This window comes from Erigeron canadensis, chromosome 2 (genome assembly GCF_010389155.1).
Source record: "Erigeron canadensis isolate Cc75 chromosome 2, C_canadensis_v1, whole genome shotgun sequence".
NCBI lineage: Eukaryota > Viridiplantae > Streptophyta > Magnoliopsida > Asterales > Asteraceae > Erigeron > Erigeron canadensis.
Window position 1 is genome coordinate 21,343,878 of NC_057762.1, and position 53,458 is coordinate 21,397,335.

At 34.7% G+C, this 53,458-nt stretch overlaps 1 pseudogene; it reads right to left on the reverse strand.

The window, feature by feature from the left end:
• Positions 1–29,010: 29,010 nt before the first annotated feature.
• On the reverse strand, positions 29,011–42,827 carry LOC122587855 (annotated as a pseudogene).
• Positions 42,828–53,458: the final 10,631 nt, after the last annotated feature.

Below are 53,458 nucleotides of genomic sequence, written 5' to 3' on the forward strand. Positions count from 1 at the left end.
CATAGTAACGTCATTTCAAGAATCTATAACTTCTACATGTTTTAGCAGATTTCAAAACAAAACAAAAAGGGTTCAGTTTAAGAGGTTGAATATCTAATCTCCATTTCTCTTTGCTCCATCATTATTATCACAATCTTTAGATAATTATCTCATGTTGCACATGACACCGATTAGCAGGTATACATGAATACCGAATACGAAAAAGAAGGATGGCTTACCAAAGATTTGGGAGATAATTTTGATTTCTTTATATACCTGTCCATTTTCTTAATGTGTTATACTCAAATTGAAATAAAAAATAATTAGCAGATTATCAATTAAACTACCAGGTAAACAAAATAAACAAATGTAGTAAAATTTTAAAAACATGCTTACCAGTTACCATAGATTTGTATCTATATCAGAAAATATAAATAAAAAAATTAACATATTACCAAGAAAAAACGGCGGTGTGGAGGAAGCTATGACGGGGGATGTAGATGGCAGATGTAGTGGTGGTGGCGTAGGTTGCGGTAATGGCGACGCCAGACGAAACCCATCTATAAAGTTTCACGCCAATAGACTCACTGGATCATGACCCCGTTTGACAATGGATGATGTTACCTATACAGTATGTACTAAGATAGAGAAAATCAGGAAAACTACAAAATAAATAAGGAATATTGTGCTAATATTGGATCATGCTTAACCCTATGATACTAATCAGGTTACTTCTAAACTTCTTTTGCAACAGATTCATTAGCAATTCGTCATTCATGGATCTACTAATAAACAAAACGCAAATCATGAGTAACGATTCCCATCAACTAACAACAACCAAAGTATAATACACTTAAATGGAAAATCAAGGAAAAATAAATAATAAATAGCAAAAACAATGATAAAAAAAAACAATGGATTTAAATGGAAAATCACCTAACTGATTGGTATTTCCCCGATGTGGAGGAGCGAAAAGAGAGTGCAATTGAATTGGGAAATCAATTTGAGATGGTTGCGTGAACGATAATAGGTGATGATGGATCGGATGAAATCTGTTGGATGAATTTTGGTGGTCAAATTCTGGTGCGGCGGTAGGATGAGAAAGAGGGGACGACAGATTAGAGGGTTTCATTGTTTGTGTTGCGTCTGGATTGTATAGATGGGTATAGACTATAGAGAGATACATTGAGACATAAGGGCATTTTAGGTACATCAGGTTTTTACTCCTGTAAGCCAATTTGCTTTATAAGGAAGTATAGATATGATATGTAGATCAAGATTCCAAACCCGCATGCTATATTTTGAAACTTTTTTTCATTGGTAAAGACCATATGAAGATCGGACTTTATATATAGGTGATCAGTTTAATAAAATACAGTTGTAAGCAGCATGACAACAGATATTGCTCGGGCCTTTTATTTGTAAACAACAAAATACAACAATTGGACCGATCCCCTCTTTTTGCGTGGGTTTTTGTTTTCTTTTATATATATATATAAAAGAATATAAATTGGAGTATAAGTATTTATTATTACAAAAAGTTATGTTTGTGTATAAATGTATTGATATAAATAAATATATGATACAATATTTTTTTCTTAACATTGTTGTTGAATTGATATTTTGAACTGCACGTTCTCTGGCCCTAATATTTTGACGATGCAACCGATCGATTAGAATGGTGATGTCAAATAAGCTTGAACACATTAGAAGCTAACTTAATTTGGTAGACACAAGCCTCAATCTTACCAATCCGGTAGTGGTGGTAGCCGAATTCTTCTAAGGGAGAAAGAGGTGTGTGATATATGTTGTGTGTGTTTTGTTTGTTTTGTAAGTCCACATCAGTTTTTTTTAATGACGTGACAAATCGTCGTGACATTTAACGGAGGACTGACGTTAAAAATTAACGATATTACCTAATTCGAGAAATTTTTAGAAATGAAATCTTGTTAATAAACGAAAACTAAATGAGTTCCCTATTTTAGGATTTGTGCGTAAAAAGATTACTTTTTATGGATTTTTTCCGATAAAATTATTATGCAAAAATGGAAACATCACATATGTTTGACTGACTTACAAACAATAATATTACCAAAAATTCGATTATATACCATGAATTAAGTTAAATAACGAATTTAAGAGTATACATTAAATTAGTTATATCAATAGCTTAGCATTGACTTAAATTTAGACAGTTCGAAATAAAACTTGGATTTGACTATAAATCAAGAGAAAAACCGGGTTTAGAGTAAACTGTAAATTTTTACTAATATATGATATTTTGTTACTTAATAATGTCTTATTTGATATATTGGTAGATTAGAAATGACATATATTATATTTTCTTACTTAACAATGGCATATTTGATATTGGTAAATTAAAAATGGCATATCTGATGTTTCAAAATGTAATTAGGCAAATATGATATTTTGTGACTTACTAATATCATATATGAAAATTTTTCCTTTATAAATCGATAAAAATATTATTTTATTTATGTAAACTTAGCACGTACCCGCGCAAGGCAACGATGGTCGTGGCGACAACCGTGTGGCGGTGCAAGCGACTTTTGGTGGTGGAGACGACGTCGAGCTGTGTATATAATTAATATAAAAGTAATTAATTTAAAGACATAATAGAGATATATATTTTAAACCATGAATTGTTGATAATGTAATTTAAGTTTATCTTAAGGGGAAAATGTGTGTAAATATTACGTCGTAAAGAGAAGGAATGACATTTTAAATATTTACCTTATGTAATTTTCAATAAAAAGTTTTTTTTTTTATAATAGGTAGTAGTAGATATTATAGTCTTTAGCTAAAAGTTCAGCCTTTTTACTATTAAATGCTAGGATAATGTTTCTCTAGCTAAGAAGATAAACAAACTAAAACATGGTAAAGTGACATAAAGAATTATTGATGACTCATTTGTGCATACTTTATATCATTACAAAGAGCTACGATATAGATAAGGAGATAGAATGATTTAATTTTGGCAACACTTCTATTTAACTTTTTGGATCATAGACATCTGGATGTTATTTTGCTTTTCAAAATCTAACAAAAAACAAAAACAATTTACTCAATATCCATACACTACTACAAAATTAAGCTATCTCTTATATAAAAAAAAAAAATTATGAAGATGTCATTTTTATTAAAGGAAAATCTACTTGTTATTGTTAGATATTTTCTTACTAATTGTTTGTTTGTTTTTATTTAACTAATTTATGACATCATATCTAATTAAATTATGATTTTCTATTCCTCCATTAAATATCTTCACTTTTAAATATTTTAGTTTGCTACATGCAAATGGGTTACATGCTTTCTTTTAAGTTTTATAAAAAAATTTTATTGGACTACATGACATGTACAAATATTTTTCGGTAAATTACAATAAAGTTCTTCTTGATCTGCCCTTCACTATTACTTCTCATTATAGCTCGGTGGTTGAACATCAACTTTACATGCAGGAGGTCTCGAGTTCGAAACATGGGAAGGACATTTGAAGGAATTTCATAAAATAAAAAAGTTTTCTAGTGAAGCAGGTTGGAATCCTGCAGAGTGGGCAGGGTTTTATCCCAATTAAATGGCGTACCTTCGTGCGGTTTAATTGGGAGTTTCCCCTCCTACTAGGTATTGAGGGTGAGGGGACTCTCTAGCGCGGACCCGATTAGGACAACTTAAGCTATATCCCCGGTTGTGAGCAAATGATCCACACCTCTTAAAATAATATATATAAATAATAAATCTACAAGGCACTAGGTATTATTATATTAAGGGATAACTGTAGAAAATAAAAAGCACCTTTACACCAATTCACGATTATTGGTGCATTTTAGGCATTACGGTTAATTCAAACGTCTCCGTTGTTTTGATAATGAGCGACAATACATATAATGTTTACAAAATGATATAAAAGCTAATTTAGGCATACATACGCTAATTCCGAACCTAAAACAATGAAAACGTCAGGTTTGAGTTTGGTGTAGCACTTCCTCGCAAATCCTGGAGCACGGCTCCACTTTGGTAGCACGGCTCTTAGGCACGACCGTCCTCCTCTGTCCAATTTACACTTTGTTTCTCCGGCTTTCGTTACTCGCTTCCGTGACTCCAAACTTATACCATAACCTTATTTTGATATTCTAAGATGTTTGGATTTGGCAAATCTCAAAAATAACAACTTTCGTTTTTCATCAAATTTGAGATCGAAATATTTTCTAAGTTTCATGGAGCACGGCTCTTGTTCAGAGCACGACTTCAGAGGACGGCTCTTGCAGGATTAGAGGCCGTCCTCTCTCTGTCCAAATCAAAGAATTTTACCAAGCGTTCGTTAGTTATGTTATTGACCCGAAACTTGTTCCTAAGGCTTATAGTATCATTCTAAGGTGTTTGAAAGTGTCAAATTACAAATCTAAACAACTTGATTTTTCACCAAAATTTGGAGGCCAAATTTTTTCCAAGTGTTGAAGGTCAACAAAAGTCAAAATTGGTTAAGTGGTCAAAATTGGTCAACAAATGAATAAATTCAGATTTGTATTTGAAAAGGTAGTGGGATTTTGATTCATTTCCATAACTCATCTTGTGACTATCTCATTCCCCAAATCTCCCTCTCTTGGTAAGTATCTTCTCAACTTTCTTTCTTTATCCTTTGAAGTTAATATTGGTTTAGGAAAGTTGTTGTTGTGAGTAGGATTTCATGGGAGGCTGCAAAGGCTTTTTGTAGTTTTTCAGGTATAGCACGACTCTTGTGCCATGAAGCACGACCTCTGTTTGGAGCCGTCCGAGTCAAACGGTAATAAATCACTTTTTGACTATAAATTGAAGACTTGGGCATATTTGGACTTCACCTCTTGCATCTACATCTCCTGGAAAATACATATTTCATATCTCATATCTTATATCAAACATCAATCTAGCAAGAGTGATACAATTGTAGTGAGGAAATATATGTGTTATATTGATTAGCCTACAAATTGTGTTGTATTCATACTAGTGAGTGTGATAGAGGGTTGAAGTTCTAGTGGTTAGGATTTCATCTTCATTGATATCTCTAGTGGTTAGAGATTGTGTGTTCATCTCTTGAATTATCAAGAGTTTGGTGTATTCTAGTGGTTAGAATACTTGGTGTAATTTCGGATTCTCCACCGGGTTTGGAGAGATTAGTGCTACAAACTCTCGATTAGTGAATCGGGGAGTGGATTACGGCGAATTCGTTAACATTCGCCCAAACCACTATATATCGTGGTGTCTCTTGATTTGGTGATATCTTCTTACTCTATCTTTTCATATCAATCTTATTTGTTATATAATTATTGTTGTGATTGTATCTTGCACAAACTAAGAATTGAATATTTGTTTTACTAATTAATTTTCAAAAAGAAGTTAAATAATTGGTATAATCTATTCACCCCCCCCCCCCTCTTGATTACACTTACAACGATATTAGCAGTGACCTTTAGAAGTTTTTGAGTTTAGCAATGACCTTTCATTTATTGGCGTAAATAGCAACATTTGACACGTGCCTCTGATGACGTGGAAAATTTTAATGACGTGACAACTTTTTACTGACATGGATTTTATTATTTATCTATTATTCTTATTTTCGTTGCCCAGTCGGTTCCCCCAAAATAAAACCCCTAAATCGTAACATTGACATAGGTTTATAGAATTCATAAAACCGAAAATCGATTACTTAAAACATAAGGTAGATGGATAATGTCTTGTTACAAATTATTACATGGTCAGAATTTTTGGGGGAAAGGTGAACGGAATTTACAGAAGCATCACCTCCCTGTAAATCATAATCAAAAGAAACGCAAAATTACACGGGGAAGAAAATAAATTAAGGACCCATTGTGATTTATATGGTAGTAACTAGTAAACTAGCAATACCTTCAATGGAGGTGGTGGCTTGAATGTTTGTAGACAATCAGTACTCTTCAAATCCCAAACCTGTATAAAACAAATCAAATTAATCAAAAGAATTAGTCATGACATATTTAACACATTTACAGATGAACGACACTGGGAATCATACTATATCTCTATGAGGCCGAATGAAATGGGCCAAATATTGTATTTTAATGTACAAAATCTCTTAATCATTATTATATTTAGATAGAAAAAAAAATATAACCATCAGAACCCTCAATTGCTTCCCTATCGCTCGTAATCAATTTTGGGTTTTATGAACTCTGTAAACTCTAAATGTGTGTCACTGTTACGATGTGGGAGTTTTTATTTTGGGGGAAACTGACCTGGCAACGAAAATAAGAATAATAGATAAATAAGAAAATACACATCAGTAAAAGTTTGTCACGTCATCAAAATTTTCCACGTCATCAAAGCCACGTGTCAAATGTTGCTATTTACGCCAATAAATGAAAGGTCATTGCTAATAACTAAAACTTTTAAAGGTCATTGCTAATATCGTGAATTGGTCTAAAAGTGCTTTCTATTTTATGCAGTTATTCCTTTTGTTAAATATGCAAAGCAGCTGAAACGAGACCTAAAGCTGAACCGCTGAAGGAACCTCTTTCCGTTGACTAAACATTGTTGTGGATTTATCACGGATACATATCTAATTGTGTAAAAAAAGTAGTTGATGTGTCAAAAGTACTGTTCAATATTATTTTATATTTTAAGTATTTTTACTTAATATATATTTATTGGGTAAGGATTCCCTCAAACTAGTAGTAACTTGATAGTTCAAATTAGGAAGATCTTAACCTTTGAATTAAAACCAAGAGTAAAAATTAAATAATAATTTTTTGAATCTTAATCCTTGATTATAAATCAATTGTCAAGATTCTTCCAACTTTACCTTTAAAATTGGGATAACTTAAAAGAATCTCTTCTCATATTTATCACACCTCTATTAATTTATTAGTTATACTTTCTTTATTCATTTAGTTTTCTACTTATACAATTATCTTATCTTTCATAACTAATACTTTATAATATATAATTATGAAATTAATAATATATATTTTAATTCATTAAAATATTATCTTTTATATTTTGTGTGTGTGAATGCTATGTGATCATTTTTTTACCAAAATGTTTCTTTGAAATTATGTCTTTAATACGCCATGTTCGTTGTGTATTATTGCTTGTAAGTGCACATATATGTCAATAGCAGTTTAGATTGTTTGGGCTTATATTGTAATATGTCTTTGTCATGTGATTGTCATTAATGAACTTTGTATTATGCATAGAATACTAGATTAAGTTTAAGTATTGAATGTGTAATTAATTCTGCTAAGTAAGAAATACGACCTCGTAATTGCAGGGTTAATTACGAGGTGGACATAGGAATACGACCCCGTATTTGCAAGGACAAATACGAGGCTAGAGTGCAATTACGACCTCGTAATTGTGTCGAGCTGGGCTCTGAAATACGAGGTCGACGTGCTGAAGCCTTTTGGGTGTTTTTTATAAATACCAGAACCCTAACAGAGATTAGGATTGAACATTTGTCGAATTATCAAGCATATTTGTGCAGGTTAATAGGTCAAAGGTCGTTCCGCTAGCCCGAAGAAGACCTGCGGGGCAGCAGGTGATCTAGGGGCTTTCGTTGTGGATCACCACGTTATTGAGAGGGATTCTGCACCTCTGGATAATGGGATCAAACTATTAACGATCCGCGTCAAGGGGACTTACAAGTGGTATCAGAGCCTCTTGGTTTCATACCGGAAAGTTATAGTTTGTTAGTGATAGACAACATCGATTTAGGGTCGTTTAGATGTGATTCTTTCACGAGTTTACGATTGAAAATCTTGTTCGTGGTATATCTTGGTGTTTGCAACTGTCGAAAGTGTGTTCTTGGCTTTAAGGGTTTCGAATTCAAGAGAATCATCGGACCAGCATCGTTTGCGACCTCGCGGGCTCGTATTACCTCGTCCAACTCATATTTTGACTTGGATAGCTAATTACGACCTCGCCAGTTGAATTGTGACCTCGTATATCGTTTGCGACCTCATGAGCTCAATTACGACCTCACAGTTCAATTACAACCTCAAGCTCTAATTGCGACCTCGTATTCTTGGACCTCGTGAACTTTACGACCTCGTTTATTTTTAAGCAGTTCGTGAACTTTACTAGCTTTAAGAAAATGACGTCACAGTTACCCGCAAATTATCAGGTGTTGCTAATTCAAATGATTCTGATGGATCATGAAACCGGAAAGGCCAACTCACCACCAAAGTTGGTAAGCCTTGACAGATACTTCAATTGGAAGGGCAGATTCGAGTCATACTATAGGCTGATGGATGTGAGGATGTGGATGTGTTTTACTAAGGGTTATACTCCTCCTACAGTACCAGGTGAAATCCAGGTTCGAACACTGCTAGGCTTGCTTCATATGAGCAAATGGACGTCGATAAGAAGAAAGAATATGAAGCCGAAAGCAAGGCATTGGGCTCGCTTCGAATGGCTCTCCAAGGGGAAGTTTTGCATCTGTTTGAAAAGTATGATACAGCAAAAGGCTTATGGGATGCACTCAAAGAGCATTGTGAAGGTGTCGACGATCTCAAGAATAGTAGGAAAGACTTGTTGAAGAAGCAGTATTATGTGTTTACTATACTTATCCACATTAATAGATATTTCTTTTGCTCCCTTTGCTCATAAGGTACATTTAGGTGCTCGTTGAAGTTTCCATTGAAGATTAACGACTTGCATTTATAATGTTTTAGTTCATACATCTTTTGATTCCTAATCATAACTGTTTCTCTACGCAAATGTAACTTATGTTATTTGAATCTTATATTCTCATCAAATGATAAATTCAAAGCTTTGTTAACAAGGCATTTCTTAGGATTTTGACACGTGAAATGTATCATAAACACCACTTAACACATGATGTAATTTTGAATTATAGGATACTCGAACAATTTGTTTAATAATTTTCATATTGACTCACAAGCTTATGCTAACTTGCCCTTTTACTAACTATAAGAACACTTCCTAAAGCGACATTTCAAGTAGCACTAAATTGTTGGCACAACCTTCTGAAGATTTTTGTAACAGCTCTGTTTTTAGGATCATCCCTAGCTTCCATTGGGAGTACTAGTATGGTAGTTTCTTGTACAATTTCAAGTCTAACCACTTTATTCTTCTAGTAATCTATAAAATTTTCAATCTTAATTATTAAGTAGAAAAAGTTTATGGTAGTCTTTGTGTTTCTCGCTATTTGTATAAGGTCTGCACAAGGTTACTTTAATATGTTTAGATAACCTCGAATCTATTATATGGATGACTTAAAGAATTCTGTAGAATTGCAACATATCAAACCTTTTTGTGTTAAGATTGTTAGATACACAATAACTATAGACATTTATCAAAAGTTCACCAACTGACTTTTAAGAGAACGTTAAATGTTTCATTCAAGTTTGTGTCACAATTATGTTAATGTCCACAACACATATAATTTAGTTAACGGTTTTTTTTTTTTGTTAGATTTTTAAATATATAGCATTATGTATATTTGGTTGAATTGGCCGTTTGAGAACAAAACTTTAAAACTATTTTAATATTTTTGACGTCGAGCTAGACCACTAGACACCTTAAATGTCTATTTCAGACACAAGTGATCTAAAAATTTTGGCATCGATCAACTATGGATCAATAACAATGTTGACATATTCTAATTGATCAACATAAGTTTTCATTTTATAAAATTGAATGTGTACAAACAAGATATAGAATTTCATTTTGGAATTCAACATATTACAAAAGAATTCGTATTTTAATTCGAAGCTTTGAAATTTATATTAATAAAAAAAACAAATTAAATAAAAAAAAGTATATAGCTTAAAAAAGAAAATGACATAGTTTTAAACGAATAATTTTTTTATATATATTTTTTTTTTCATTTTGTTAAAACTGATAGAGTATATTCTTTCTTTATTTTCTATGTTTGGTTTTTTTTTTTTTTTTTTTTTTTAGTTTTTTAAAATGTAGCTAGGGTGATACTTGTTGTGCTTTGACCAATTTGATTTTTTTCTTAGACCATTATTAACTCTTCACAATTTCGCGTCAGCTTCATTTTCTTACCATCTTCGCCTTTTCTTTTCTCCCTTAACCATTCACCTTCAAACTTAATCCTCTTATTTCACCTTCCTTCTTCACCTACCCTTAACATTGGTCCTCAAAGGATTTCTAAGTGTTTAACAAGTCTTAATTCAAGACCTCAATACTAGGCATTACATTGTTATGGAGAACTCGACTAATCAACTGTAACACATTATTTGGTAATAGTTTTAATGTATAACAACTTCTTTAATTAAATTTAATGTAGTTGTAGGAGGTTTCACTCAACAAGATTGTAAATGACTTGAATAAATAATTAATGTAATATACTTCTCCCACTTACGGAACATGACATCGTTCAAACGTTCATTATATAAATTTTGATATTTTTAGTAAATATTAAATACTATTATTATATTGACTATATGTTTCTTTGGTATGTTTCGGGTTAATGCGGGATTATACATTCATGCATAAAATTATGGGATTTACACTCGACATAGGACTTCATTTGAGTTTACTTAATGATGTTCTGTATATTTAAGTCGTTTCGGATTATGTGGTTTTTTATTTGTGTTATATGTCTTGCTAGCTACACTAACTTGCTAAATAGGATTGCTATGATTACTAGAAATGAGTATAAATTTTCGTATATGGAAATAATTATTTAGTAATATGTATAAGATAGTGAAGTAGATCTTATTATTACAATAAGAATAAGATAGAAAAAAATGAGTTTAAAAAAAAATTGTGCAAATAATGATTGATATATATTGAGTTAAAAATCTATCATATAAAATTTTTAACTAAATGAGAGAGATATGAATTCAACTCATGCAAGCCCAACAATGATTTATTATATAATTATTAGAAAGATACTCTAAACACTTTCTTTAGGTGATACTTGACAATTGAGCACTTGTTCAAAGATTGGTTTAACTTTCCAAAATGCTTACGAAGGATCACATTCACTTTCTACTTTTCTTGTCAAGTCAAGGATAACCTACCATGATAGTCTCTCAGATAAAGCATGAAAATCTATGTGTGTTGATTGATAGATTAGTAAGCTACCTTTTTTTAAGGCTTATTTTCAAGTCTATATAATCGTATAATGGTGATTATATAGGATTATAAGATGACGATGATAGAAAGAGGTTACAGAATTAATTTGATAAATAAATTAGATGAATAAAAAAACGATGGAGCTTCCTTTAAAACCAAGCAAGCCAACTCTGTCAAAGGATGCTTACATCTCCTTCACATGGACCTCTTTGGTCCGGTAAATGTCCAAAGTCTAAGAGATAGCAAATACACCTTAGTTATCGTGGATGAATATTCGCGATACACTTGGACTATCTTCCTTCACTCCAAGAGTGATGCTGCTGAAGAGATTATAAATTTTATTAAGAAAATGGAAAATCTCAATGGCATAAGGGTTAAAGAACTCAGAAGCGATCATGGAACTGAGTTCCGAAATCACACTCTTAAATCCTTTTGTGATGATCAAGGGATCTCACAAAATTTCTCGTCTGTTAGAACTCCTGAGCAAAATGGTGTCGCTGAAAGAAGGAATAGAACCCTTATCGAGGTAGCTAGAACAATGCTCAGTGAGTCCTCCCTTCCAAAAAAATTTTGGGCTGAGGCTGTCAACACAGCTTGTCACACCCAGAATCGTTGTCTGATTGTCAAAAGACATGATAAGACAGCATATGAAGTCTTAAGAGGTAAGAAACCTCAAATCAAATACTTTCATGTGTTTGGATGTCCTGTATTCATTTTGAATAATAGGGATCACCTAGGTAAGTTTGATCCCAAAGCGGATGACGGTTATTTTGTAGGATACTCATCTATAAGCAAGGCATTTAGGGTATTTAATGTTCGCCTTCAAAAAGTAGATGAATCCATTCATGTCACTTTTGATAAAAGTTCATCTGCTTTAAAAGACATACAATCCTCTTCTTATGAAGAAGTATTCAGTGAGTTCACTAATCCCTCCAATGAGGAAGCTGATTCATTTTCCAATGCACCTTGTACCTTACCTGAATGTCTTCAGCAGACATCTCAGGATACATCAGTGTGTACTAATGAGGAACAAGTTGTTGCTCATGTTTACTCTATTGAGCCAGTTGAGCCCATTTTGAGATCAATCCAGGCCTCCTCAGCCAACAATAAATCGTTAACTAAGGATGTTCATGCTGATGATCTCGCTGATGATGAGTTTCATGATGCCTCAGCAAATGCTGAGGATATGGAGTCTGCTGATGACTCCAACATCAATGATAACTCAACTCAGTCAAATGACTCAACTGATCATCCTGTCGCTGAACCCACTGTCACTATCGACCTTTCTTCATACAATCCTCTCCCTGCTGTCCCCATCACTCCATCTTCTGCTGATACTCAACTAGGTTCTTCAAGTGTTCCTTCACTTAGGTGGACAGCAAGTCACCCCGCTCACCAAGTCATTGGTGATCCTTAGCAGGGTATTGTCACTCGATCAGCGACAAGAAACACATGTCTTTATGTAAACTTCTTGTCAATGATCACTCCCAAAAATATTGGTGAGGCAATGGTTGATCCCTCTTGGGTTGTTGCCATGCAAGAGGAATTAACTCAATTTCAACGACAACACGTCTGGTTTTTAGTTCCCTTACCACATGGTAAGGAACCTATTGGTACCAAATAGGTATATAGAAATAAAATGGACGAAGACGGTGTTGTTATACGCAACAAGGCTAGGCTGGTCGCACAAGGTTATCTTCAAGAAGAAGGAGTCGACTTTGATGAAACCTTTGCTCCAGTGGCCAGATTAGAAGCTATACGCTTATTTTTGGCACATGCTGCTTATCGTGACTTCAAGGTCTATCAAATGGATGTTAAGAGTGCCTTCCTAAATGGAAAAAACTCGATGAAGAAGTCTATGTCGAGCAGCCACCTGGTTTTGAAGATCCAGCCAAGCCACATCATGTCTATCGTCTTCATAAGGCTTTATGTGGTCTTAAACAATCCCCTAGGGCTTGGTACGACACCCTCTCTGAATTTTTCCTGTCGAACAACTTTCAGCGAGGATCCATTGACAGCACTCTTTTCATCTTTCGAAGAGGTGCTCATATACTGTATGTCCAAATTTATGTTGATGACATTATCTTTGGATCCTCTAGCACTAAACTATGCAAAAAGTTTAGCTCCCTTATGTCATCTCATTTTGAAATGAGTATGATGGGAGAATTAACCTTCTTTCATGGTTTGCAAATACGTCAGCTCGCTGATGGTATTTTTATCAATCAGGAAAAGTATATTCGAGACATGTTGGCTAAGCTTGATATGTCTGATATTTCTCCAAAGCTAACTCTCATGTCTCCTCCCAATAATCTCCATGCTGATCTTAATGGTAAGCATGTGAACCCCACTCACTATCGTCGGATGATTGGCTCGCTAATGTATCTTACAGCGAGTCGTCCTGATATCATGTTTGCCACTTGCTTATGTGCAAGATATCAAGCATCTCCTAGAGAATCTCATCTTCTTGCTGTTAAGCGAATCTTCAAATACCTGAAAGGTACCATAACCTTAGGTCTTTGGTATCCCAAGGAGTCCAATTTTGATCTTGTTGCTTACTTTGATTCTGACTATGCTGGCTGCATGTTAGATCGAAAGAGTACCAATGGAGGATGTCAATTGTTGGGGGGAGGTTAACTAGTTGGTCTAGTAAGAAACAACATACAGTGTCCATCTCCACTGCTGAAGCAGAATATGTGTCGGCAGCGAATTGTTGTGCACAAGTCCTCTGGATGAAACACCAACTCGCTGACTATGACTTAGACTACACTAAGATCCCCATTATGTGTGACAACACAAGTGCAATTGCTATCACACATAATCCTGTTCAACATTCGAAAACCAAACACATAGACATTAGGTATTATGAAACTGATGATCAACTCGCTGACATCTTCACAAAACCCTTAGATGAAAAGAGATTTAAAGATCTTGTCAGTAGGTTGGGGATGTTGAATGGTGACTCAGCTATTTAACTTACATATCATTTGTAAGCTTAAATGGAGTCAGCAAGTTTAAGTTTGTCTTGCTTGCTAAACAAAATAAAGGCAATGGAAAGCCAAAAGTTTCCATCTAGTCCAATAGCAAACGGTTATTGGTAAAGACTTCTAAAATCCGTTTATCCCTGTTGCTTTGGGAAAAAGAAAAATGAAGGCAATGGAAAGCCAAAAGTTTCCATCTAGTCCAATAGCAAACGGTTATTGGTAAAGACTCCTAAAATCCGTTGATGGCTGACAATTTACCAAAAATTGTATCTCAGCGACCACATGTGTGTCATATGCTCGCTGATATCTAATATAAAACATTTCCTTATCGATAGGTTCGCTGAGACATGTTCTATTTAAGATAAAATAAAACATATTAAATAAAACATAGGACTAGATCTGAAATTCACTATTTCGGATGTAACTATGTTGGCAACGTGGCAGTCTTTTGTGCCACATGTTATACACTTTTACAAAATAGGTTACCCACTTGTTTTACTCAAGTACGTCATCTGTCCACTTGAGACTGTGACTGTGCCTCTGATGGTCTGTTCCTGTCAGACGCATACGACGCACACTCAAGTATTTTGTAAATATCTTTTTTCAAAACGTTACTCACAAAGTGTTTTATATATATATATATAGGTTTACAGTTGTTAAAACAACTGTAGATGTTCAAAATGAGGAGAGAGAAAAACTTTTTTTTTGTCTTTTCGTTTTTGACCAATCATATTCCTTCACCACACCCTATATATACAAACTCATACTCATACTTTCATTTTCACGCTTTCTTTCAACTATTCACTCTCTTTCCAATCTCTTAAAATCTCTCAAAAATTGTTCATCTCCTCTAAATCTTAATCTCTACTTCCTCCGTTCTTTGCATCTTCACATCTCTATACTAAAATCAAAATGGCTTCATCATCTGAAACTCCATCTGCTTCCGCCGCCACTCAGAAATCTTATCTGAATTCCTCTTCCTTCTCTCCATCCTCCAACATTGTAAAATCTTCTAAGATCTCTTTCACTGCTTCTGAGATGGTTGTTAAGCCTAATAACCATCTCGGCTCGTCTGACGTACCGAAAGGTACAAAAGCATATAAGCCTATGTTGGATTTTATCCATGCTTCCCCTGCCAGTCTTTGTATAATGGCATATCCGGAAAAGATATATGTTCATCTTCTTCGTGAATTCTGGTGGACATGCAACTATGATGAGTCCACCCAGTCGATTGTGGGTACTGTTCGAGAAGGGACAAAAACTGTCACTATCACTCCGGCGTCCCTTCGCCAAATCTTTGGGTTTCCTCAAGAAACCAATGAAAATAACTTTGTGGAGCCTGCTACTGAAAGTGAATGGAAAGCATGGCTGCCGTCGATTGGGTATAACTATAATCTTAAGAACCCTCCTTCCACGATTCCCAGCAATCCACTTAAGCAAAATCTTCCAGGGATCTGGAGAGTTCTTTTTACCCATGTAATTCAATGTATGGGTGGAAATTCTGGGTCATACAATCAGGCATCCACTACTTCTATGCCTATGATTCATGCGCTTGCAGAAGGGAGGTTTGTTGACTTTGGGCTGCTGATCTTCAATGACATGAAGAAGAAGATCTCCATGAACAATAGGTCACATACTGTACCTTTTGTTAGACTATTCTCAGTAATCTTCAAGGAAGCTCTCCGTGATGCCTACTCGCTGCCAGACGCTTCAACAATCCCAATTGCAAGGGTTGGGAACAACATATACAAGCAGCCAGCTGAACATCTTGTTGCAAGGCTCACCTCTCACATGAAAGAGGTATTATTTTCTTTAAACTCCTCTCTATACCCCAAAGACAGCGACTGGGAGGTAGCACTTCTTTCTGATGAAGTGGCTGATACGGTCGCTGTGGATGCCCAAATGCCTTCGGAGGCTGGTTCGCTGGAAAACCCCCCAGCGACCTCCAAAGCCTCCAAACAAGCCAAAAGAAAATCTAAGGCAGCATCCCCAACTAAAGATATTCAATCTTCACCCTCCGCTGTCGTCCCAAAACGAAAGCGGAGTAATACAAAGGGCAAACCAAAGGTTAGGATGTCCTCTACGCCCATGGACACTAGTACCCAAGCCACCCCATTAGCAGCCTCCTAACAGGCTGTTGACGAGTTAAAAGGGAGCAGCAAGCAGCCACCTCAAATTTCTGTAGGAGAGGTTGGTGAAGATATTGGGTCACCCCAACCCACTAGAGGTCTAAGTCCAAATCCACCCCAAATAAATATTCCCCCTTCTTCTCAAATACCTTCTGAGTCGTTGACAGCAGCCAGATCATAGGTGATGCTAGAGTCAACACCCTCTACGGCCGATGATACCTTAGTGCAACAACACACTGAGGTTGAGGCACTAGGTTCCCTTTCCCCAAACTCTATGAATGTCTCAGAAACTGTTTGTGCAGGGACCGAGACTAACTTTTTTGCAGACTTTGAAATAGAAGACGAGTATGGCAGCGAGTTTGATCCACAAGATGCTCAAGCAGAAGTTACACTCGCTGCCGCTGAAGAGAGTGAAGAAGAAGTGGTTGTAGGTGAATTTTTGGAAGGTGATATGGGCTATATAATGATTGGGGAACCTCAAAATAATGAAGAGATGCCCGAGATGCTTGCTGAAATGCCCCCTCCTCCTTCTTATTCTCCAAGGCCCACAACAATTTTTGAACCTGTAGGACACTTTGGAGAGTTTAAGACTGAGCTTAATAATGAATAATTGCATAGAAGGAAGGAGCTATGCAAGAATCAACGCATTAGGCCGGGAATGTATGTTGAAGTGGAAGAATTGGATGATGAAGTGATCATGGAAGTACCCCCTATGCATCATCCAGATTTCTTTGGCACTCCTTGCTCCAAGTACCCAGTCTCTCTAAGAACTCTAAGGATGCCAGATCTTGACGATGCTGAAAGGATGTACACTGCAGTTGACTTGCTTGGGCTTGATTATGTTGAAACATATCAATTGCAAGAACTGTTAAGAAGAATACAAGTGTGTCAAAGTTAAGGAAACAGGCATGGGTACTTGTATGCATGGTTAGTTGATCTGGTTGCCCAAGTACATTTAGAAGCGCATACAAACTTTCAATACTTGGTGCACAGCAGTGATAGTCTTAATGATGGGCTGGCTGAGTAGAAAGATGTGATTATCAGAATGATTAAGGCCCAGCAGCAACACACTGCATCAAATGAAAGGCTCTTCAAGAAAAATCAAACCCTTCTAAATGCAAGTATGAATCGGGTTAGTGTCTCAAACTCCTCTATCTCTGCCTCGTTAAACAAACTTAAAGAACAAATTGCTAAGTCAGCGACGACCACTGAAAGCACTGCCCTTCTCTCTTCTCTTCAACAACTCTCCCAATCAAATATTCTCTTCACTGCTCATCTCAATCATCTTCAAAACTCAATCAACTCCTTTTCAAAAAATCAAAACAATTTTCTCTCAACTCTCACAAATGAAATAGCCTCTCTTAAATCTTCTTTAAACTTCTCTTCATCAGCTGCTGATAAGCTAAGGATAGATGAATCCATCAGCAGCCAACGCAAGCTTGAAAAGGAGGTCTCTGACCTCAAACAAATGATGAAGGAGATGATGGGTCTCCTCAAAAAGGATAAAGTGGAAGTAGCAAGTACTCCAGCTACTTCCAAGGGGGAGAAAATTGCGGTTAACGAGGACACCCCAACTGCTGAAACTATCCCCCTCGCTGCAAAAGACAGTGTACAGGCAGCAAGTGTTGAGGGGGAGCAAGCTGAAGAAGAAATTATAAAGCCCGCTGAAGTTGTGCCAAGGAGGCCAATAAATGTGTCCTCTTTCAAGCCAACTGATGAGTTTCATGCTGCCCTTGTAAAGAAGTATGCTGATAAGGGAAAAGCAGCAGCAGTAACTCAAGGCAAACCACCTAAGGTTCCCATCTCAGCAACTGCACAGAAAGACAAGCTCATGTCTGGTGCTCTTCCCAAGACTTCTTCAAAAGCATATGCTGAACTCACTCCCACTGAGATAGTCATCCAAGAAGAGTTGAGGAAAAAGAAAAATCAAGAAGAACTATCTCAGAAACTGATAAGTGAGCTGATTGTCAATGAGGAACTTGAGGGTGCTGATGATGAAACTAAAAGGTTAGCCGAGCAGTCTGGTGGCTTGGAAGCTCTGAAGAGGAAAGAGCTTGAATTCTTTGCGAGTAAGGAGAAGAAGCTTGAAAAAGCACGCCAAGCCTATCTTACTTCAAGAGAGGTGAGGCAAAGAAAAGAAGAGATCATGTGGATCAAGCCTGCTCTTACTCAGCAAGGAATGAACCTTCAAGTTCAGAGGAAAGGTGTGCCCAGGATGTTCACTCTTAAGAATGTCAAATCTGACACCCTTGGGCCCACTGAGTGGATCGAGATCTATAAGCTCATCAAAGACAACAAAACACCGGTCTTTGATCCACTCCTAAAGATGGTTGGTGATCAAATCAAGCAGACAAGGAGGATGGAAAAGAAGTACAAAATTGAAGACTCCTTGCTTAGCGCTGCCAGACATCCATATTCTCCTCCTCCTCAGCAACCCAGAAGTGGTGTCAAGAGGACAGCTTCTGGTCAGGTTACATCCTCTCTCCCCACCATGCTTAGAGCTTTACCAAAATCTGATATTGGGGAGGAATCATCACTCAACCTTCGCATGCCTATGACTGCTATTTGTGGAAGGGTTGTACAGTGAAGATCTGGGAGGTTTTTGCTTTATAAATGTTCATGGTCATGAGCTCTTCTTCAGGACCAGTGAAATCTCCATTGCTCCCTCTGGATTTCTTGTTAAATTAAGAAAATATTGCTCAAGGACTTCAAACAATCCAAGATTCATTCAGCTGATCGATCAAGAGCTAATGAAGTCCGAGAAACAAAAATACAAGGCGTTCATAGAAGTAAAACAAGAATCCGTGTGGGAGTAGATTAATACTTGTAATTTTTTTACTTTGCTGTATTTGTAAATTGTTCGTCATATATAAAATCAGCATTGTACCAAAGACCTCTTGTCAAATATTTATGATTGCAAACCTTCTATTCAGCTAAGTCTCCTCAGCGAATAAGGGGAGATTGTTGGATCAGGGATTCGCTGAGGGACTCAGCGAGTGACTCATTCAGCGAGCTCTCAGCGAGCACATACATTTGCAAGCATGATCTATCTTCAAAGTCTAAAGGATGTGTTCAATGACTCATCGTCCAGTATTTGCAAGTCAAATATGAGCGGGAATTTGAAGAATAGAAGAATGGTCCCAAGGACACGTGTTGAAAGATCAAGATAAAGCCATGTGACCTTGTACTACTTCTGTGCAATGTAGTTTCTCTTTCATACCGTTTTTGGAAACAAACAAGATGAAGGAAAGAGACCTATGCAGATCTGATTGATCCACCAATAGATAGTTGACAACCTTCATGTGTCAACATCTACTAGGGTAGTCATGTGATTCCTTATCTGCCTATAAAAGGAATCACTTGACCTAGCCACCATGCGGTTGATGTGTTCCACAGTTTTTACTTTATTCTCTTTTGTTATTTGTTAAGTTTTTATGTGTTCAAAAACTTAACATATTTTTCTGTTTATTGTTGTTGTTGTTAAACAACCATCCATGTTTTCATCGTTTAGTTTGAAATACATATAACTAAACAAAGTTCTTTACTTCTCGTCTTTGTTCTTGTTATTTCATATTTATCTTACAAGTTAGTTAATCAAACACAAGTAGTGCATTCTAGGACCATCAGTGTTTGTCTCAAAACCTTAAAAGTCCCTTTTGGCAAAAGGAGCATACGGCTAAAGTATCTAGCTGAGTTGAATGTGAAGAAGAAGCAAGCTGGTTCGGAAAGTGCTTCAAGTATCTTCAAAATTGAATATTATGCGTTGTTATACAAATAATAATTCAATAGCAAAGAGTCAAGTTTAACTTGGACTCTAATTATCTTTGACATAGTAATCTTGTTTAATTTTGTCAAGAAAGGCATTTAAAGACTTCTAAGGGACGGTGTCTTAAAATCAAATGATGAATTATTTGATAAATGCATGGATTTGACATTATCATTAGCAAGAAACGCATTGGAAATCTTCATTATGAAGAGATTTTGCAATCAAATGAAGAATCATTTGATAAATTGCGTGTTTTTGGGATTGTCGTTAGCAAGAAACACATTGGAAATCTTCATAATGAAGGGATCTTGAAATCAAATGATGAATCATTTGATAAATGTGTTGTCGTTAGCAAGAAATGCATACTTCAAATTGAAGGGATCTTAAAATCAAATGATGAATCATTTGACAAGAGATCGTTAAATCAAATGATGAATCATTTGACAAATGCATGCCTTGTGGTTTCGGCAATATGACAAGAATACCTTTTCCGCATAAAACCGGAGAGGGCTAAGGAATTACTTTGACTAATACATTCAGGTGTATGTAGCCCATTTAGGCATGTGTCGAGGAAAGGCTAGCTACTTCATCATTTTTATGAATGATTTCAGTCATTATGGTTATGTTTAATTGCTTTAAACATAAACATGAAGTCTTCGAAATATTCAATGAATTTAAAAGTGAAGTAGAGAATCAACTCAATAGAACCATCAAGATTCTTCGTTCGGATCGAGATGAAGAATACTTAAGCCAAAAGTTTAAGGATCATCTAAAAGCTTGTGGATTTATCCAAGAGCTTACTCCTATATAAGGGTATATGTGAAAGGATAAATCAAACCTTGTAGAGCATGGTAAGATAAATGATGAACCTTAAGACTCTCCCATTTCATTTTGGGATTATGCTCTAGAGATTGCTGCATGCATTCTCAATATAGTTCCAACCAAGAAGGTTGACAAGACACCGCATGAATTGTGGCATGGAAAGTGTTCCTAAGTTGTCTTACTTAAAGGTCTGGGGATGTGAGGCACTCGTAAAATGAGACACGCTTGACAAACTTGAATCCAAATCTGTCAAGTGCATCTTTGTAGGACACCCAAAGGAAACGATGGGTTACAACTTCTACTTTCCTACCGAAAACATTGTCAAAGATTTTTTGATTTGCTGAGTTCCTTGAAAGGAGACTCATATCTCAAGAGGACAGTGGGAGGATTGCTGAACTTGATGAAACTCAAGAAGATGTGTCAACTTTTGTAAGTACTGGCAAATCTTCAACTTGGGGGGAAATGTTCAAAGAGATGAATCTCTAGGTGAACTACAAGTTGAAGATAAAGCGATTCCAGTTCGTAGGTCCTCAAGGACAATACGTGCTCGTGAAAGGTTAAATCTTATGATTGAGTCTGAAGAACACGTAGTAGGAGATTTGAATGAACCTCCTAATTTCAATGCTGCATTATCAGATCTGGAATCTGACAAATGGCTTGAAGTTGCGAATGTGGAAATGAAATCCATGAAAAACAATCAAGTCTGGAGCTTGGTTGACCTTCCACCAAATGGTAAAACCGTTGGGTGCAAGTGGATCTTCAAGAAGAAGACCGACATGGATGGAAATATACACACCTATAAAGCTCATCTTGTGGCAAAAGGTTATACTCAACTTTTTGGAGTTGATTATGAGGAAACCTTTTCTCCGGTTGCGGACATTAGAGCTATTAGGATCATCTTAACCATAGCAGCGTACTATGCCTTTGAGATATGGCAAATGGATGTCAAAACCATTTTCTTGAATGGTTTTCTAGACGAGGAAGTCTATTTGGTACAACCAGAAGGTTTTGTCGATCCTAAATATCCCAACAAACTATGCAAACTTCAAAGGTACATTTATGGACTAAAGCAAGCATCAAGGAGTTGGAATAAAAGGTTTGATGAAGAGATCAAAAACTTTGATTTTGTTTAGAATCCTGATGAGCCATGTGTATATCGCAAAGCTAGTGGGAGTAATGTTATTTTCCTTGTCTTGTATGTCGATGACATATTGATAATAGGATATCACATTCCAATGTTGAAAGACGTTAAATCTTATCTTGGAAAGTGTTTCGCTATGAAAGACTTGGGTGCAGCAGCATTCATACTTGGAATCAAAATCTATAGAGATAGAAGTAAACGGTTGATCGGATTAAGTCAAAGTGCGTATATAGATAAGATCTTGAAGAGATTCAAGATGGAAAATTCTAAGCGCGGGAATTTTCCTATGCAAGAAGGACTTAATTTATCTAGCAAGAACGGTGCTTCTACACCTGAAAAGGTGGAGCGTATGAAGAGAGTCCCTTATGCTTCGGCGGTGAGATCTATCATGTATGCGGTTAGATGCACTAGACCTGAAGTTGTGTTTTCGCTCAAAATATTGTTAGCCGATATCAGCAAAATCCCGGAGTGGATCAGTGAACTGCTGTGAAAAGTATTCTTAAGTACATACGGGCTACTAAAGAATTATTCTTGGTGTATAGTTGAAATCCTGATCAAAATTCAAATGGTAATAGAATTTGTGATGTTGGATTTCATGACTAATGAAGATGTTTCAAGAATATCAGTCGAGATACATCTTCATTTTAAATGAAGACATGGTGGAATGCTATGAGCTAATAGCAAACCACAGTTGCTATGTACATAACAGAATCTGAGTATATTGCCGTCTCAGAGAAGACGACATGAAGGTTGTCTGGATTAGAAAGTTTATTTTTGGATTTTAATATGATAATCCTCAAATAACACACCTATGGATTTGTACTGTGATAATTCGGGAGCAATTATCATTGCCAATGAACCTAGGGTTCAGAAAGGTGCCAGACATTACCTGAGAAGATATCACTACGTTCGTGAGCAAAGCGAATTGCGTGAAATCAAATTACTCAAAGTTCACACAGATTATAACTTAGCGGATCCTTTTACAAAAGCATTGTTAAAAGGAAAGGTCAATAAGTATGTCGTGGGTATAGGTTATTGCTAAGTTATATCATGTAAATCTGTTATTGGTATTTGGATAATGGGATGTTAAACAATTGTTATTTTCAATAAATGAATTTTTTTACGCGGTATAAGTGGTTTCATTTTTATAATAATTGTGTCCTATATTTGCATGTTTAATCCATGAATATTAGTTGAATATTCTAAACGTCCATTGTCGATTAATTATATGGGAATATAATTAAAGTAAGACAATTGTGAGAGATTGGTGAAAATATTTAAGGGAATATTTTGAAGATGGTGGATCGTACCAAACTCACATGATATTCAAAAAGTGAATATTGCACTTACCCCACAGAACGAATTATCATTTTATAGATCGGCATCATTAAATGAAATTCGTGAAATGGTTACTTTATTTATCCTTTGACTTGAGATACAAGTGAGTTATGCATGTGTGGATTGCATTTCTTGATATAGTTCCTAACTGTCCTGAACAAGGCAGTAATAAAGGGCTATTTTCAGAAATGTTGAGAAACGACATAGCCAGACACTTGTAGTCAATACAGGATTTGTTCTTTCAATTTGCAACTGAAGTATGATACCATTTGGCGCCCTCATTAATTAATTGAAGATTTTTGTGTGGCCACACCCAAATGAACTCAAGAAGTTGTCTTGACTAGTTTGGTAATCTTAATTAATTGTAGAAATGAGAAATATAATCGTTAAATTATGAAATGACATTGATCCATATTCATAATTAACAAGGGTATCTGAACAAAGGGATATTAAAGACTAAATCATTTCAGCTTGGCAATTTAAGAATCTATTCTTAAATATTTCCGGGAGCATTGGAGTGTTGCTAGACGCCAACCAATGTTATTGCCTTTATAATAACATGCTCAAGTGGGAGTTGTTGGAGTGTGATTATTTTATTATAAATCGCATGTCCGGGAATAGTTTAAGCCTACGGGGTCACACGAAATGACACGGTAACTCGATAATATTAATTGATATATTAAAGTAATATATTAATTAGTTTGATTACGAAATGATTAATTAAACATAATTAAAGGGTTAATTGTATTTAATTAATTAAAGATGAGGATTAAAATGTGAAAATTAGAAAATGGATTTGGGCCCTAAAGATTAAAGGGGGTCGGCCATAACAAGGCTTTGTAAGCCTTTGTCTAACTTATTTTCCAAGTAATGTTTAACCTAATTATCCCTATAAATAGAGGGCTTAATTCTAAGTTTTTCATTCTTTTCTTTTCACATAGTTTTCTCTCCTCTTCTCTCTTTTTCTTGAAGTGGCCGAAATTCTCTTTCTCTTAAGGGTTTTCGACTTCAAGTTAAGGGTTTGTAACAAAGGGTTATTCGGTTAGTGATCGGGGTACTAGCATACGTTATTTGGGGTGTCTAGTGTGCAATCGTAAAGGGGTTTTGCTTTAAACCCTAAGCATTAATAATAATCTTATTATTATCTTTATTGGAGCTTTGCATATGGTACACAACTCAATTCTATTCTTTGTTAATTAATTTGATTGCATATTTGTTTCGATTTCTTCCGTTGCGTTTACTCGTGATTATGTATGATTATATGCTTATATTCTAACAGATCTTTCTACCACGATTTTAATGTCTATATATAGAGTATTATCTGATGAGGTACGGATGCCTCTGTTTATATACACGGGTTTATTTTTGTTTCAATGTAGGAAAATAATGAGAGACATGAATGATGCAAGATTGTAATCTTAGGCTCTCATGGTGGAATAAAGAAACAATATTAAGGTAGATACATTAGTTGATGTTGGTAAATCCTCCTTAATTGCGGCTATTGAATCGTTGGTTGTTGAAGCACTTGAAGTCCCTGGTGCTCATAGGAGCCATTTCAAGGTATAACTTTATGTCTCCACTTTATGTTTGTGGGTTTAGTTTGGTTGCATTTTAACTGAATTGAAATTGATAGTTTGCCTTGCAAAGTAGTAGATGTTAAATGCTAGAAATCGTCATGTATTGGTACTGTTATACTGACAAACTATAAAACTTTATAGTCCATTGTTTAATTCGTGGGATTATGTGAAGGGTTAGATGAATTTAAGTTGATGATATGATGTTTAAACTTTTATGCATTTTATTGTGAGCGTTTAGATACATGATGATGATGAGAATGTGTGCTTCCTTATTTATTTTTATGCCAATGATTATAATGGATTTAACATATCTTCTATCTAGATATAACACATACAAAACCATTATCATACAAACTATATATATTGTATAAATCACTATCTTATAATTAAATTATTATATAACGTAACCACAATTTGTACATTCTATTTGAAAAACATCAAACAAGGTATAAATTTACAGTTATATATTGTAGAAACAAATGACAAACAAGAATGGTTAAATATTGCATATACAAGTGATTCGTTATTTGTTCTATGTAGTTTCTTATCAGGATTTCTGGCAATGTTGTGCAGTGACGCCGACTTAGCACATTATAAACAGCAGGCCATAGAAGAAATTTTGTAAGCCTGCTCGATACGGAGAATTTATATGCCATCAATCGTACATATTTTACAAATTCTTTGTATCATCAGTTATTTTGTCATTTATATGCAATATTAACCATACATAACAAACGTCTTAAACAATCGTGTAATTAAACGTTCAAAAGAACCCGTGCATCGCACTGGGTTTTAAACTAGTTCATAAACAATTTACAAATCATATATTAAAGCTAGACAAAAGTATCGTTTAAAATCAATATCAATATATAAATTAAAATGTCTAACGTGGAAAGATATGTAAATTATTTTATTGATTATTTAATTTAATTGCTATCTAAGTATCTATTTCAAGATTTGTTTAATTCTTTATTTGGATACATATGACATATTTTAAGGTAAATTTAAGATGCCTTCACTATTATTTATTACTAGTTTAAATCCTCTTAATATACGGATGAGAAATGCTAAAATGATTAATATTTTACAAACTTTTTTATATTAAATTACATGGCATATGATGTGAACCATCCATGTAATACAATTAACATTAATTAATTAATTAACCACAGTTAATCAATTATCTCTTGCTTTAATAGACAAATTAACTTTCTTTTGCAAAATTGTAACTGTTCTGCTACTACAACCCAATATAACTCTTTTTTCTTCTCTATCCGATCGTCTACCTCTCGTTCTTCTCCTCCATTATATGAGCAGAGTCAATAAACAAGGGTTATAAAAACCAATTAAGCAAGTTATTTATTTGAGGCCTATATGCAGAGATAAAACGTTGGTTACTGCTATTGATTGGCCAAACAATACAGGAGAAAACAAAACACACACATACACATATATATACATATATCTATAACTATATAATTTGTTTGACCAAGTACAGAAAATATTTTAAACCCAATAACTTTATATCAATAAAAAACGAATGAGAAGACAAGTAAATATCTATATCTATAGAATTTAGAAACATGTCCGTACAATCTTAATGTTATCATATCTCAGTAACTGAGTCTAAAACGAATAAGAAGACAAGTAAAATCGATTAGTATAAGAAAATCATGCAATGTCGATCAAAAAATCCCAAAAAATGAGGAAAAATTAGATTCATTTAAATTATAAATTATAAGCAACAATGAAAACCTAAAAAATAAAAAACTTGACAACAATCAAATGATTCAAAAACTTTAGGTTATTTGATGTATATGTTTGTGTTTTTGGTGAGAGAAAAGAAACTTTGTATTCATATTAGAGAACAGATTCATAGGTTAATAATGTATCTCCAATCGTTATTGAAAATTAGAATTTAAGATGGGTTAATTTAATTGTGTTTAATTATTGGTGTCATGAAATCATGAATTGGGTTAGAGATACGAATGCAGTTAGATTGAATGGAGAAAAAAGAGTAAAATGTTTAGATTGGATTGAACAGAAATAATATAATTCTGAGAATGAAGTTTTAACTATAGTTAATTAATTAATGTTAGTTGTATGACATGGAGATCCACATCATATACCATGTAAGTTAGTATAAAAAAAATTTGTAAAATATTAGTTAATCTAGCATTTCTCTATACGGATTCACTGTAAGATTTATTAGAAATCGATATAAAGATAGTCTTAGCTAGGTTTGACACATTTCCTTTCAAATCATAATAAGTTGAAGCATTTAAAATCTATTTAAATTCTAAGGGCTTTGTTTAGCAATTTTTTTAAATTAGTTAGACATTTAAATAACAGAATAATAATAATCAAATTGGTTAAACTCTTCATCGGTTTATTTATTTTTAATTATTATTCAAAAATTCGAACATATCATGATAATACTTTTCGGTTAAGGGTTGACTCGCGTAGTTTACGTTAAGTCCTTATAGGATTTAAGGGGGCGTTTGGTAGGAGGGTTTCATTGAGAATGAAAATGTAATAAAGAATGAAAGTAGTAGGAAAGAGAATGAATATTTAGAAAGAGAATAATTACATTGTTTAGTAATAACAGAGAATCATAATAAGAGAAATATAAAAAATAAACAAATTAATATGAATTTTTTTGTTAACAAAAACTAATTATAATATCATAATATAAATAATTAAAATTAATAATTAAATACATGAGAAAAAAAAGAAAAAAAAAAGTAATTTGATTCCATTCTCACCATTCTTCATCATTTTAGGAGGAATCATGAGAATGAAAATGATTCCCCCTTCTATCTCTTCATTTTTATACTCTTGTGTAACCAAACAAGAAAAGTGATTCTCATTCCATTTCCACCATTTTCATTCCACTCTACCAAACACCTCCTAAGAGCTAATGGTTATCAAGTTTCTTCCGGTTAGTTTATTATAGTCAGAACTTGAATACATAAATATATGTTGGGTATTGTTAATGTGAGATATTTCTAGTGGAATAGATGTATTTCGACGCTTTGAAAAAGAGGGACAGTTTAATTGTTATTCGGGGCAACAGAAGAAATTTACGGTCATATTACTTGGCAGCAGCAAGTATATTTCAGCCAAAAATTAAGATACAACGAGCGACTTGCTTGGGCAAAAACCAATGTGCTAGTTGATACTTGATACCATCACCTCATTCTTTAGCAAAAACCAATTGTCAAATAATGACACACTAGATTTCGTAAATGAACTAATTAACATATGGTTGATGATTTCCTAATGACTCGTTATCTCATCCTCATGTGAAAAATCTTTTTACTGACGGCAGTATTATACACATTCAAGGAACTCATACAATGTGCTTCGTGGTCGAGTCCAAAATGCAAGAACTAGTCTAACTCTTTTTCCATGACTCATTTGATGATCTTTATCGTGACGTGAAACAGAGACATATCTAGCTGTTGTGAAAACATTCTTAAAAAAAACGGTATATTGATAGAAACCGTTTGATCCCATGTACCGAATTGGTACCCACATAACCCCCAGCAGGGATAGTGTCAAAGTAATTCAACCACTTCAATTCAATTATGCCTCTGGCAAGATTCGAACCCAGGTTGTTCCTAGAAAGTGGCAGCAACATTCTATTATATGGCATACTTTGATGCTGCTGACACTAATCGGCAAATCGCCACATTAACAAAGTATTATTTGATATTGTGATTTAATAGTATGAACCACTTGAATCTGCAAAATAGTGTTGGAATAAGTTATGCAAAGAAAACCACTTGATTCTATATTATTTGTTCATTGATACTGGGACGATGTTAAGCAATACTGTTACTACTTGATACATATTACACTAATAATTTAATAAGAACGATTAATTATAACATGATTGACATATCTTAAATTTCTACAAAATTTTATCTGTAAATGTGTATAATATATTTGGAAACTGTAAAAATCAAAGCTTTCATAGTTTCATGAGAAGAAGCTTGAGTTTGAGCTAACAACCACAAATGTCATAACCAGTTAACAGATGAATGTAGCAAACTACGCTAGAACACAATTACAACAAATGGATTTTGATTTTCTCTAAAACTATACTTTGAAATCTACATCAGAAAAAGCACAAATATTTCAAAAACTGTATACAAATTGGCTCAACGAAATGTCACTTGTTTGACCACTGGAATTATATTTCGAGATTTCTTGAGGCACCATTTTTGCTTTACGGCAGTAAAGTGTATGCACCTGCCACTTCTCCAAGCATCACGACTCGGTCAATCTGTATGGTTACTTTGTTGGAATAAACATGATTCGTATTGTAAATATAATGAAAATATGATAATAATAATAATAATACCTGATCCAGACAACCTGTAAGAGCAATAATGTTTGTCATTGATTGCGGGATCCCAAAACGAGATGATTGTATTTAGATGGAGTATAAGTATTGGGGAGAGAAATGCACACACAAGAATTAGAATGGAGATTAGGTTTTGAGATGTTGTACATGGCTCTCTATTTATAGTGACAATACCTAAGGTTAGGTAAAGTCTGCAGGATCATTTTCCCTTATATTAAATAAGTCTACTATTTTATGGATTTATAAACAAAAAGTGTTTCAGGTCAGCGTGTCATAACTTGCCAAAAAATTACTAATATTGACCCTTAACCCATCCTGCCTAACACACCCATTTTCCATCTCTACACGGAACCATATCTGACGATGAGCTTTTTGCAACCTATTCATTGCAGCACTAATGGTGCTTAACTGGGCAAATATATAGTATTTGCTTCTAGACATATAGGTTATCGGTAACCCCACCTTTGCCTCTATATGCACCTAAAAGAACATTAGATACCCAGACCGCTTTTGATATGGTGTACATATTATTTAAATTAAGAAACTGGTTCCAACTTTGAATGGTGAAACTAACTTATGTTGAAAGATATATGTAGCTTCTGTCCTCTTGGAGGATTTTCAAACGACCAAACAAAGCTTTCATCCCATTCTGGATTAGGGCCAGTTACAAACTGCAAAAAAAATTAAAGAAAGTAGAGCTTGTTAAGACTATAATACATGTCAGTTGCATAATGTATCATAGATGGATATTAATACACACACACACAAAATATGGCTTACTTTTAATCCTAGTCTTACCCCTACATTCTAAACAAGTAATTCAGGTAAAAAACTCCCCATCTGGAAATTCGTAGTAGCTTTCGTCTCACTTTTGTGAAAAGAAGCCTAACTGTGCCTTTTGTATTCCCCATATCAGTTGTCAAGGATTCATGGATAAAGTCAAAGGCATACCAATTTAGAGTAATTTATTAGTATCAGGGAAAGAAGAAAAACCTATGCTTCAATTAACACCTGAAGTTTGACTAAGCAAAGGAGATCTACACAATTTAGGATGAGAGATAAAGGCATTGGAAAAATAAATAGGCTAGGTGACAGTTCAAAATGGTTAAATTTCATGTAATGCTTCAAACTGGTTGGATTGGGCTGACTCAAAGCACTTTTAGTGTGTCAAATATGAAAACAGATGATATTATCACAATAATCTGAATCTGAATTTTAATATAAAGACGTTTAATGCATCGAAAAGACACTATGGAGTTTGGAAATCTTTAAATCTCCTCCACTCATTTGACACATTTCCTTTTAAGCGTATTATTTTTTAATTTACTCATTTTAACTCTTCACGGACAAACATAAACATAATCACTGACAAAACCATTTACAAGTAAATGTGTCGAAGCTGCTGCCTCTATGCATGAGCAAGGCTTTAGAAGCAAAGAGGAAGAATTAACTATCAGGGTCGTACCTTGGTTTGCCTTGAAGGTGTATATCTGAGTGTACGCTTGCAATAGGCACTTGGATTTCCCACGGATTGTTTCATATTGTTTCCACGTTTGATAATTACTGTTAACGTCCCATTTAAACATTGCCAAAAAATTTCAGCCTTTTCTTGAAATCGAGATAGACCTGATTGGATCAAGTACTGCAACAGGGGTAATGCATCTGCAGCAGCATTTTATTGGGCTCTAGAGACGTCAGCAGGGCAAGCAGACCAAGCTTTGCCTAAGAAAAAATAGTGCATCCAACGCAGCTTCTTGAGTTGCTTCTGGGCCAGTCTTAAGAGATGTCGCCAAGTGTGGAATGCTCAAGGTCGCAGGTTCAGCAGCTCTCAACCGTTGGAAGTTTCCAAAAAGTGCATTTAGAGCTTTGGAATATTCCTCATTCACTGTCCCAGTGGCCCTCAAATGCTTTTCAATGGCAGCTGTATGACCATTCAAAGTAAGAGAAAAGATTAGCATAAGGGGTTAGATTAATAGCACACTGTTACGAAATCAATCCAGTTTACGTTATAGACATCCAAACAGAAAATTATTGAAATTATGAACTTCAAACTCAATAATAAAATGTTTGGGTTCTTAAACTTGAAGCAGACTAAAGTCTAATCCTTGTATATCATTATTTTCAACAAACTTCGTAGTTTTTTAAGGTTTATTTTATATATTCTGATATTCTGATTTCCATGCTTATATCTTAATGTTCGTCAGCTTCCTCAGATATTTGATTATTTTCTTCCACTTTTCTTGAAAACCATGTAATTGCTAAGCGGTTACGAAATGATTCAGTCGCTAACTTTGAAATATATTTCCATAACTACCCAAGGATGGCCGAAGAGTTGATCCTAAATTAAATAAAGGAAATGGCTTAAGATTTAGAAGGATAAAGCCGGTGTAAAATCTAAAAGTGCAACATAAATTTTTTGGATAGACGAAAACTAGTTAATATGTAAATAAATGATAATGCAGCATAAATCCGAGGTAAAAACACTAATTTTTAAAAAAAAAGTACAAATAAGAATGTACCGGTTATAGCTCTGACGGTCTCACTTGAACGGTATTATTAGAAAAAAGAAACTTAATAAACATTGCAGCAAGGACTGATGTATCAGTATCGCTTGAACCAATTATCAAGTACAACTTGGACACCACCAGCTTCTGCAACTGCTCTTTTATTTGATCGACTATACATCACAAGATTTTGCAAAGCACATATAGCCACAAGTTTCATTTCTTCGGAAGGTTGGTCTTCAAGCAGATTCACCAAAGCACGACAGGCTGCAGCAGCATCAGCATCGGCAGATGGTCCAAGAGTCTCATTCTGGAATAAATCCCCAAGAGCAAGTTTAGCAAACAATCTAGCCTGTTGAGCTTGAGTTTGTGGGTCCAAGAGGTACCGAGACAGTGTTAAGATAGATGATTTGGTTCCAACAGCCTTGCAGCAGTTTCCTCACATTGATGGCATCTGAGAAGTTCCAAAAGAGCCTCTATTGCACCACTTTCAGCCATGGCTACAGCACTTTCCAAAACTAGAAGAGCATTTAACGCACCAACTACAGTACCTTCAGAGCCGGAACGTAGCAGCCGTACCAGGACAGCAATAGGTAAAGTGTGACTTTAGACAGCTCGGCTACACCACCCTCTTTTGCAATTTCATGAGGCCAGTATGCTGCAATGCTAACAAGAGCCTTTACAGCTCGTTGGCTGCAAAATAGGAACTCCGAAAACAAGAACACGCATTAAGGGGCCAATAACCTACTGTGAAATAGGATCCTTTTGGTAATGTTCTTCTAGAAGCAGATGAGATAAAAGCTCGGCTGATAAATACTGTACTGCTGGAGCAGGAGAATCTAGGAAAGAAATAAGTGGTTCAATACTTCAATGGCTTGGTGAGAAGTTAAAGTATAGTCAGCACGACACTGTGGATGCTCCAAGATATTTACTAGAACTTGCAAAGCACTATGCTGCGCATCAGTTCCAAACACTGGTTTAGTAAGTAATGAGAAGAGGGGTTCGACAACCTTCGCTGCAGATGGACCTTTGGCTATAGTTGCATTGTTTGTTAATATTCGAAGCAATTCTGAAAAAGCAGCACAAAGAAAATCTGGTGCTTCATGGAGGATATCAAGTACACTCTCGATCATACCAGATTTCACCATTTCCATCTTGCACGAAAAGGGATTATCGCGCTGTGTGTACCAACCAACTCAGCCAAATTTTTATCATCTACAAGTCTATCCAATGCACGAACAATCGAACGCTGAGCTGGACTTATCTCAGATACATGCAGGGAGATCAAAGGCTCGACAAAGCAAGCAGCAGCAATTGCTGATCAGAATTTTGGATTTCCAAAAAGTACACAACACAACTCAGCAGCATCCCCTTTCAAGTCCATTGAACAATGCGACGAAAGAATCCTACGAAGAACATCCACTGCATTCATTTTAACATCTGCAACAGTAAGTGCTCCAGATGGGTTATCACTCAATAGTCTAACTAATGCAGCAATAGCAGCATGCTGCTCTTTTTCCAACCCAGTGTTTAAAACTTCCACCAATGGCTGAACAGCTTCCCTTGCAGAATCTGCATTTCTAATGTGATCAGAACAAAATAGATTACACCTTGCACCGCTTCCACCCATTCGTAAAACAGCTATAAGCTGACTCACAGCGCCAAACGCTGACTCATGTCTACGTATTTCAGCTTTGCCAAATAGGATTGTGAGTAGACCGGTAGCAGCTTCCTCGGTGGATTCTTATGGGTCAAGAGAAAGATACATTGTTAACGCTTCTAGAGCACTAGCTAGACTCAACCATCACAATCTTATTTGAAGGGCAGTCATTTCCAGGCTGAATTAGAAGCCCAGCTGGACGATCTGGAATTGGTTTGAGTAGATCAACAAAAGCTGGTAGCGCCTTTCTAGAAGTTGCACCAACCCTAATATCATCAACTCTGAACAGCCTCTCGAGTGCAACCTGCTCCGGATAAGGAACCAATGAAAATTCTTCTGATAATTCTAGAAGATCATGTATGTCAGCATCAGCACATCCAAGCAATGAAATGAGAGCAACCGCGGCCCCTGTGTTGGCAACAGACAAAACAGTTCCCCAGACTAGACTAGCGGTAGCTTGTGCAGCAAAATATCTATTGGCCGACTCTTCTGACCTTAATAGACTAGGAAGGGTTGGTATTGCTTTTATTGTTGAGTTTGCACGTATGATATCTCTGTCTTGAAACAAAATTGCAACTACTAGTGCACATATCCAGATGCTACTATCTTCATCAACATCAAACTACATGACATGCAAGTATTAAGGATTAGAAATGCAAGTAAAAATCTGTGGTGTGCAAAACGACAAGCTACCTTTCCTGGCTGTGATTATTTTCAAGGTTAGCCGAAGAGGATTTGAAATGAAGGACCTGACCATACTGAGTTAATGCCCAAAATAGTGTGTTTGGAAAAAATAATTACCAAAATGGTGTACTTTTAATAATATTTGTTAAAATGGTGTTTTCTTAAAAATTATTAACCATAACAGTGTTTTTGTAAGTTTTATATTATTTAACTTAGAAGTTAAATTTTGCTTATTTACCATCTTTACTAGACCATTAAAACTTAAAAGTTTGAAACCAATTTTTTAAAGTAGTTATTGGACCCTCCTTGCAAAAACATATGTTAGGAACTTTTTACAATTTTTATATAAAAATCTCCTTGAAAATGTCTCTTCACAATTTTTATTTAAAAAAGCCCCTTTCACCATATTTATGGTTCCAAAAATGTCTCTTCACACACTACAACAATAAGTTACCATATCTACCCATATAACAAATTGTCACTCCTAAAACACAATTCCGCCGCAACGCGCGGGTCATATGCTCGTATTGGTTAAATATTAGTTTGGTTTCAAACTTTTAAGTTTTAATGGTCTATTAAAGATGATAAACTTAGTAAAATCAAGTTTTTTTTAGGCAAAATAATCAAAAATTTACAAAAACATCATTCTGGTAAATAATTTTTAGAAAAACACCATTTTTGTAAATATTTTTTAAAACACACCATTTTGGTAATTACTTTTTCCAAACTTGAGAGATCCTTTGACACTTCTACTGCTCCAGATCCACAATTTCAGCTTTACTTTTGTCATCATAACTAGCAACAGCAGATAGTGGCCATGCATATAGCGAGATACGATCCATATATAACTGATGTACTGGTTTCTTTTTCGCTTTCCATTGCGTCTTGAGAACCTCTGTAGATACTAATAGAATCTTTATCCTCTAGGTTCCCAAATGAGAACCTTTTGGTAAGCTTAGCATTGAATTAGACGAGTATGCAATTGTAGTCCATGGAAATCCTCCACCATCCTTTAAATATTTACTTTTGTGGCACAAACAAGGAGCGTAGTTCCACCAATTTTTAAACTTGCATAAATGAAATACAACCAGATATACTGGTGATTGCATTTCCTAGAGCCACAGATTGTTCATGGCAAATCTGTGACAATATTGCTATTGCCTTATCCTGTAAGACAGGAGCCGCACCAGGAATGCATGAAACCATTGGGTTTATGCTATTTCTATATTCAGTTAACACTGCCCGTGCAGGTTTGATGTTCCTTGATGATCCTTTCAATAATGACAGTGTAGCTAGTGTGTTTAGTGCCTCTGACATGGCAATGGATCCACAATCAGTGGCTCTGATGAGGACTCTGCCAATATGGACTCAGACTCAGAACTCAAAAGCTTCATCGCAGACAAAAGAGTCTTAACAGCAATGTTGCTTTCACGCAAGTCCTTCCGTGCATTAAAGATGCCAGCAAGAGCATATGCTGACTTGGCACGTGTCTCTTCTTTTGTAGAGCTTAGAATATTGAATATGGTTTCAATTGCATCATTCGAAGCACTTCCTTCACGCATTAAATCAATAAGCGGAGCTGCAGAAAGCATCATTTTTTAAAGCATCTAAGACATAAACCTTGGATTCCAGAAGTTCACTGGTTAGCAATGCAGTAGTTGACTTATAGTTGCTGTATCTAATTTGTGAATCAAGTGGTTTAAAGTCTTTGCTGCAATCTCTTTCCCATTAGAGCTTCCATTCTTCAGTAACCACAACAAATAAGGAACAGCATCAGCACAACACATACTCGTATATCTTCACTATGATTAGAGAGGTTACCAAGAATAGTTAAGAAATCTTCCTTTACTTTTGGAGATCCAATTTCACGAATTTGAACAAGTGGAGGTATTCCACAAGTAGCGGTGAGAGCCCATTTGCTGTCATCATTCTCATTGGACAAAAGGCAAAGCAACGAACAGCACACTCCTGTTTCTGCTCTGATGAAATTCCAAGAATAGAAATCAACATCTGAATACCCTCTCGACCCTGAAGCGCATACCACAAGCTGCCTTTATTCTGCAGAGTATTAGTAGCGATCTTATCAACTCATCTTGAACTTCATGGTTGTGATTGTAATCAAACCAACCAACAATCTTTTTGAATCAGAATTAGCAAGTTTGCTTGAGAGTAAAGCATTTCCAATTAAACTTGCAAGAGCTTCTATGGTGCGCTCCTGAACCAATATTAGCAACTTAGCTTAAACTGCTTAAGTGATGTCAACTCAACATCCGTAGGATCTGATGCTTTATTAGATTTGGTTTGCTATCATATATCATTAGAGCAGATGCCAAAGCTCCTATTGTATCAGCTAACTGTGCAGGTGAATTGCATGATTCAAGGCTTTGACTTAGGCTTGAAGTGACACACAACGAACCGCCAGAGATATTTGCAAGAACACACATTGCATTTTCTTGTAGAGCTTGCGCATGCTCACCTTGCATAAACTCTTTGGAAGGAGCTAGTGTATGTGGACCTAATCCCGTGCATTGCTCGGTTTATTATGTGTCTTATACTAATTCTAAAGCCTAAGAGCTTAATACATTAGGAACAAACTTAATAACTGAATAGTTGGTTATAGGCGGTCATAGGAAATTTTAAGACAGTTATGTCTGTTAGTGAAAGGTTGTGACTTTTAGTGAAAAGTCACAATTGTTCAGACAAAGTATTATAAGTAGAAGGGTCATGTAACAGAATTTCGTATCTATCAATATACAAGAATAAATGTCAGTAAAATCTCGCACTTTGGTGAATCAAACGATTAAGGCTAACATTGTAGCATTGATGAGAGAAGGATTGCCATTAGAACTAGCCATCTCCTTCCCTGCTTCTTTGCACTAAGCTGAAAGGTATTTCAGAGCAGCTGCTGCTTGTTCTCTTACAAGAGCCTCATTGCCAGGTCCCAATAGCTTAAGAAGTAGTTTCGTCACATCAGCATCTACTATCCTAGAGCAAACAGATGCATCCTCCATCATGCATGCAAGCAAGCAAGGATTGTTGCTGACCAAAACCCCTCAGTTCTGCTGCAAAGATCTCTTAATCCGCCGGTCAACAAATCGTCACCTATTTGTCCACCCTTGAGCCCTTTTCTAGCTGCTTCCACAAAACTGGAACAACCCCTTCAGTGGAAAAGATTTTGGAGCCAACATGATTTTGGCTCCCCCTTGAGAAACAGCATGGTCTTTGCAGCTGCTACTCTTCCTTCTACTGAACTTGACTTAAGAAGACCTAGAAGCGGAGGAATGCAACCCCCAAGCAATACTTTGACCCCCGTGTGGTTCATTGACTTCATTCTCCTTGCACAATGAACCTAAAACAATAGTTGTTTGCATCTTTATGCCAACTGACACTAATCTTAGGAGAGATACCAATACACTAAGAATGAGAACCAACAGCACTAAATGCATTTTCACGTGTATCTATCAGATCTAGTAGCTGCCTCAACTTAGATTCTTCGTCTTGTGCAGATAATGAACTTTGCCTCAACTGCTCAAAGATCACTCATTTCAACTCATCTACATTAAAAATGGCCAAAAACCATAGGATAAAACCTAAAATAAATCACTCATCAATACATCATATTATATTATACTTTTAAAAAAATGGACATAAATATAAAACACTACTTATATTGTTAGTTATTACCAGTAAACGACACACCTGCTTGAGCAGCTTGCTATAGAATTTATTTTTAGTTGAGCCTGTTAATGGATTCATCCTGCTACTTCGCAAATCAAACTCAAAATACTGCATTTCACGTGGGAAGTCAGCTTCCCTATATAGTGATTTAAGAACCTTGATGGATGCTTTTGGATTCTTTGGGAATATAGTGACTTGAGATTCAATCTCTGTTAGTATTATAATCTACCCCCCCCCCCCCCCAATTAATTTTTCGAAATGGGAATTGAAAACAGGATAGTCTGGTCATAATATTTTCATGTGTGAATGCATGCATATTAATATGTATAACTGTAGATCATGGCGACAGTTGGGTAGGCGTTTCTGATTCTAGCAAACGGGATACCCTTTGGAAATGTGTATCAATTTGAGAAGTGCCTACCCTCTGCAAACGGGATATACTCACATCCAGAGGATATCCCGTTTGGTAGAATCGGGAACGTCTACCCAACTATTGCCAAAGATCTACAGGTATACACATGCATTCACACGTATATATGCTGGAAAATATCATTACAAGACTTTCTAGTTTTCAATTCAGATTTTGAATATGGGGGTTAAGATTATGGTACTACCAAAGATTGAATCTCAAGGAATCACTATATTCCCAAAGAATCCAAAAGCATCAATCAAGGTTCTTAAATCACTATATAGGGAAGCTGAAAGGTATTACAGAGCAGCGTTGCTTGTGCTCTTACAGGAGCCTCATTGCCAGGCTTCAATAGCTTAAGAAGTAGTTTCGTCGCATCAACATCTACTATCCGAGAGCAAACAGATGCATCCTCCATCATGCATGCAAGCAAGCAAGGATTGTTGCTGACCAAAACCCCTTAGTGCTGCTGCAAAGATTTCTTAATGCGCCGGTCAACAAATCATCAACTAAATGTCCACCTTTGAGCCCCGATTCTAGCTGCTTCCACAAAACTGGAACAACCCCTTCAGTGGAAAAGATTTTGGAGACAACATGATCTTTGGCTCCCCCTTGAGAAACAGCATAAATGGTCTTTGCAGCTGCTACTCTTCCTTCTACTAAACTTAAGAAGACCTAGAAGCTAAGGAATGCAACCCCCAAGCAATACTTTGACCCATAGTTCATTCTCCTTGCACAATGACCCTAAAACAGTAGCTGCTTGCATCTTTACTTCAAGTGACCCTGATCTTAGGAGAGATACCAATACAGGAACTGCCTGAGATTGAGAACCAACAACACTAAGTGCATTTCCCGTCGAGATCCTCCATGTTACCGCCCCCTCTGCAAGCAAAAAATGAACACTCAACATATACATATAGCAGAAATGTCCAGCTTATGACTTTATAAAATGCGTATGCCTGTCTACAGAAGATACATATGGTGATTAGCCTAACCTGGAGCCCATCTTTATAAGGGAATGTGGAGTTAAAGGTTCTATGTCATGAGATCTGATATCTCCATTTATATCCTGCATTTAGTATAGCAATTATAAAAAGGATTATTACCTATAGATGTAACTAACTATGCTAAAATGTCTATGTTATGTAAAGGTCTTGTAAAATGTCTATGTCGTGTAATGAATTTTCAAATTCCGATTATTGGATGTACATGACGAATCAAAAACTTACACGTGGCAACTTATATGGTTGCCACATATACCTGGGTACATTCAATAACCAGAATTTGAAAGTTCATTACATTACATAGACATTTTACGAGATCTTTACATAACATAGACATTTTAGCATAATTAGTTACATTAATAGGTAATAATCCCATAATAAAACCATCAATGGTTGCAAGATGTCATAAATTACATTAAAATTGTTACATGGAATCGCAACACGGGAAGATAAAGCAAAATCAAACTATCAGAATACATTTTCTAGTGTCACGTAACTCAGTAGTTTGCCTTCTTCCCTTTAAATACACAAACCTTGAAGATTTCAGTTGCTAGTTATCAAGCCATCCCTCAAGCATGTATAACTTGTACACTTATTAGATAACAAAACCCTTATGGTAGTATTTTATTACATTTTTATACATTATTCTAATAAAAGAAGAGTATTTTCGCATATAAACTTTAAAGAAATTACTTTTACATCAATTATTTACACCACTTGAAGCCGCCACCACTACCGTTCACCGCCGCTGCCACCACTACGCATTGTGCGAGTATCGTGCTATTCTAGTAAAGACAAGTATTTTCCTATTTAAACTTTTAAGCAACACATCACTCAACTTCTATGCAGCTTTGCCATTTCCTTAACTAAAAAAGGTATTTCCATTGTCAATGCCTATAGCCTCGTTGAGATACAAATTGAAAAAAAGGCTAAAGAACAGTAGTAGTCTGCATCACAAATTTTAAAACTCGAAACCATAACAAAGGGAAAACTGTAAATCATGTGAGTTAATCCTAATCAAAGGCGGAAAGGAATAAGAACACTAGTATGGTATATTCTTATCTCATAATTATAATCTCCCCCCTGGTTAATCCTAAATGTAGAACCTAGACTATAAATTATATTAAAATTGTTACATGGCAAACTTATGATATAATAAGAGCATGAAAATCCAAGTAGAAACTGTAACACCCCAACAAGGCGGAAACTTAAGGCATTAGTAGAAAAGCTCAGCGTGACATGGAAATTAAGTAGAGATGCTAAATGCATTCAAGGATTGAGTAATCCATACATAATTCAAGTACAAATACAAGTTATGGATCAAATAATGCACAAGGAGCACAACACCATCAATAGTTTACAAAAGAGATAGTCCAAATGATGGCTAACGATCCTAGACATAACCCATAAACGGGTGCAACGAATCACGGATCCACAAAAGTCCAAGCTCAATCCTATCACATGCAATGCAATCATCCATCACGTCTTTGATTCACTTGATTACCTGAAAAGCGTACTAAAAAGCGTCAACATAAAGTTGGTGAGTTCGTTGGTTTTGACTATAAGAAACAAGTGTCGGGATAACAACCGTTTAACCTTAATACGAACATAATTAGATCATTAAATGATCGTATAACCTTGAAACCTTGATTGGGTCATTAAATGATCTCATAATTGGGATCGTTAAACGATCACCAAGCCTTGAAACCTTGATTGGATCCTCATAACCTTGATACGAACGCATAACAATCATAGAACCTTGATTTACAAATTAGTCGGACACATAACCTTGATAACATAGCCAAACAATCATTCAACCTTGATTCACAAAGCCAAAGAACACATAACCTTGATAAACTAGCCCACCAATCATTTAACCTTGATTCATAAAGCAAACGAACACATAACCTTGATAAACTAGGCAAAAAATCATAAAACCTTAATTTACAAGCAAATGAACACATAACCTCGATTTCTTACATAAACGAACACATAACAATCAAACGAACCAATGAAACAAGTTGTACACTTTTCACCCCAAAATCATGTAAGGAAAAGGGGCTACGAACTCACCTTGAGCGGCTACAAAAAGTTTAGATTAATCTACAAGCGTGCAATGTTCGCCACACGATCGCAACCTATCAATGTACATCCCAATACAATCAAATTCAACTCTAATAACCCTAACAAGTTGGTCTAGCAAGTTTAAGTCGAGTCACAAACCCACTAACGCTTAAACAACCTTCCCGGGTATATACAAGACACTTTGACAAGACATTTTTAGAAATGGGAAATAATTGACTTAGAAAGGATGATACCATGAGAAAGTATACTCTCTCACGATTCCAGCGATAGGTCACACGTCTAAAACGGACATACGGATCAAAAGTTATATGTATATATGTATATATAGTTTGAGTTGATATCTCAAGTTTGGTTCCAAAAGTGACTCACGACTTTGAACAAATAGTTTGTCTTGTGTAGAGCACCAATAAGGTCATAAGAGGACATTCCGGAAAGGTCGGGACGATCCTAGGATTCTAGAACCAAAGCTAGGAAAAAGTTAGTTGATTAAAGACCCCAATTGCGCCGCAACTTAATGTTGCGCTGCAGCTCAAAAACTGAACACTTCAGCTGCGCCGCAACTTGTATAGCTGCGCCGCAACCCACCCAGTTCAGCACCAGCACGAGCCAAACACCCCCAAGACACTCATTTTGACCCCATAGACGACCTAGGAAGATCTAGGACCTGATTTCAAACTTAAATGCATACATTTGGACATAAACAAACTCAAATGAACATAACCCATTCCAAGATTTCACTTCAAAACATCAAATCTAGTTTCAAATTCGCTTTGACCCATTACAAACCCTAACAAACCTTAATTCGACTTTTGGCTCAATTCGTGACCCGAAAACACTTGAATATGACTAGAAACATGATTATAAACATGTAATGGTGAATATGAGATAGTTTTAACTTACCAAATCTTCCACCAAAGTGTCAAACCCAAAAATGACCCGAATAAGGAGTTTCCTTGCACTTACAAACCCAAATTTTTTGATATGATGAAAAGATGATGATATTAATGAAAATCACTAACAAAGTCTTGCTTGAAACATTTAATTTGATGTATTAAATTTAGAGAGAGAGTGAGAGTGCAAGAGAGTTAAATGCTCTTACATTTAAGAGAGAGAAAGAGATAAAGAAAATGAATGAATGGGAGGGAGGGAGGATATCAAGACTTGGGGTGGGGAGATGGGCATGGGTTTGGGTTAGGGTTAACCTATGGATAGTCCATGCACTTAACTAACTAAATTCCACCATAATTCACCTTTAACATTCATTAATCAACCAACTAAAACTACCAAACAACCTTGACTATTCCACTAACATAATTTACTCATACGATCATTAATTTCCATAAACACCTTGAACACGATTATATCTGAAGCAACTCGATCATATAACACATAATTAATACCAATTAAGTCAAAAGTACATATGTCTAACGGGTCAACTAAAGTCAAATTTCGCAAATGTTACAGAAACGATATAAAATTGAACTTGAATTTCAAACATTGCAAGCATAGATTTCCAAAATGTGACGGAAACCGAACGATACCAGATCATTAGTAGCATTGGTGGTAGAAGAATAAGCCCAACCAACACTCGCAGCCATGGATTAATAATCCCAATTAGACAATATGCCTTGTGTACAATATAAAATAAAAGTCAGACGATACTCGGCGATATGGTTACTAAACTCGCTACACTCTCTAACCTTAGCCTCTTTTTGCATGGAGGTCCTTTTGGAAGCCTCTCTACCTTGGGGTAAGGTTGTCTACTTCAAACCTTCCTAAACCGACTTTTGTCAGATTGGTACCATTGTTGTTTTTGTTGTAGATAATCTGCCTTGTGTACAATATAAATTAAAAAGACACTATAAACTTATCCTAGCATATAGATTAGCTGTTTAGTTGACCTCGAGCACGAACTCTAAATTCAAAGTCAAAAAAAATATAAAGACGAGTTTGAGTTTTACATAGCTCAGCTAAAATAGTTATCAAATTTTTCGAACTTTTAATATATTACATATATACTTTTTTTTTAACAGCAGTGTCGATTGGACTCAGCGGCATGCCTCTTCATCGTCTGGTAGAGATCGACCACATCACCAGTACAGTCAATCCGAGAGCATGACTGTTGGTGGAAATCCCACTACCGTTCTCAGCTAAACGCTAAAGAAAAACCTTATGTCCCACCTCATTGGCAAGGACTTCCTAATATGTCTTTCAAAGGTTTTGAACCCGTGACCAACATTTGGTTGAAAGACATAAGAGTTGTATATATAATACTTGAATTGTTAAATCTTATCATGCCTTTTGGGCTTTTCGAGTTTAGAATCGACCTCGAGCCATATTTATAGACATAAAAATCCAAGCTCGAGTCTTTTTTGAGCTTTTCGAACCGAGCTCAAGCCATATTGTAACTATAAAGAGTCGAGCTTGAGCCTACACAGTGCGTCCAGCTCGAGCTCGACTCAATAACACCCATATCTAGAGGTTTTGCATACGTTGTTTTAAATAGGTCCTTCTGACGGAAAAAATCCCTAATACAACCTTCAAATATACGTAGAGCAGGATTCAAACTTGAAACTTCATATAAAAAAATACATATTTTTTCTTATTATCGGAATACTTTTAGTGGTAAAAGAAAATAATAACTATACGATTTATTTTGAAGTACAATCATTTAATGCGATGGAAGTTAACTCTACATCTAAAGTGGTGGTGGTTGGTTGGTTGCTGGTGTTGCGGTAGTGATCGTTGTAAGTCCCAACTCAAAAGATGGTACTACTGAAAACACCTCTATGTTAATGAACTGCTTTGAAATATGTTCACTCAACTCGACTTTGGGCAGTTACAATGAACGATATACCAGGTCATCTGGAGGATTACTTATTAAGGTGACAATGTAAATTGGTAAAGACAATGCAAGTATCAAATACAACAAAGTAAATCTGATGAGACCAAGTTGTAATTTTCAATGTATTTTATTTTTGATCTTAAACAAAATACAAAGTTGTTACAGAACCAAGATGTAACAAAGATATGTAAATATCCTAACAACCTAGAAATACAAATGATCTAATATTTGGAAGTTCTCTTAACAATCAAAACATTTAAAGTTGTAAAATGTTTCTTTTTGCGATTGAGAGGATAATGCACAAGTTCACTAAGAATATGCAAAGTCAGGATATGCAAAGTTGTTTCTTAGTTGTGCAAAGGCCTCTATTAATAGGCAAAGGTTGACATTGGGATGTCAACCTTGGCGTACAAAATATGGTTGAGAGCATTTAAGGAAGTGTATTTAATTCATTGAACATGCTTGATAAAGTAAAACATAAAGTCACTTTATCCAACCTACTTTACTCACTTTTTTACTTTAAGCACAGACAAAAGGTATTGTCTGGATAAAAGCATGTAAAGTACAAAGGCATTCCTCATAATTATTGTAAAGCTTCGTAAGTACTTTACACTGGAAAAAGCTTCATTTTTTGATCTGGGTAAAACACTCACTGAGCTTCGCTGCCATGTGTGTTTCCCTCCCATCCAATTGTTGTCTTCGACTTCAACTGGAATGTCTTTAGTTCTGGCAGATCTTGACTGGAGAGAAGCTCTAGTGGCATCAACTGTACACATGCCATTGAACTTCTTATATTTCTGGACAAATCTTCTGGTCTCTAGATGCAACTGAAGAGTCTCCGGTTTTCAGCAAAACTGGACCTAACAATGGTTGTCAGAATGAAGCTTCAAAAGTACATTTTCTTTCTCGCTCTATCAAAATAAGCCGGAAGTGGTGGTTGGTGTTTTTGCGCTAGTGACGAATGGAACATTTTTTTATTATTCTTTTATTTTGATTTTTTATCAAATGGTTTTTTTAACAGAAAGAGGTTAGTTTAACCAATCGACTAAATGAACCAGTTGACACAAAAAAAAGGTCGGTTCACACTCACATTCCTTATGACACACACTCATATTTCCTTGTGACACACAGTCACATTCTATTAATTTGTGTTTTCTTAAAAGAAATTTTATTAAAAAAACTTTTTTATCACATTTGGGATTATAGTAAATCATTACAAACATAACATGATGCCACATTTATAACGTATCACATTGTTTAATAACATTTCGAAATTAAATATTACAATAGGAAAATACTAAGTTCGACAGTTTACAAATATATAAATGCTAGTTTGTCATCCTTTCCCCTTATTTTACGGGCAATCAAAAGAAATAATCTGACACAATTCTTTGCATTGTTATTGTATGAATATAATTTTTTTATCACATTTAAGATTATAGTAAATCATTATAAACATAACACGATGCCACATTTATAACGTATCACATTGTTTAATAGCATTTTGAAATTAAATATTACAATAGGAAAATACTAAGTTCCATAGTTTACAAATATACAAATGCTAGTTTGTCATCCTTTCCCCTTATTTTACGGGTAATCAAAAGAAATAATCTGACACAATTCTTCGCATTGTTATTGTATGAATATAACTTGCTGAAAATGCTTTCGCCTTGTTATACTTTGTTACGTTTCAATGTGAATGGGTTTATGTGCTTTTAATGATTCAAGAGTTATAAGAAGTCTTGAATGAGAATGTAATTCTTATAGTCTGCCTGGAAAACATTTTGATTTCGTCCCTCAACTTCCTCTACTTGAAATCGTGATTATAAGAATTACATTCTCATTTAGGACTTCTTATAACTCTTGAATTATTAAAAGCACATATACAAAATCACATCAAAAACGTAACAAAATATAACAAATTGAAAGTATTTTCAACAAGTTATACTCATACCAATAACGATGTTCAGAATTATGTGAGATTATTTCTTTTCATTACCCGATAATAAGGGGAAAGGATGGCAAACTAGAATTTATATTTTCATAAAATATTGAACTTATTTTCTTATTGTAATATTTAATTTGAAAATGTTAAAAAAATGTGATACGTCAAAAATGTTACATTGTGTCATGTTTGTAATGATTTACTATAACTTTAAATGTGAAAAAAGAAAATTTGATACAATTTATTTTTAGAAAACACAAACTAATAGAATGTGACTGTATGTCACAAGGGAATGTGAATGTGTGTTACAGGAAATGTGAGTATGAAGTAGCCTCTTTTGTGTCAACCGATTCATTCAGTCGACCGGTTGAACTAACCTCTTGTAAAGAAAACCATCTCATAAAAAACTGAAGTATAGAAAAAAAAATTCTGTTGGTCACTACCAGCACATAATTATCACCACTTCTGGCCGGTTTTGTTAGATCTAGAAAGAAAAGGTGTTTTCGGTCTTCATTCCGACAACCAGCACCACTGCACCACCAACAACCAACCACCACCACTTTAGATCTAGGCAACTTCACTTCCACCACAGCACCACTACCACAGAACCAACAACCCACTGCACAACCCATCGGGCTACCACCCCTCGACCACCAACCCACCACTACTCCGGCCACCCTGCAATAATCTCCAATGAACATGATCTTTTAAAAAAAAGGAAATGCTTAAATACAGCCCTAAATACAGCCCTAAGGGCTGTATTTAACGTGCATAAAATAACTTGTACCTTCCATATTAAAAGTTCACCCCCTGATTTTCATGGTAAATGTACAAATAATTTATGCACCTTAAACACAGCCCTAAGGGCTGTATTTAGCAAAAAGAAACAAGTAAAACTAGAGAAAATTGTTGTAGTGAAAGACATCGTAAAAAGAAAATATAATTGAAATCTGGGTGCAAAAAAAAAATATGAAGAATCTGATTCACTTTCATAACCTATTCTGAATCTTTATGAACAGTTCATTTTGAAAAGAGTGTAGATGAAGCAAGAAGCTTTGGTGCGAAAAAGATATTTATATCAATGAACCGATTTGGGGTTTTATTCTTGCTTGAAACAAATAATTGGTCATGAATCTTTGCATTTCAATTGACATAGTCTAAATCATGAGGATTACACAACATCCAATTCCAATTACACCTAAATAAGAGAATAAATAAGATTTTTTTTGGCTAGACGGTACAATATAAGAAAATTCCGAGAATACCAATTCTAACGTTATGATCTGTATATTTGTAATGATTTGTAACCTCCGTTTTCTGGTAGATGTTGCAAAAAACAAACTCCATGGCTGCCTATTTTAACATATAAATGAAAAAAAAAAGTTAAAATATAACAATTTTATACTAGAAAGTCATTGCTATACAGGAATGTAAAGTATGTATTGGTGGGTAGATATGGAATTCAATGAATGTATTGGTGGTGATAACATAATACTTCGTATATAAGTGTAGTTGAAAATATAGAGATAGTGTTTAGGTGAATGCATTGAATGGGAAAAAAGACTTTGCACTAAATAAGTGTAGTTCAAAATAAATAGCATACGTGCCGAGTAATTATTGTTTTAGGGTTAAATTTATAAAAAGGGAATTTATTTACCTAAAATTCCTAATAAAATAAATGTATTTAGGTTTCGATTACTATAAGAACTAAATATTTAAATAGTAATCGATAAAGGAAAATCATTAATTTATAACGTCAAACATCGGTTAACTGTCGTTAAAATGTCAACGTTGACTGCTGAGGTGGATTCTTTATCATCATCACCACTATCATTATCCCCAAACTATGAACCCTAATTTTGTACTCACCATTCACCATCCAATCTGAACTTTCCTCTATCAAACCTAATTGAATTAAATCTTTAATAAACATCAAAAAGTTGTTACCGGATGAATCAAATAAAAAAAAAAACAATCTTTATATACTGAATTTTAGCATTAATCTGACACAGTTCCAACCATGGATACATCTCATTAAAAAACTAATCTTTATTACTACAATTACAACATAAAGTTTCTTAAATTTCTAACCTTATTAGATACGCAAATTCATCATATGAAAACTTGGAATTTTAAGCATATCAAATTACATCATAATTGTCTTGTTATTTCGATCGACTTTGGGAAAAAACTAAAAGCCCCGGATATAATTAGTAATAATAATGGATGATTAAAGTTTCTTAGGCGAGTTTTTTAATAAGCGAACAAATATTAGCTCCATCATCCCAAATGTACATACTTTGCGACTCATAAGCCTTCTTTTAATGGTCACATTGGGATATTTAATTTGCCCCTTATCTTATTCCTCTTACGTAGAAGTAGGTTGTGCAAGAGGAGGAATATAGTCAAGTGGTTAATCCATTGGCACAAGTATATAAATTTAAAAAAAAATCATTTGCAAATGTAGAAGCCAAGAGGAATCAGCTGAGTGTATCAGGCGAGAAGAATTTGGCCTGGGTCCCTCATATATCAGCTAAGGAGGATAGTAACGAAGAAGCAACATGGTTAGTTAGCTAGCTAGCTAGGTAGAGCACTACATTTTTCATCAAAGCCCAAGACTTATTATGAAGATGCCCTCACTCCATTTTTTTAGTGCACTCAACCCAAACCATTCCAAATCTAAAATGGACCTTGAAAAGATGAACTTGAGAACATAAATATTCAAACATTATAAAAACGATCCTTTTCTACACTTTCCTTAAGTATAAGTTGCTAGAAAGTTGAGATTACTATATAAAATCCATGTCATATCTTCTATAGTATGATTGTTTTAGTATGTCATCAACTTTGTTTAGATGACATTTCTATTCTTTCAGCATGCGATATTCAGTTCGTAGGCAATTGAATAATGAAGTATAGAGATTTTTTTAAATCCAAGAGCGAAGCCCGTACGACTAAGGCATTTGGGTATCACACTCTATGCTCTATCGCTACATATAACCTATCACCCCCACTATCTCACCGGCGCAACGCGCGGGTACTTTCTCTCGTTAATTTATAGAGGTTACACTGTAGTTGCATTTATTTAAGTAAACATTATTTAGCCGTCTGACATTTGCTATGTTGTTTGTGGATTTCATGAGAATTATTGTGATGATAATGTTGGTAACGTCTTTTAAAACATTTATTATGTTTTATTGATTCTGTTAGGAATCAAATGAGATTATAAGCAACACTTTATGTTTTATGTTTAAGTTTTATAGAAATCCACATTTTTACAAATCGGGGTGTTACACCTGTGTCCAACACTGGACACAGGTCTTACGATATATTAGAACTTCATACATTTAACTCATAAAAACTTATAATTTTAAAGTTGAGGATATATGTAAAAACTAACTGTTCAATTTAAATGTCAAGAACTAATGTTATTTATAATTAAAATTTATAGATATGTAATTTAATATAAAGTTATATATATTGCCGGTAGAGCTGAGATAAAAAAATAATTTTTAAAAACTGATCTTGACCATCCAAATTCATACCCAATTCAATCTTGACCATCTAAAATCAAAGTCAAACCATTAAAACTAAAAGTCAAACTTTTGACCAACCGTGTCAGCTTTTTGTTTTCAAATTCGGGGTGCCTGGTAAGAGGTATTGAGGGGTAAGGAATGGGAAAGAGAATGATTATAGATGTTTGGTTGTTGTATGCAAAGATAATCGATACTAAGAAGTGATTAATGAAGCATTACCCAATAAATTGAGGGGTAAAGTAATCATTACTTACAAATCTTCTTCTTTCTCTAGCTACGACTGACTTGGTCCAAAACTACCACCCGGCATCACCATCGGACTTCACCTCCAACAACCCCCGTCCGACATCCGCCACCACCAAAAACCACCATTCGACATCTTCTGAAACAAGAACCACCACCGCTCCTTGGGTGTGATTTTTATGTATATATATGTTTCTGTCATGGCGTATATATATAGACATATGTGTGTATGTTTGTGCCGACCGGAGAGGATATAATGAAGTTGTCGATGGTGGCCGAAGACAACTTCCGGTGGGTGGTGGTGGTTGTGGAAGATATATATTTTTAGAGAGAGAGGAAGGAGTTGGGATATGGTGATGGTGGTCGATGACAACTTCTAGCGGGTGGTGGTGGTTGTCGTTGAAACTATGTATTATTAGAGAGAGGGGGAAGGAAGATATGGTGAAAGGATCAATAAAGTTGAAGACTTTATCAAAGCAATCGACTCTATGTTTTGTTTTGATTTTAATAATAATAATAATAATAATAATCCAACCCTACAGTGAAAGTATTACCCACTCATTTCTTTTCTCTTTCCTTTACCCTTTCCCCTTTTCCCTTTATGAACCAAGCACCCCCTCAAATTTAAAAGAATTGATAAGTTATTTTAGTATAAAAAAAAGCTATACGTGTATATGCAATTAAGATACTTACCAAATTTTTAATTCTTAAATCTAATTAATTAGCTGCCTAAATTAGTATTTTCAACACTATTATATATACAACAAACTTTTTTTTTATATTCTAAACATCACAATTCTAAAAATACTAACAAGTAATTTGTTTTATATTCATATCTTTCATATTTTCTTCATCTGCAATATGTCTATAACCAATTTTTTACTTTTTGATGTACGTATATCACGTTTTTATATTTAACAAATCTTTAATAAAACAACTCATTAACAAACTTTTATATAGATATTGATGTTATCATTCATGTTATATATATAAAAGTATAAAACATCACTTTACCTTTTGTATATTTCTTTTAGGATTTTGAAGCCATTACTCACTTGAAAGAGAAGAAGAATAAACTCACAATTGATTTAAATGCGGACATCACCTTTGATAAGAGGTCATCTAAATTTCATATGTTCCGTTAAAATATCAACAAGTCAACAACTTGTCTTTTTGGGAACTCATTTTTTTGGTTTATATATATTCAACATGGTTTGTTGACCCAAAAACAAAAGTGCGAGACAAACATATAAGCAATAAAATTTAATACGGTTATCGACGTCAACGCAACAGATAATAATATGGTAAAAGTGCTCGAGGTTGTCGATGTCAATGCTACTCATAGTCTCATACGGTAGAAAAAAACATTTTTTTGGAAAATGACCAAGTATATATTGATAATATTACGTATATATGTAATATTGTGAAATTTATGCCTATTAACACATTAAATAAACATAATTTATATTACTTATTAAAGAAAATACTCACATGTTGAAAGTTACATGGTGAGAAATGTCTAAAATGCCGTTCCATTTAATGTTTTAATCTACTACCCTTAAAATATATAATATTTTCACTTAGCACTCAAATATTTTCACTTACACTACCCTTTAACATTAATGATTACGTTACACTATCAATCCTTTATCTTTTAAAATATCTCCATTAACCCTTTATATCAATAATCTACACCAATCGATGCATCATCTGCCACCAACTGTCACACCTACCACCACATCGTCGCCGCCATATGTTAATTAATCATTTTGTGAAGTTTATTTATATTAATTAATCACTTAATACATGCATAATAATTAATACATGTTTAAAAATACTTTGGTTAAAATGTGTATAACACTTCGGTAATTCTGTTTACTATATTTAAAATTAATACTAGCATGGTATCGGCGTAATGTCGTGGCGCTGACGGCGACGATGATTTAGTGGTGTCGGTGAGGGGTGGTGATGACATCGACAATTAGTGTCGAGTGGTGTAACCGTGTAAGTTGATATAATGGTGATAGTTGAAATATTTTAAAAGATAAAGACTTAAAGTGTAAATTAGCAAGATAAGAGTTTAAAGTGTAAATTAATTCATTAAGGCCAAATTTGGTAATCTCTAATAACCCTTTTCATAGGGAGTGTTTATTAAGGGCAATTTGGTGCTTTTTTATCTAACCATTCTAAAGTTTCCAAAAATACAAGGGTTGATAATTATTATAAAAGTATATACATATGTTTACTTAAATGAGATAGGTACCCGCGCAATGCGGCGGTGGTGGCAGCTACGGGTGGTGCTAGTGGCGTAAATGGTAATGTAGTTATTTTATGGTTAAGGGATGAATCTTTTGTAAATAACCTTATTAAGAATATTATAGAGATATTAGATGAAAATATTTAAATTAATTAATAAAGGAGATAAATAGTTTGGATAAATATGGGTGTAAATAATTTAGAGATATATTGGGTAGATTTAGTGTGAGAGTTAGAAATGTGTTGATAATTAAGGTTATTTTAGGTATTTTAAAGGTAGAGAGTTAAAAAGAAGGATGGTAGTTTATTTATTAATATAGTATAGATATATTGGGTAGATTTAGTGTGAGAGTTAGAAATGTGTTAAAAATTAAGGTTATTTTATATATTTTAAAGGTAGAGAGTTAAAAAGAAACTTTACACCCATATTTATCCAAACCATCTATCTCTTTTATTAATTAATTTAAATATTTTCACCTAATATCTTTATAATATTCTTAATAAAACTATTTACAAAAGATAAATCTCTTAACCATAAAATAACTACACTACCTTTTACAGCAATTAGTTTTAGATTAATAACCACATCGTTACCACCACCGCCACTATTACCACCCGTTGCCGCCATCGTCGCCGCATTGCACGGATACCCATCTCGTTTTTATATACAAACTTCAACATGTCTTCAATTGCATTTTTGTTAATTTTATGAGATATTTGTATTTTTGTTAATTATTTATTCTAACACGGTCAACGATCGGGTATTGTTCTGGTTAAACGTATGATACATATTTATTGCATGTAAACGATGACCTCGTATTATTATCTAAACCTATAGCATTTGCAATCCTTCTGTTTTATATAACTAGTTAATCAACTCGGGTTTAACCCGATCATGTTAATTAAAATTTTAAAATATAAAATAAATTAAATTTTTTTATGTAATATCTGTTTTTAAAACATAATAACTTAATATAAATCTAATAATTCAATTAAAACAATAATTATATAGTTAATAAATCAACTAAATAAAAAAATACATTTTATTTGTAATAATATTATATAAGAGAGATTTTTTATTCTTTAAATAAATGATTGATATTTTAATTAAATATGTAAAGAACTATTTCTATTTTATTTATATACATATAACATCATAATTAAATAAAAAGAATTTTTAAGTGAAATATGAATTTGCCAAATCAAAATCTTTCGAATAATACCTATAAAAAACAATCTTGTTTTATTATATATAGAGATTTTATAACATACATATTAAACCCACATATCCATATCTCTAGCTACAACATGAAACGAAATTCGTATTATCCATATACGAGTTTTAACTCTTAGTTTAATAAATAATTTTACCTATTACATTAGTTTAAAAAAGTACTCAAA